We start from the raw sequence: 72089 nt of genomic DNA on the forward strand, positions 1-72089 counted from the left end.
CTCGAGTCCTGTGTCCAGTTCTGGGCCCCTCAGTTTAGGAAGGATGTTGACTTGCTGGAACGAGTCCAGAGAAGAGCAACAAAGTTGGTGAGGGGTTTGGAACATAAGCCCTACGAGGAGAGGCTGAGGGAGCTGGGGTTGCTTAGCCTGGAGAGGAGGAGACTCAGGGGTGACCTTATTACTCTCTACAACTACCTGAAGGGAGGTTGTAGCCAGACGGATGTTGGTCTCTTCTCCCAGGCAAGCAGTACCAGAACAAGAGGACACAGTCTCAGGCTGCGCCAGGGGAGGTTCAGGCTGGATGTTAGAAAAAAGTTCTATACAGAAAGAGTGATTGCACATTGGAATGGGCTGCCTGGGGAGGTGGTGGAGTCGCCATCACTGGAGGTTTTTAGGAGAAGACTTGACAGGGTGCTTGGTGCCGTGGGTTAGTTGCTTGGGAGGCGTTGGATTGGTTGATGGGTTGGACGCGATGATCTTGAAGGTCTCTTCCAACCTGGTTTATTCTATGTATGTATTCTGTGTATTCTAGAAGAGGTGCCTCTGTCTCACACTGTGTCAGGACAGGATCCCAGAGTGGGTGGCCTTCAGAATGATGTGCCACAAAAAATTAGATGGGAGCAGTCCCATATGCACTCAGTGAGGTTGCACATGCTCAGCTTGTCACTACCAAAGAGGGACAGGAATACAGAGGCAACCCAGCAAAAGCTCAAACAGGAGCAGTTAAAAAAATAAGTAAACCCCAGGTGCCTGGGCAGCACATTCCAATGGCTAACAACTCTCTGTGAAGAACTTCTTCCTAACATCCAGCCTGAACCTCCCCTGGCACAGCTTGAGACTGTGTACTCTTGTTCTGGTGCTGGGTGCCTGGGAGAAGAAACCAACCCCCACCTGGCTACAACCTCCCTTCAGGTAGCTGTAGAGAGCAAGAAGGTCTCCCCTGAGCCTCCTCTTCTCCAGGCTAAGCAACCCCAGCTCCCTCAGCCTCTCCTCACAGGGCTGTGCTCCAGACCCCTCCCCAGCTTTGTTGCCCCTCTCTGGACACGTTCAAGAGTCTCAGTTTTTCGTAAATTGAGACTCTTAAATTGTTCTCAATTGTTCTTAAACTGAGGAGCCCAGAACTGGACACAGGACTCAAGGTGTGGCCTCACCAGTGCTGAGCACAGGGGCACAATGACTTCCCTGATCCTGCTGTCCACACTATTCCTGTACAGACCAGGATGCCATTGGCCACCTGGGTATACTGCTGGCTCCTGTTCAGCCTCCTGTCAACCAATTTCCCCCAGTCAGAAAGCTCCAGGAAAGCCAAGATTTCTGAACTCCACTAATCCTACTCAGGGCACAGCACATTCTGAAACTCAGCCTTCTTCAAGGTGTCTCTAGCCGAGCACCTCATACCTGGAGCACCTGCAATAATTAATTGCCCTTCCAAAAACCTGGGCTAGGACCCAGATTCCAGTATTTGCTCAAAGTCAGGACAGCAGTGTCTGCTCCTTTAATGAGATTTCCTTCTCAGGCAGCACTCTTCAGAGCTGCAGGAAGGGGACGCAGCACACACTTCTCAGAGCGGCGCTGAAACTTCGGCTGAGTTGGGCGAGCTTCCAGCTGCGTTTTCGATGCTATCACAGGGCAAACAAGTCCACAAAACCTTGTTTGCTATTAGATGTATATCTTTTATTTATATATACATCTATATAATAAATGTGGAGGGAAAATTGCCAGCAAATTGGACCATCTGAGGCTTTTTTGCTTTCCTGATGATTTATGGCTATAACGCCCCTGCAAATTTTAAGCTAGCATCAAGCCCCTGAAGAATCTTTATCTGTCTTAAACCAAATAATTGCCTCCTGCAGTAATACCAATTTCCCCCTGCCTCTAGGCTTGCAGGCTTTGATAGGAAGTTCTTTTAGATGCTAATTTATTTGGTTCTATTACAGTGTGATAAATCTATTTGCAGCCAGTGTCTGGTCAGGCGAAGGAATGGAAAATGACCTCACCAGTGTGCGGTCCAGAAGCGTTATGAAAACTAGAAGCAGGAGGAGGAAATTATGGCACAATGGTCCTCCTGAATATATGGGATCCCCACCAGAAACAGGATTATCCCCTCTCCATGGCCATGCTGTGAGCTACAAAGGACAGTGAAGATTAATGGGGAAGCCAGGGAGGCTCAGGGGATCAGATTTATTCTTGAGCAGTTACAGCTCTCCCCAAATGGTGCCTTGCAATGTGGTTATCTGGACTTTCAATAGATGATGCAGAGAAATGAGCACCTCTGGAGGATTTGTTTTTCATCCTAAGGCAGAGGTCTGTGATGGGTAGATAATTCTCCTTCAGAAAAAAATAGATCCAGCTAACACCATTCTTCTCCTTTCTAGCCTGGTTTTAGTTCCACACAGTCAGAGAACCACAGAATGCACTGGGTTGGAAGGGGCCTCTTGAGGTCTTCTAGCCTGGAGAAGAGGAGGCTCAGGGGAGACCATATTGCTGTCTGCAACTACCTGAAGGGAGGTTGTAGCCAGGTGAGGGTTGTTCTCTTCTCCCAGGCAAGCAGCACCAGAACAAGCGGACACAGTCTCAAGCTGTGCCAGGGGAGGTTCAGGCTGGATGTTAGGAAGAAATTCTTCCCAGAAAGAGAGATTGGCCATTGGAATGTGCTGCCCAGGGACGTGGTGGAGTCACCATCACTGGAGGGGCTTAGGAGGAGACTTGATGAGGCATTTGGTGCCATGGTTTAGTTGAGTAGATGGTGTTGGGTGATAGCTTGGACTTGATGATCTCAAAGGTATTTTCCAACCTGGTTAATTCTATTCTATTCTATTCTATTCTATTCTGTTCTGTTCTGTTCTGTTCTGTTCTGTTCTGTTGTGTTCTGTTCTAGCCCAACTCCCCTGTAGTCACCAGGGGCATCCTCATCTAGATCAGGTTACTCAGAGTCCCATGAAGTCTGAGCTTGAATATCTGTAGGGGTGGGGACTCCACCACCTCCCTGGGCAATCTGCTTACACTAATTTAGATATTCTTGCCCATGAAGAAGCTAGCAGTGGGCCAAACCCCCACTTACATCTCGGCTATCACATCATCTGGGATGGAATCAGATGACCACCAGCCCTCAGATGCTTCCAGACTTTTCTCTTCCTCATGGCTCCTCAGGTATCTCTACAGCTTTCAAGGCTGAAATAGTAGCAACATCTTTCTCTTGCTTTTACAGCCTGTTGGAGAAACAGCTCAGCTGGGAGGGTTGTGAGTTTTCCAGCTTTAATTGGCTTCTTTCTTTTTATATGCATGGAGGTGAATTCATCTGCTCTTTGCATACGCAAAGACGGTCAGTGCAAACATGGGGAGTTAACCAGCATGTCTCTCAACTTTGTCATTTGCATGACTACCAAACTGCAGATTTCTATAGCCATCCTTACTCATCTTGATTAGCAAAATTGGATTTTAAGCTCAGCTATTAGCCCACAAATGTGGACAGGCTCCTACTTTTGCAAATCTCAGTCGAACTGAGTTCCACTGATACAGGGATTCAAACTCCAGATTCCCAAAGACTCGCCAGCAAAGGCTTATTAAACCCTTCAAGTTACCTCTATGAATTCAGATCAAGACAGTGACACTGACATTCCTGTTCCTGTCAGAATGGAGAAGAGATTTGTCTAACAACAACCAAACAAACAAATCAGTCCTCCTCGAGATACAGCTCACCTGCTGTAGGCAATGAAATATCCTGTGCTCAATGCTGGTGAGGTCACACCTTGAGCACTGTGTTCAGTTTTGGGGCCCTCACTACAGGAATGGCCTGGAAGAGGATGCCAAGGGGGGGCTGTGGAGTCTCCCTCTCTGGAGATATTCAAAACCTGCCTGGAAGTGTTCCTGTGTGATCTGCTCTAGGGAATCCTGCTCTGTTAAGGGGGATGGACTGGATGAGCTTTTGAGGTCCCTTCCAGCTCCTAACATTCTGTGATTTTGTGATTTAGAAATTGGACCTTTGTTCTCTTTGGAAAAGAATCAAAGAATCAATAAGGTTGGAAAAGACCTCAGAGATCATCAAGTCCAACCTGTCACCCGACTCCTCATGACAACTAAACCATGGCTCCAAGTGCCACGTCCAGTCCCTTTTTGAACACCCCCAGGGATGGTGACTCCCCCACCTCCCTGGGCAGCACATTCCAATGGCTAACAACTCTCTCTGTGTCACAGTATCACAGTATAACTAAGGTTGGAAGAGACCCCAAGTATCATCGAGTCCAACCTGTCTCCACAGACCTCATGACTAGACCATGGCACCAAGTGCCACATCCAATCCCCTCTTGAACACTTCCAGGGATGGGGACTCCACCACCTCCCTGGGCAGCACATTCCAATGACAAACGACTCGCTCAGTGAAGAACTTTCTCCTCACTTCGAGTCTAAACCTCCCCTGGCGCAGCTTGAGACTGTGTCCTCTTGTTCTGGTGCTGGTTGCCTGGGAGAAGAGACCAACCCCCACCTGGCTACAACCTCCCTTCAGGTGGTCGTAGAGGGCAATGAGGTCTCCCCTGAGCCTTCTCTTCTCCAGGCTAAACAACCCCAGCTCTCTCAGCCTCTCCTCACAGGGCTGTGCTCAAGAACTTTCTCCTCACCTCCAGCCTAAACTTCCCCTGGCACAGCTTGAGACTGTGTCCTCTTGTTCTGGTGCTGATTGCCTGGGAGAAGAGACCAACTCCCTCCTGGCTACAACCTCCCTTCAGGGAGTTGTAGAGAGCAAGAAGGTCTCCCCTGAACCTCCTCTTCTGCAGGCTAAGCAACCCCAGCTCCCTCAGCCTCTCCTCACAGGGCTGTGCTCCAGACCCCTCCCCAGCCTCGTTGCCCTTCTCTGGACACCTTCAAGTGTCTCAATGTCCTTCTTAAACTGAGGGGCTGCTTATGTTTAAAACATGTATATATATGTATATAAATATAAAAATCATGTGTGTGTATATATATATAGTTTAGTGTTTGGTGTTTTTTACTTCTTTTTCTTTTTCTTTGCTCATCTGGAATTCCTGCACCTTGTTCCTGGTAAACAAAGGAGGCCCAGGCTGTAAATCTTCAGGCTAGTGAGGTTTTTTTGCACCACACTTTTCCACGCCTTTGGACATAATTGCAGCAACTCCATTGTTCATCTGCAGACGTTTTGGAAGCAAGGCATCGTTCCTGGAACTCTGGGGGCTGTGGGAGATCATGTTTTTTGGAGCTGTATTGGTCTCAAGAAACCAGTATTTCACAATCTTTATTAACCATAGGTAGCTGCTGCCCCAGTAACCCTGCTGGGTCCTCCTCCTCTTTTGCTAAGCAACAAGGCAATTAGCTTGACCTATGGCTTCCTAAATTTAAGTTAGCTCTTCAGCAGTTAATTACAGCAAAATGATAGAAGCACTGCATTTAAGGGGGTGCAGTTTCCACTTCAGCAGGAGTGATAATGTTTTCTGGAACCCTGTATGGACTGAATTATGGCATTCATTTGAAAAGGTTATTGTAATCTCTGCAATGATTAAAGTTTCCAGGACAATTTCGAGGGAAAAGAGAAACTTCTTGTATGTTGAGGTCGAAAAATGTTTGAATGAGTTGTCTTGCAGAGTGTTAGGCAGAGAGAGTCTAGGCCATATTCTGTGCTGATTTGCTTCCCTCAAAGTCAGAGGAAATTCTCCCAGGGTAGCTCCAGTTAGGGCAACAAAGCTGATGCAGGGTCTGGAGAACAAGTGATATGAGGAGTGGTTGAAGGAACTGAGGAGTGGCTGAAGGAACAGGGATTCTTTAATCTGGAGAAGAGGAGGCTGAAAGGAGGTCTCATTGCTTTCTACAACTCCCTGAAAGGAGGTTGGAGTGAGAAGGGGGCTGGTCTCTTCTCCTTATCATCTGGTGGTAAGACAAGAGGAAATGGCCTGAAATTGTGCCAGGGAAGGTTTAGGTTGGAGATGAGGAAAAATTGCTTTCCTGCAAGAGTGGTCAGGGATTGGAACAGGCTGCCCAGGGAGGTGGTGTTCAAGAAACCTGTGGACATGGCACTTCAGGATATGGTTTAATGGCCATGTAGTTGTGTGAGGTTTGCCCTTTTTGTAGGCTTTGGTGTACCAGCAAATCTTCGCCTCTAGCTGATTGCTTTCTGGCTGTGATTTCTTTGCTAAACACAGTCGTGAGGTCTTTTCTCCATACTGAGAGAGTTGTTAGCCACTGGAATGTGCTGCCCAGGGAGGTGGTGGAGTCCCCATCCCTGGAGGTGTTCAAGAGGGGATTGGATGTGGCACTTGGTGCCATGGTTTAGCCATGAGGTCTGTGGTGACAGGTTGGACTTGATGATCTTTGAGGTCTCTTCCAACCTTGGTGATTCTCTGATTAGCACTTCTGACAATGCCACTGCAGGGCTGGTGAAACCAGGATGTTGGGAGGAAAGCTGCTGATTGACAGGAGAGGGCACAAGAGGAAAGAATTCCCAGCAAATGCTGAGCTGATAAAGGAGAGCTCATAAGAAGCACTGGAGCTTTGGAGTGGTTGGTGCACCCAGTGTAGAGAAAGAAAACCAATCACCTATTTAAGGGGCTCTTATCTCTTTTGAGTACAGGTTAGGTGTTGACCTGCTGGAAAGCAGCTCTGCAGAGAAAGAGGGGAGTGATGGTGGACAGTAAGTTCACCATGAGCCAGCACTGTACCCTGGTGGACTGGAAGGCAAACGGTCTCCTGGGCTGCATGAAGAGGAGTGTGGCCGGCAGGTCTGGGGAGAATATCCTTCCCCTCTACTCTGCTAGGCTAGAGTGAGGCCACATCTGGAGTAATGGGTCTGGTTTCTAGCTCCCCAGCCCAGAAGAGACAGGGCACTACTGGAGAGAGTCCAGTGGAGGCCACGAAGATGCTGAGGGAACTGGAACATCTCTGTGAGGAGAAAAGTTTGAGAGACCTGCAGCTGTATAGAGCAGGCTGAGAGGGGATCTTCTCAATGATCAGCAAAGACAATGGGGCCAGACTCTTCTCAGTGGTGTCCAGTGGTAGGACAAAAGGCAATGGTCACAAATGTGAACCCAGGAGGTTGCACCTAACCATGAGGAAAAACTTCTTTGCTGTGCAGGTGCTGGAGCCCTGGAGCAGGCTGCCCAGAGAAGCTGTGGTGCTGCTTTCTCTGCAGCGATTCTGAACCTGCCTGGACACGTTCCTGGGCAACCAGATCTAGGTGACCTTACTTTTGCAGGGGGGTTGGACTCAATGATCTACAGAGGTCACTTTCCAACCTCCACTGATCTGTGATTCTGTGATGCTGTTAAGCAATGATTCCCTGAGCAATGATTGCCTGGTGAAGAGGAGGCTCAAAGAAGACCTTATTGCTGTCTACAACTGGCTGCAGGGAGGTTGTAGCCAGGTGGGGGTTGGTCTCTTCTCCCAGGCAAGCAGCACCAGAACAAGAGGACACAGTCTCAAGCTGTGCCAGGGGAGGTTTAGGATGGGTGTGAGGAAGAAGTTCTTCATAGAAAGAGAGATTGGCCATTGGAATGTGCTGCCCAGGGAGGTGGTAGAGTCACCATCACTGGAGTGTTTAGGAAGAGACTGGATGGGGTGCTTGGTGCCATGGTTTAGTTGATGAGGTGGTGTTGGGTGATAGGTTGGACTCGATCTCAAAGGTCTCTTCCATCCTGGTTTATTCTATTCTATTCTATTCTATTCTATTCTATTCTATTCTATTCTATTCTATTCTATTCTATTCTATTCTATTCTATTCTATTCTATTCTATTCCCTCTTCCTTTTATTGTACTGATACATATAAAAACCTGGTGTGGGCAGCTTCAGCTACTGACCCTGATTGAGGCTCAGTGCCAAAGCCCTACTGCTTGAGAATACAAGCTGATGTTACAGAGATGGACTTCCTTCCTTTCTACATTTTTTTCCCCCAGAGCTTGAAGAATAAAGATAATCATTCTTCCATTAACTTAATTCATTCCTTCCTTAGGCATGTTTGCATTCATTTTTAACTTCCTTAGAAGAGAGATCTATGTGATCATACGTCTACAAAACCCAGCTCTCCTCCTGCTCCTCTCGCCATCCCTTCATGACTTCTGAAACATCTTAGTCAATCTCAATCAGGTTTCAAGGGGAAGAGGTAGGGTATTCAGAGAGAATTCAATATCCACAAGGGTAGTGAAATCTGTTGTTGAGAAGAGAAAGGAAGAATTAGCCCCCTCTCAACCGCAAAGACAGGAAGGACTCAGCATTAGTCAATTTATTTGGCGGCAGCTGGCCAGCTTCGTGGGCACTGGCCCACCAGCTGGCACGCAGAGGTCTGAAACAGGCATAACACAAACTGTTTCTCACCCAGCAAGACACTGAGTGTCTCAGCAGGAGAGCCAGAGCTAGTGCTGTGAAGGCACAAACCTGAAATGAGGCTGGGTTTGTTAGTTCCTCTGCTCAACAGAATGAATTCTTTCATCCTCTCTTTTTCACCACATCCATTTTCATCAAAGAGAAGTTACTGATCTCACACAGGAGAAACAGGGTGAAACTTGGGAAACTTAAATTAGATGACCCCAGAAAAAAGCCCTCTGGGCTTGAAATCCTGTGAGGTTATGAAAAAATATACAGATCAAAAGGGATGTATAAAAGTGAACTTCAAAGTGGATGATAGAGACTGGCTGGCTGGTCGTGGTCATCCAGGTAGTGCATCAAGGCTGTGCAACTGCCCCAACTGTCATACATACACCACAGGGAGGAGATTTTAAGATCTGTGGTAGCTGTGAAGTACAGCAAATTCAGTCAGGGATCATGAAATCATTTGCTTAGCTCTGGTGATTTACCTTCCCTTGATGCATGGGAGTGACCACAATGGGATTTGGAATACAGCTGATGGAGCTGTTACAAAAGCAAGTAAGACGTGGCACTAGTGCACACTTGTGCAGCTAGTGGAGCTGTTACAACAGGGAGCACCTGGGAGAAGCAAGTAAGACGTGGCACTAGTGCACACTTGTGCAGCTAGTGGAGCTGTTACAACAGGGAGCACCTGGGAGAAGCAAGTAAGACATGGCTCTAGTGCACACTTGTGCAGCTAGTGGAGCTGTTACAACGGGGAGCACCTGGGAGAAGCAAGTAAGACATGGCTCTAGTGCACACTTGTGCAGCTAATGGAGCTGTTACAACAGGGAGCACCTGAGAGAAGCAAGTAAGACGTGGCACTAGTGCACACTTGTGCAGCTAATGGAGCTGTTACAACAGGAGCACCTGGAAGAAGCAAGTAAGACGTGGCACTAGTGCACACTTGTGCAGCTAATGGAACTGTTACAGCAGGGAGCACCTGGGAGAAGCAAGTAAGACATGGTAGCTAGTGCACACTTGTGCAGCTAATGGAACTGTTACAACAGGAGCACCTGGGAGAAGCAAGTAAGACGTGGCACTAGTGCACACTTGTGCAGCTAATGGAACTGTTACAACAGGGAGCACCTGGGAGAAGCAAGTAAGACATGGCTCTAGTGCACACTTGTGCAGCTAATGGAGCTGTTACAACAGGAAGCACCTGGGAGAAACAAGTAAGACATGGCTCTAGTGCACACTTGTGCAGCTAATGGAGCTGTTACAACAGGAGCACCTGGGAGAAGCAAGTAAGACATGGCTCTAGTGTACACTTGTGCAGCTAATGGAACTGTTACAGCAGGGAGCACCTGGGAGAAGCAAGTAAGACATGGTAGCTAGTGCACACTTGTGCTTTAGCTTTTCTCCTCTAGGGACTTGATTTCCCATCTCTTTTAGGACATGACAGGTAAGAGAAGAGAGAAGAATAAGGCCAAAAGTGGAAGCTGCTGTTAGTTGTAATGATATTCATCCCTTGAGTAACATTTACTCAATGCCATCACTTGCAGCCAAAGATCAGTCCCACTGGATCCTCTGAGCCTGATGCCCCTGTGTTTCCCCAGCAAAGACTGTCTCTGGTCTGAGAGAGGAGAATCAGGCTCTGTACACAGTCCCTTGTGAGATACCAACAGGGGACAGAGCATGTCAGAGAGGATTGTGTCTGGCACAGCTCTTTTGAAGAGCTGTTTGCTTCCCTGAGAAGTGGGAAGCTTGCCTAATCCATAATGACCCAAATCGTTCTGCAATACGTTTTATAAAGTGACTTTGGCCATGCAGTTTTTCACTGACAAAATCCCTTGGTTTTCTAGGGGTGTAGAGCAAGATTAGTGCATAAAAGACCATCTGTCCCCTTGCTGCTAACAGACTCTCTTCATCTCCAAGGAGCAGGTTGCAGTCTGGAGGCAGGGAGAGGATAAGTTTGTTATCTTAGTGAAGCACTAAGCTTCAACAAGCATTTCCTTCTCCTGAGGCTTCTGTCCTGGGATCATCACTTGGTCATTCACCTGTATGTGAGCTCCTGGAGCCCCCTCCCACCTGAGAAGCACAGCCTGATATACCAAATATTGATGGTTTGGCTTCAGGACTGGGTACCATAGAATTACAGAATGGGTTCAGTTTGAAAAGACTTCGAAGGTCATCGAGTCATTCTGTCAACCTACCACCACCATGGCCATGTTCCCATCCTTCCACCCTATAGATATGCTTACACTTGTGTCAAGACAGTACAAATAGATTTGGTAGCCTTTAGCACTGACAACAGATAGGTAGAGGAAGCACAATCCACCATTGTGGGTTACTCTGTCCTTAGAATCATAGAATCAATAAGGCTGGAAGAGACCTCAAAGATCATCAAGTCCAACCTGTCACCCAACACCTCATGACTACTAAACCACAGCACCAAGTGCCTCATCCAGTCTCTTCCTAAACACCACCAGGGATGGTGACTCCACCACCTCCCTAGGCAGCACATTCCAATGGCCAATTCCTCTTTCTGGGAAGAACTTTCTCCTCACCTGCAGACTAAACTTCCCCTGGCACAGCTTGAGACTGTGTCCTCTTGTTGGGGTGCTAGTTGCCTGGGAGAAGAGACCAACCCCCACCTGGCTACAACCTCCCTTCAGGGAGTTGTAGACAGCAAGAAGGTCTCCCCTGAGCCTCCCCTTCTCCAAGTTAAACAACCCCAGGACAGGGGTTTATGGACAGGGAAAAGAGCAAGTTGCCTAGAAATCATGCAGGGAGAGGAGAAGGCCAGAAACTGAGTCTTATTTTCATGCACTAAAAATGATCCCCAGAAATAAGCAATTGAATGTGGCTGATAGGATACAGAGAGCACAATCCCAATGATACACATATGCAATTCTGTAGCTCTTCTCAGCATCTAGATAAGCCTATCTGGTAGTAGCAGCAGCTGATCCAGTGACATGTGCAAAGCTCAAATCCACCAAATATGAGATTATACTTTACATTTCCCTGAGGATAGCATAGCAATATTTTTCCCCCCAGCTATTAAGTATGAACTGGATATCACACTGGCACACTGCATGTCTGCTGTGTCAGGGAGTGAGAGACTCTGGTTGTGATGAGACACCCAGAAAGAAGATTAGAGTGTAGAAGGGTTCTGCAGAGGGACCTTGACAGGCTGGACAGATGGGCAGAGTCCAACATGATGGCATTCAACAAGACCAAGTGCTGGGTGCTGCACTTTGGCCACAATAACCCCATGCAGTGCTACAGGCTGGGGTCAGAGAGACTGGAGGGCGTCCAGGCAGAAAGGGACCTGGGGGTTCTGGTAGACAGCAGCTGTCACTGTCCCTGGAGGTGTTCAAAAATGGACTGGATGCGGCACTTGGAGCCATGGTTTAGTTAGTCCTGAGGTGTTGGGTGATAGGTTGGACTTGATCTCTGAGGCCTTTTACAACCTTATTGATTCTGTGATTCTATGAATGTATGGTTAATAAAACAGGACTGTGTTTAGGGTGAAACTGAAATTCCTAACTTAATAATGGCATTCAAACACAAACCAGTGTAGCACTGACATTCCTGGTGGGGTCAGTCAAGGCAAGAGAGGGCTTGTATCACTTCCTTCTTGATCCATGTGTTTTAAGAATATTGATGGCTTCAGTTGTACAATTGTTTAATAAAAAACAAAGGGGAATTTTTTAACTAGCAAAAGGAAGGCAAGTGCAGGAGGGCAGTGGGAAGCCAGAAGAAATGTGAAGCTCCTTTCCAGGTGGAGAAGGGAAAGAGGCTCCAGTGCTGAGTTTTTCACCTGAGGGTTCTCAGAGCTCACCCAGCTCATGAGAAAATACATCCCACAGGGTAAATCCTCTTTCCCAGGAGAAGATAGTTCTGATTTTCAGCAGACAGACCTTCCAGACTCTCCAAGAGAGAAGTTTAATGGTGCTTTTGTTTCCACCATTCATGCAACATTATGCTGTGTCAGAGCTGACTTCACACCAGCTGCCATAGCTCAGGGCCATGCTGTGTCTCTGACTACCTTGGGAAAGCAGAGGAGTCACAAGGCTGTGGTCTTGATGCCCCACTGCTTTTTTCCTACAGCTGGTGAAGCTCAGACTTAACACAGTGTCTGTGTAGCTCTCTGGGTGGCTATTTCCGCACAGTTTGCCATTAATAGGACACTGTGAGAATGACCACGCTGGGTTAGATGAAAAGTCCTCCTTGTTTCAGATGGTAATCAGCTCTGGATGCCCAGGAAAAGCATAGGAGCAGGCACCCATGCCATCCCACTTCCCCAGAGGACTTGCTCAACCTCCATCAGCTTGTGGCTCAGAGCTGTGCTAAAGGAGAGGTGGTGTTTCCATATTTAGCTGACCTCAACATAAGACTTCTATCCTGTGAATCTCTTCAGTTTCTTCATGCACTGATGTAAACAAGGGCTGGCTCATTAAGTCCTCTGCTAACTCAGGCTGAGCACTTCACAACTCCTCTTTAAGTGGCTGGGCAAACACGTGGGAGAGGCTTTCTGCTGTGCAGAGGAGATGAATAAAGGAAAAAGCTCTGGTTTGTGCTGAGAAACCCACATTTGCTTACAGAGAATATAATCCAGGGTCTTACAGCCAGGAAGGAGGAGATGCTGAGCTGTAAATGCCTGCTGACAAGGGTGTGAAGCGAACACATTTGATTTATAATACTTGAATCATTTGTCTGCTTCATATCTTATTGGGTAGAGAGGATTCCAGTCCATTTCAGACACTTTGCTGCCCATTGTGCACCTACAAGTTTCTTGCACTGTCACAGGCTCCCCCTCCCCCTGGGCTACGCTTCCAGCACTCATTTTAAATGCTAGGATTTATTATTGTGGTGGAGTTGGCAGACACAGAGGAACGTATGTGCAAACTTGTGTCTCTGCATACATCCAAGACAGGCAGCTGTAGCCCTGATATGGTCTTTCTTTCCTTGCCAGCAGATTAGAAAAGGATTATGGAAAAGAAGGATACCAAGGGGAGGCATCATTTCATGTCTGCACTGAGGCAATGCTCCAGCTGGCATCAGGCACTGTTTACTCTGTGTTTTACGTGTGGGATCAACAAGGGAGATGCAAAAAGAGAGACCAGGAAAGCCTGGAAGTAGAAAGCATATTGTCTGGCTGTTTTTAATTCCTTTATATTTAGTGTAGTACCAGCCTGCAAGACAACTGCACTATACACAGGAAGCATGGATTGAGGATTTGGATGCTAGCCAGCAATTTTGGGTATGCTCCTCCACAGACTCTCCAAGTAGCCTTGGGCAAACTGTTTAGGGCTAGACCTGGAGCAGTAAGATTTGACCACACCAAGCACAGAAGCACTGTGAGAGGGACCATCAGGTGAGCTCCACAGAAATGTAGAGCCATGTGGAGACACAGCTTGGGACTGGCTGGAGTGAAAGCTGGTGTAGACTTGTCAAAGTGGGCTTCTCCTACTTAGCATGGCAGAAATATGGATATTCCCACATCAGTCTCCATTGCAAGGCACAAGAAACAGCAAACAGGTTGACAACAGGTTCCTAAATCATAAGATATGATCAGGAAAATCTCTGTTCTTCAGATTCTGACATTCTAAAGCTTTTTAACTTTCAAATACCTCAGGCATTCAGAAGTTCCAGTTTTGCATTTCCCCCCAGGTAGATCTGTCCTGGCTAGGCTGAGAGGCAGGACACTCACTTTGTGTCCAAGCCTGGCTGATGCAGAAGGCATCTCTAAGTCTCATGTGGAGAATCTCTCCCTTAGGTCTTCTCAGACTGTACCTAGCACAGATCAGTGGGGTTGAGTTGCCCACCAAGTGCAGCCCTCACAGCTGTTTGTTTGCAGGTGTGATTTTCAAATAACAAGCAGGATGCAGGATGATGGAGCAGGATGATGGAGCAGGATGGAGCACTCACATGGGCTCCATCCCATGCCCCAGCTCTGATGCCACCCAGTCTCCATGTGTCCCACATATGCAGCTTGTGTCCTCACCACTATGCTGCTCTATCCCACCTGTGGAAACTGTGTCAGCATCTGGGAATCAATTAAAGGTCAACCAATTAAAGGCTGGAGACAAAACACACTGCAAAGTATGAAATCATAGAAGCATAAAATGGATCGAGTTGGAAGGAACCTTAAAGCTCTTCTAGTTCCAGCCACCCTGAAGTCTATGGAATCAGGGAGGTACAGGTTGCTCTCTACAGCTACTTGACGGGAGATTGTAGCCAGGTGGGGGTTGGTCTCTTCTACCAGGCAACCAGCACCAGAACAAGAGGACACAGTGTCAAGCTGTGCCAGGAGAAGTTTAGGCTGGAGGTGAGGAGAAAGTTCTTCCCAGAAAGAGGAATTGGCCATTGGAATGTGCTGCCCAGGGAGGTGGTGGAGTCCCCATCCCTGGAGGTGTTCACGAGGGGATTGGATGTGGCACTTGAAGCCATGGTTTAGTAGTCATGAGGTGTTGGGTGACAGGTTGGACTTGATGATCTCTGAGGTCTTTTCCAACCTGGCTGATTCTATGATTCTATCTTTTCCAACCCAAGCCATTCTACGAGGGTTAGATTGAAAGACTCATTGCTGTGGATATGTTCTTAATGGGCAAAAACCTTCCAGATATAAGAGAGTGAGTCAGCTCCGAGGGCAGAGGAGGAGTGCAAAGCACTGCAACTCCTAAAGCTTGCTGGAGAGCAGAGCACCTGCACTAGGGAAGGCATTACACACAGGGACATGAGATGAGGTAATAGGTCTTGTCTTTTTTTTCTGTCCTCCATCAGAAAGATATGATCCAGCAGGCATCAGGACCACCTCCTACTACCCAATTACTCAGAAAGGAGTCCAGACTCTGCCACGCAGAAGCACTTAGACTTCTCTCATCAGGATGTGACTCTGGCAAAGTGAACACTCGGGGAGGTCAAACGCATTACCACTCCGTGCAGTATCACTTCCAACAGCCTGAGTGAAGGATTAACGAAGATGACTTGACATTTACCTAGATTCGTGTGCAGCTAATAGGGTTGATAAAAGTGCTCCATGAATAATTTATATTGGGTAATTCACAGATGGAAAGATTCATCTTCTTCCCATACGCAGAAGGGAAGGGGGAGGGCGGAACATTGGACGGAGAAGATTGATGTCTAGCTCCAGAATACCCTTTACCAGTGGAAAGAGAGGTCAAGACTTCATGGTTTAGTATCATGGTAACTTCCATTAAGGAAGGAATTTTAATGACACAGAAGGTTACAACCCCTCCTCTTGTTTTGGGGGACAGAGGGGGAGTGTTGGAAGTAATGATCAAACTGTGCTGCTGCTGCTGAGGTCCTTGTTGCTGGTACATAGAGTGGCTGAGAGTCACAGAATAGATGAGGTCAGAAGGAACCTCTGCTCCAGCCTCTGTGGTCAGAGAAACACCAGCTACATAAAGTTGTCCAGATAAGTGCCCAGTTGGGTTTCAAAACCTCTAAGGATGGAGACTCCACAACCTCTCTGAGCAACTTGCTCCACTTCAGTTGCCCTCAAAGTTGTTTGTTTGTTGTTTGCTTTTTTGGTTGTTTTGTTTTGCTTTGATTTGTTTGTTTGGGGGGGGTGTTGATGGTTTGTTGATTTGATTTGGATATATATATACATATATATATAAATTGATTATATATAAATTATATATATAAATTGATTTCTTGTATTTCATAGAATCATAGAATCAATAAGGTTGGAAAACACCTCAGAGATCATCAAGTCCAACCTATTGCCCAACACCTCCTGACAACTAAACCATGGCTTCAAGTGCCACATCCAATCCTTTTTTGAACACCTCCAGGGACAATGACTCCGTTGTTCTGCTACTGGGCACCACTGAGAAGAGTCTGGCTCCATTGTCTTTGCTCCCTCATCAGGCATTCATACACATTGAGAAGATCTCTCAAATTAAAGCAGTCCCAGGTTCTGTCAGCCTTAGTTATCTTTGTGGTCATTTACTGGGCACACTTAGACATATGGCCAAGTCTGGTTTGTACTGGGGAGCCCAAAAGTGAATCCATGTGTTTCTCCAGTTAGTAGAAGAGAAATATCACTTCCCTCAACTTGCTATCAGGAATAGAATAGAATAGAATAGAATAGAATAGAATAGAATAGAATAGAATAGAATAGAATAGAATAGAATGGAATGGAATGGAATGGAATAGAATTAACCAGGTTGGAAAAGACCTCAGAAATCATAGTGTCCAACCTGTCACCCAACACCATCTAATCAAATAAACCATGGCACCAAGTGCCTCATCCAGGTCCTTCTTAAACACCTCCAGTGATGGTGACTCCACCACCTCCCTGGGCAGCACATTCCAATGGCCAATCTCTCTGGGAAGAATTTCTTTCTAAGACTCAGCCTAAACCTCCCTTGGTGCAGCTTGAGACTGTGTCCTCTTGTTCTGGTGCTGGTTGCCTGGGAGAAGAGACCAACCCCCACCTGGCTACAACCTCCCTTCAGGTACTTGTGGAGAGCAATAAGGTCTGCCCTGAGCCTCCTCTTCTCCAGGCTAAGCAACCCCAGCTCCCCCAGCCTCTCCTCACAGGGCTGTGCTCCCCAGACCTCTCCCCAGCCTCGTTGCCCTTCTCTGGACATGTTCCAGCAAGTCAATGTCCTTCTTAAACTGAGGAGCGCAGAACTGGACACAGGACTCAAGGTGTGGCCTAACCAGTGCTGAGTACAGGGCACAATGACTTCCCTGCTCCTGCTGGCCACACTCTTCTTGATGCAGGCCAGGATGCCATTGGCCTTCTTGGCCACCTGGGCATATAATTGGAGCAATCATGCTCCATTATAGTTAACAGGAGCAGCCATCCACGCTCTCCTGCATTTCATGGGATGGGCAACAACTACCTATCACTGTGCTTCTGGTGTTCTTCAAAATTCTTCTTAAACCTAACAGCTACTTGTAAGAGAGGCTCAGGGACCAAATGGCTTGCCTGGAGTCAGCATTAAAGAGGCTGATTCCTGCTTGTGGCCATAGCACTCAGCTTCAGTTTGGAAAGCACTGCTGTGGGGTTTTGTTCATTACTGTGGTGGGACCACAAATCAAATGTAGCTTTCAGAAGCATGTTTCTAGATAACTTAGTAATATCCCCATGAAGACCACAGTGCCCTTCACACTCAGAAAGATAGCCTGTACACAAACTTGAAGAATTACCTTTTTAATTAGGGCAACCGAAAGCAATTAGGTAAAACAGAGCAAGAATGAGGATTTTTTTGGAACAAGACATTGTGTCCTTGCTTCTCCTTTTGACTGCAGTCAGCTCAGTGGTTTTCTGGGTTTGAACAAATTCTGCACAATTTCTTTCTTTCTTGTAGAGTTAGATGATGGTTGGACTCGATGCACTTCTGTACCCAGTGTGCCCAGGTGGTCAAGAAGGCCAATGGCCTCCTGGCCTGCATCAGGAATAGTGTGGCCAGCAGGAGCAGGGAAGTCATTGTGCCTTGTGCTCAGCACTGGTTAGGCCACACCTTGAGTCCTGTGTCCAGTTCTGGGCTCCTCAATTTAAGAAGGACATTGACTTGCTGGAAGGTCTCCAGAGAAGGGCAACGAAGTTGGTGAGGGGCTTGGAACACAGCCCTGTGAGGAGAGACTGAGGGAGCTGGGGTTGCTTAGCCTGCAGAAGAGGAGGCTCAGGGGAGACCTTCTTACTCTCTCCAACTACCTGAAGGGAGGCTGTAACCGAGTGGGGGTTGGTCTCTTCTCCCAGGCAAGCAGCACCAGAACAAGAGGACACAGACTCAAGCTGTGTCAGGGGAAGTTCAGGCTTGAGGTGAGGAGAAAGTTCTTCACAGAGAGAGTAATTTGCCATTGGAATGTGCTGCCCAGGGAGGTGGTGGAGTCACCATCCCTGGAGGTGTTCAAGAGGGGACTGGATGTGGCACTTGGTGCTATGGTTTAGTAGTCAGGAGGTGTTGGGTGACAGGTTGGACTTGATGATCTCTGAGGTATTTTCCAATCTTATTGATTCTATGATTCACTTAAAAGTCTTTTCCAGCTGAAACTATTCTATGATTCTGTTGTTTGTTCTCTTCAGTCTGGTCTTAGAACCTTCCAGGTCCCTGCTAAGCTCTCAGTGTCTGTGTCTTCCTGCACCTGCCACATCCCTCCGTCTTGAAGCCTTCTTGAGAAAGTCAGTTTAGTCCTAAAGGAATAACTCTCTCTCCCTCTGCAGATCTCCATCTGACCCACTCACTTTTTATAGACATGCAGCATATGTTACTTAATGAAGCAGATATCCTTTGCCATAACTGATCAGCTGACAAGGCACTGTCCTATTAATGTGATATGTCAGCAAGTTGAGTTTCAGTAGCCACCAAAGTTCTCCTTTCCCCTTACCTGGCTTGATCTGTACTCCAAAGCAGTGTGGGTACTCCAGTGCAGTGTCCTTGAAGCCACTGTCTCCACACCTCCATTAATGTCTGCATTAGAGCTGAGTTCCAGTCTGAAGGTTCACTTAAATGAATAGAACAATTCTTTCTGCTTTCAACAGAAGCAAGATTTATTTGCTTGAGTTTTACTCAGTCAGGAGTTCACACTTGGCTTGGTAAATAGGAAAAGACATCACCAGGCTGGTGTGAGGGATTCTGATCAAACTCCCTGAGGCTGCACAGATGGGTCAAGTCTTCAGGGACAAGAAGTCAGGACAGCTGCCTTCAAGATTAGAGTGTGCTTCTACGCCAGTGGTAGGGCTTGGACATGCCTTGACTTTAGAAGCACTAAGTGCACACAGATCTCATCAACCTGAGTGATTCTGGCCCTCCTATGCTGCCACCACGGGATCTCAAAGATCAGTGATACCACTGCTAAGAGTGAAGCTGTTATTGCTCCATAAAAGGGATCAGCACAGCTTAGGTTGTGCCCACAGACCGGTGGTGAGCAGATAACTCCATGCTGCTGTGAGAGGAAGCCCCACAGCCCAGCAAACCCAGTGAAACCACGTTCTGCACAAAGAGCTCTGAACTGCATGGCTTCCAGAGTATGGTATTTAGTTAGGGGATGGGCTCCTTCTCTAGACCAAGCAGTTGGAGGTACAGAGCCCTTTGTGTAGTGCTCTGTACTGTTTCAATCAACTCCCTGTATGTTCAGAAACTATGTGAGACTGTGGCTGCCTGCATGCATGACAGTCACTGGCAGCTGCTCCTCTCTTTCTAATATCTAGTCTAAACCTACTCTCCTTAAGTCCATTTCCTCTCATGCTATCACTACAAGCCTTTGTAAAAAGTCCCTCCCCAGCTTTCTTGTAGCCCCCTTCAGGTACTGGAAGGCTGCTTTAAGTTCTCCCTGGAGACTTCTGTTCTGCAGGCTGAAAAGCCCCAACTCTCTCAGCCTCTCTCCCTCTCCCCATGCTCCAGTCCTCTATCATTTTGTGGCCCTCCTCTGGACTTGTTCCAGCAGTTCCATGTCTTTCCTGGAGCCTTTTTCCTTGGGGGGAAAAAAAAATGCCACCACAATATCCACTTGTGGCATCTGCAACAAGCAGCACGGAGGTGTAAAACTAAGCGCCAGCTTCCAGTGAACAGCAAGGTGCCCCATGGAGGTAGAGCCAATCCTGAGCTGGAGCTCACTGAATTGCTGGTTTCTTTTCACTAAGGCAGGGAAGAATGAGCTGAGCAGTCAGGACAATTAATAATCAACCCTTATGTCAGGTGGAAGTTTAATCAGCAACGCCAGATGGAAAGGCATCGACAGGAGGCGGTGGCTGCTCCCTCTCCCTCGCAGGGACACGCCGCATTGCAGCCCCACGGGCTCCTCCTCTGGGACAAGGCAGGGGCTGAAACCTCTTCAAGCAGAAGGTGGAATTAGATTTAGGTTTTCAGTTGTGGGCTGATGCCATGAGCCCTGGGCTATTGGTTAATATCTCCTGCTGTGACTATTTTGCAACTGCAATGCTCCTCTCTCCCTCTTTAATTTTCCATTTATGCTGCAGCTGCTTAGAGAGAAATCCTGAAGAGTTTTTGGAGGGGGAAGCCTGTATGAAGCCTGTTGGTAAATTAACTTCTTACCCTTTCAGCTGAGGTATTGTAGAAGTAAATTTTTCTTGTTTATTTATTTTTTTTTCCTTAAGGCAACTCTTTAGTAAATAAACTGCACAGCTACAGACTGCTCACTCCCATATTGAGGAGGTGGAACTCATAATCATTACAGTACAATGAAGCACTCCCAGGAGTGCTTCTCTTTGTCTGGGAAAAGGTAATGGAATGTTCACACCTAATCACCATGCCACAGAGATACACTTCTTGCAACGGGCAAAATCAATTGCCCCTCAATATTTAAACCACTAACAATGCACATTGCTGGAGCTAAGCAGCTAGATAAGATTAGCCATTCGCTGCTGACCACCAAGAGGACAGTGTCTGAAAGAGGCAGGCAACAGCAGGCTTACTGTGGGGTTCAGTAGCAAGGTCCTACACCTGGGTTGGGGGCAATACCGAGTGGAAATAAAGCCTGAGTGGGGAGTGGGATTGAGAACAGCCCTGCAGAGAAGGACCTGGGGGTGCTGGTAGATGAAAAACTCAGCATGAACCAGGAATGGTTGCTGGCAGCCCAGCAGGCAGCTGTGTGCTGAGCTGCATCCAAAGAAGTGTGATCAGCAAGATAGGGAAGGGGATTCTGCCCCTCTGCTCTGCTTTCCTGAGACCTCCCTTGCAGCACTGCCTCCAGCTCTGATTCCCTCAGCACAAGAAGGATGTGGAACCGCTGGAGCAGGTCCAAAGGAGGCCACAAAGATGATCAGAAGGCTGAAGCACTTCTGGTATGGGGATAGCCTGCAAGAGTTGGGACTTCCAGTGCCTGGAGGGGGGATACAGGGGAGCTGGGGAGGGACTTTTGACAAGGGCTTGTAGTGATAGGACAAGGGGCAATGGCTTTGAGCTGGAAGAGGGGAGATTGAGATTGGAAATTAAGAAGAAATTCATTGCAGTGAGGGTGGGGAGACCCTGCAACAGGTTGCCCAGGGAGGTTGTGGATGCCTCCTCCCTAGAGGTGTTTAAAGCCAGGTTGGACAGGGCCCTGAACAGCCTGGTCTAGTGGAAAGTGTCCCTGCGCACGCCCAGGGGATGGAACTAGATGATCTTTAAGGCCCCTCCTAACCAAAGCAATTCTATGATTCCATGAATTGTTTGCAATGAAAAAGCAATGTACTGGTGCAGAAATTGTTAAAAAAGAGAAAGAAAAGGAAGAAAAAGAAAAAGAAAAAAGGAAGAAAAAGAAAAAGAAAATAGGAAGAAAAAGGAAAAGAAAAAGGAAAGGTAAAAGAAAAAGGAAAAAGGAAAAGAAAAAGAAAAAAGGAAGAAAAAGGAAAAGAAAAAGGAAAAGGAAAAGGCAAAGAAAAAGGAAAAGAAAGAGGAAAAGAAAAAGAAAAAAGAGAAAAAAGAAAAAAGGAAGAAAAAGGAAAAGAAAAAGGAAAAGAAAAATGAAAATATAAAGGAAAATAAAAAAGAAAAAGAAAAAAGAAAAAGAAAAAGAAAAAAGAAAAAAAAAAAAAGAGAAAAAGAAAAAGGAAAAAAGTTTTAGAGATTGTCTCTGCAGCTCAGCTCCACACACAGCTAGTGTAAGATTTATTCCTACCATGCCAATGCAGAACCCTGAGTGTTGATCCCTCAGGTTAAAGGCCCTGTTTGCCTTTCTGATGTTAAAAAGGCTTTTTGTGTCTGCTGGGCTCTGTGGCACAAAGACAACCCCCCAGTGCTCGCCTGGGCCTCTGGCTGTGTTCCCTTCCTCACACCTCCACCGTCACTTTGTTCTGTGAGGCACAGCAGTGGCAACAATTGAGCCCCTTGAGAGCACATTAGGGACAGCCAGAGAGATTCATCTGATACAAAACTGGATCACCAGTGGAGCATTCTGGTTTTAATGGCAAGTATTTCCTTTCTGTGGGGAATTCAGGGTCTGGTTGGAAAAAAAAGGAAGGGAAGGGAAGGGAAGGGAAGGGAAGGGAAGGGAAGGGAAGGGAAGGGAAGGGAAGGGAAGGGAAGGGAAGGGAAGGGAAGGGAAGGGAAGGGAAGGGAAGGGAAGGGAAGGGAAGGGAAGGGAAGGGAAGGGAAGGGAAGGGAAGGGAAGGGAAGGGAAGGGAAGGGAAGGGAAGGGAAGGGAAGGGAAGGGAAGGGAAGGGAAGGGAAGGGAAGGGAAGGGAAGGGAAGGGAAGGGAAGGGAAGGGAAGGGAAGGGAAGGGAGGAGGGGAGAGGAGAGGTTCAGAGAGGAGAGGTTCAGAGAGGAGAGGTTCAGAGAGGAGAGGAGAGGAGAGAAAAAGAGAAAACCTAAAGAACTTTCCCTCTCAAATCTTTCATTTTGTTCTGTGAGAAAATCTATAGGAGTGATTGTGCTTGTTTGCTTGTGTGTTTGTTTGTTTAATAAAAAATCCATTATCCCTCACAGGGAGATTATATAGAGGGGATGGCTGAACAAATTCAGCCTATTTCTTCTGTGTAATATCCTTGTCTCCTGAGAATTTCAGTTATGGGCCATTTTTTTCCTGCAATCAGCCCACAGTGCTTCCTTTCTTCTTTCTTTCCTTCTGCTTCTTTTTCTTCCTTCCTCTCATCCTCCCCCTACCTTTCCAAGGTTGGCCTAAAGCATCCAGCCCTGGGAAAACATGGAAAAAAATTAGCAAAACAGAAATGAGAATAAATCCTCAATGTTAGTGATGTTGTGAATGCACAGAGGTAATAAATATGATTTATTGGATGTGTCTGGGGTCCAGTTCATAGTATCATAGAATGGTTTGCACTGGAAGGAGCCTTTAAAAATCATCAGACAGCCAGCAGGGACATCTGCTACTAGAGCAGATTGCTTAGAGCCCCAAACAACCTGACCTGGGATGGTTCCAGGGATGAGGCATCTACCACCTCTCTGGGCAACCTGGGACAGTGTCTCATCACCCTCAGTGGAAACAAATTCTTATTTACATCCAGTGTAAATCTCCATCTCCTTCTTTTAGTTTCAAACCATCACCCCTTGTCCTGTCACAACAAGCCCTGCTAAGAAGCCTGTCCTCACCTTTCACAATGTCCCCTTTAAACACTGAAAGCCCACCAGAAGGTCTCACTGCAGCCTTCTCATCTCCAGGCTGGAGGTGAGGAGAAAGTTCTTCCCAGAAAGAGGAAATGGCCATTGGAATGTGCTGCCCCGGGAGGTGGTGGAGTCACTGGAGTTGTTCAGGAAAGGCTTGGAAGTGGCACTTGGAGCCATGGTTTAGTAGTCATGAGGTGTTGGGTGACAGGTTGGACTTGATGATCTCTGAGGTCTTTTCCAACCTTATTGATTCTATGACTCTGTGATTCTGTGACTGTGATTCTGTGACTCTATGATTCTGTAATTCTGTGATTCTGTGATTCTATGACTCTATGATTCTATGACTCTGTGACTCTATGATTCTATGACTCTGTGACTCTGTGACTATGATTCTGTGATTCTATGACTCTATGATTCTATGACTCTGTGACTCTGTGACTCTATGATTCTATGACTCTATGATTCTATGACTCTGTGACTCTGTGACTCTATGATTCTGTGATTCTATGACTCTATGATTCTATGACTCTGTGACTCTATGATTCTATGACTCTATGATTCTATGACTCTGTGACTCTGTGACTCTATGATTCTGTGATTCTATGACTCTATGATTCTATGACTCTGTGACTCTGTGACTATGATTCTATGATTCTATGACTCTGTGACTCTGTGACTATGATTCTATGACTCTGTGATTCTTTGATTCTGTGACTCTATGACTCTATGATTCTGTCATTCTGTGACGATTCTGTGATTCTATGACTCTATGATTCTGTGATTCTATGATTCAAACCCCAACTCTCCCAGCCTGGCCTCGCAGCAGAAGGCTTCCAGCCCTCCCAGCAATGTTATGGCCTCCTCTGATCCCGTTCCAACACGTCCATGTCCTTCTTGTTCTGAGGCCCCCAGAGCTGCACCCAGCACTGTGTCCATTAGGAAAAAGCCATGAGGTGTAACATGGCTGATTAAAACGCTCTCACACTATGCCAAAAAGAGTGACCCCATGCAATACTCAATCAGAGCAATATCTGGAGAGGGTCTGTCAGAAGGCTGTCCCAGCCTAGCAGTTAATGGCAGAAAACAATTATTCACAGATTGTTAGCTTTGCTTTTTACCCACAATGAGGACAGTTCGTTTTGCCTGTGTTTACAAGCTTCAATCACTCCCTTAAAACAGCCCAACCTTCCCAGGGCACATGGATTGCAAAGGCATTATTTTAATGGGCTTGTAGCTAATTAAAACGTGTGACATTCAGAATGTGCCTGGAACAGGGCATTAAAAAAGTGATTACAGAACAATACATCACATCACAGACAAGTGGCTCAATGTGAGCTTGTGCTGGCAAATATTATGTAAGAAACTCAAGCCTGCCTCTTGCACACAGCTGGGACCCTGCATGTTCCAACCTTGAGTCCTGTGTCCAGTTCTGGACTCCTCAATTTAAGAAGGACATTGAGACACTTGAAGGGCAATGAGGCTGGGGAGGGGTCTGGAGCACAGCTGAGTGAGCTGGGGTTGCTTAGCCTGGAGAAGAGGAGGCTCAGGGGAGACCTTCTTGCTCTCTCCAACTCCCTGAAGGGAGGTTGTAGCCAGGTGGGGGTTGGTCTCTTCTCCCAGGCAACCAGCACCAGAACAAGAGGACACAGTCTCAAACTGTGCCAGGGGAGGTTTAGGCTGGAGGTGAGGAGGAAGTTCTTCCCAGAAAGAGAGATTGGCCATTGGAATGTGCTGCCCAGGGAGGTGGTGGAGTCACCATCACTGGAAGTGTTTAAGAAGAGCCTGGATGAGGCACTTGGTGCCATGGTTTAGTTGATTAGATGGTGTTGGGTGATAGGTTGGACTTGATGATCTCTGAGGTCTTTTCCAACCTGGTTAATTCTACTACCTGAACTAGCCACGAGTGGTGGATGTGTTCTTGGGACACTCAAGTGTCAAGATCTGGGTTGCAATCCCTGTAAAGTTCTGCTCCTGAGGCCATCACAGAATCACAGAATCAACCAAGGTTGGAAGAGACCTCCAAGATCATCAAGTCTAACAGATCACCCAACCCTAACCAATCAACTAGACCATGGCATTAAGTGCCTCATCCAGTCCTCCAGGGATGCCCAGCACCTCCACATCTCTCTTGTACTGAGGTGCACAAAACTGGATACAATACTCCAGGAGTGGCTTCACCAGAGCTGAGAACCAGGGGAGAATCCCCTCCCTGCTCCTGCTGGACACAGCATTTCTAATCCCAGCCAGGATGCCATTGGCTTTCTTGGCCACTTGGGCACACTGCTGGCTCCTATTCAGTTGATTGTCCATTAGAACCCCCAGGTCCCTTTCTGCCAGACAGCTTTCCAGCCATATTTCCCCAAGCCTATAACATTGCATCAGTTAGTCCAAACTTTCATGGTAAGAATATAGTTAAAATGAGATGGACCTGCACTCTCTAAAGCCTGGCCTTGGAACTGTCTAATGTTGGGAGTGTGGATCATAGAATCAGAATTGTTAGGGTTGGAAGGGACCTCAAGGATCATCTAGTTCCAACATCCCTGCCATGGGCAGGGACACCTCACACTAGATCACATTGCCTAGAGCCACGTCCAGCCTGACTTTCAAAACCTCCAGGCATGAGGCTTCCACCACCAACCTGGGCAACCTGTGTCAGTCTCTCACCACCCTCATGGGGAAGAACTTCTTCCTAACATCCATTCTGAATCTACCCATTTCTAGTTTTGCTCCATTTCCCCCAGGCCTATCACTCCCAGACACCCTAAAAAGTCCCTCCCCAGCTTTCTTGTAGCCCCCTTCAGATTCAGGTTGGACTTGATGATCCTTGGGGTCTCTTCCAACCTTAGTTATACTGTGATACTGGAAGGCCACAATAAGGTCTCCTCAGAGCTTTCTCTTCTCCAGGCTGAACAGCCCCAACTCCTTCAGTCTGTCCTCATAAGATAGGAGCTCCAGCCCTCTGCTCATCCTTGTGGCCCTTCTCTGGACACCTTCCAGCACACTGAGATCCTTCCTGTACTACTGGCTCCAGAACTGGACACTACTCCAGGTGTGGTCTCAGCAGAGTGGTGCAGAGGGGAAGAATAACCTCCCTCAACCTGCTGGCTGTGCTTCTCTTGATGCAGTCCAGGATCTGGTTGGCTCTCTGGGCTGGCTCATGTTGAGGTTCTCCTCCACCAGCACCCCCAAGTCCTTTTCTTCAGGGCTGCTCTCAAGCCAGTCCCTGCCCAGCCTATATCAGTGCCTGGAATTGCCCTGACCCAGCTGCAGGACCTTGCACTTGGCCTTGCTGAACCTCATGAGGTTGTCATGGGCCCAGCTCTCCAGTCTGTTGAGGTCCCTCTGGATGGCTTCCCTTCCCTCCAGCGTGTCAGCTGCACCACACAGCTTGATGTTGTCAGCAAACTGAGGTCTCCAAAAAGATGATGAAGGGAAATACCTTTCTGTCTGCTAACCTTCTCCTCTCCTGCTTTTCAAGCTATTCTTATTTAGTGCAGATAATTGATCCTTTTTCTTCCCCAGCTATGCATACTGGCTCACACTACCATCAAGATTACAGGGGGTTTGGTGCTTCCATTGGAAATCTGGTGTGAATTGACCCCAGCTTCATAACTTAGCAGTCAAGATGGACTCCATGCTGGACTCAGCTATTCATTACATTAAAAGGAAAATCCAGGCTGTGTTTTTGACTCCTTCTCAAGGAAAGCCATGCAAGAAAAGGCTGCAAAGGGAATAAATGAAGGAAACAAAATGTACCAGCACTGTGAGATTTATTGCTTTGGTTAGAAGGTCTTTGGCTTATGTAAATTCCAATGAAATTTTCCAGACCATTAATCCACAACATAGACTCTGGTCCTCTTTGTGCTTAATTAAAGAATGGATGGATTGATACAAGAAAGATGAGCTTTTCAGAAGCACTCGATGCTGGCTGAACTCTGCTTTGGTTGAAGCTGGTGGTGAAACTCCCCCAGAATCCCTTCAGAACAGAGCAGAGCCTTGGCTGAGCATTGCTGAACATCCTGCCCAAATGAAGTGTGGCAAAGAGTCATTTCCCAAGCACTGCAAGGTGTTTTGCTGCTTTAGTTGATTAGGTGGTGTTGGATGATAGGTTGGACACGATGATCTCAAAGGTCTCTTCCAACTTGGTTTATTCCCTTCCCTTCCCTTCCCTTCCCTTCCCTTCCCTTCCCTTCCCTTCCCTTCCCTTCCCTTCCCTTCCCTTCCCTTCCCTTCCCTTCCCTTCCCTTCCCTTCCCTTCCCTTCCCTTCCCTTCCCTTCCCTTCCCTTCCCTTCCCTTCCCTTCCCTTCCCTTCCCTTCCCTTCCCTTCCCAGTGCTGAGCACAGGGCACAATGACTTCCCTGCTCCTTCTGGCCACACTGTTCCTGATGCAGGCCAGGATGCCCTTGGCCTTCTTGGCCACCTGGGCACACTGCTGGCTCATGTTCAGCTGCTGTCAACAAGCACCCCCAGGTCCCTTTCTGCCTGGTTGCTCTCCAGTCACTCTGACCCTCCAGCCATTTCCTAACCCAGCTCAGAGTGCTGTTTTCCAAGCCAGGGGCTGACAGCTTAGCCAGGAGTTTGTTGTGGGGGACAGTGTCAAAGACCTTGCTGAAGCCCAGGCAGGCCACATCCACAGCCTGCCCCACATCCACCAGGCAGTCACCTGATCATAGAAGGAGCTCAGGTTGGAGAGGCAGGACCTGCCCTTCCTGAATCCATGCTGGCTGGGCCTGATCCCTTGGCCATCCTTCAGGTGTGCAGTGATTGCCCCCAAGATGATCTGCTCCATCATTTTCCCTGTCTGTTATGGTTGGGTTCAGGAGTTCAGACTGGGTAGGGGGAAAAGGTATTAGAAGTGTACATAAAGAAACTGGGAGACACAGCAAGTGGTGGTGTTTGGAAGCTGAAATGAAACAAGTAAATGCTGCAAGGACAGATTGAGAAACTTTTAATGGATTTATTACTTAAAACTGACACAAGCTTCTAAGGGCAGTAATAGCTTCCTCACCTCTGTCCTCCTGAAATCCAAAGAGAAAACCAGAAACTGTGGATGAACTGAGCGTGACAAATGTGGGCTGGTGTGGAGCTGGGAGGAAAGAGCTACACTGCAGAGTTAGAGGAGATGGTACAACCATGATCATAAAAGTGCATTGTCCAGATCTGAGCTAGACCAGAACTAATTTTTGCTCAGGGATTTGACTTCTCAGCTCAGTCTCTGATCAGTCAGGTAGAATAGAATAGAATAGAATAGAATAGAATAGAATAGAATAGAATAGAATAGAATAGAATAGAATAGAATGGAAGAGAATAGAATTAACCAGGTTGGAAGAGACCTTTGAGATCATCAAGTCCAACCTATCACCCAACACCATCTAATCAACTAAACCATGGCACCAAGTGCCTCATCCAGGCTCTTGTTAAACACCTCCAGGGATGGTGACTCCACCACCTCCCTGGGCAGCACATCCCAATGGCCAATCTCTCTTTCTATGTAGAACTTCTTCCTAACATCCAGGCTAAACCTCCCCTGGCACAGCTTGAGACTGTGTCCTCTTGTTCTGATGCTGGTTGCCTGGGAGAAGAGCCCAACACCCACCTGGCTACAACCTCCCTTCAGGTAGCTGTAGCTGCAGCTCAGGGCAGCTTTGCATAGCCAGGGGCTGCTTTTAGCAGTGAGAAGCTGATGGAGAGAATTCCTGCCAAGGGCTGAGCTGTAGAAAGGATCTGCCTGAGACTTGCTCCTGGGCACACCAAGAGCATTGCTCTTGGCCAAAGTGCAGCACCTGGCACTTGGATTTGTTAAATGTCATCCTGTTGGACTCTTCCCATCTGTCCAGCCTGTCAAGGTGCCTCTGCAGAGCCCTGCTACCCTCTAACAGATCAACTCCTGCCCCCAGCTTGCTGTCATCTGCAAATTTACTGATGACTGACTCCATCCCCTCCTCCAGATCATCAGTAAAGATATTGAACAGGCTGGGGCCCAGCACTGATCCCTGGGGGGACACCACTGGTGCCTGTCTGCCAGCTGGATGTGGCACCATTCACCACCACTCCCTGGGCTCAGCCTCCAGCTAGTTCCTAACCCAGCTCAGAGTGCTGCTGTCCAAGCCAGGGGCTGACATCTTGGCCAGGAGTTTGCTGCCCTTCTAAATCACCAAAAGAAAAAAAAAAAAAGGAAAAAAAGAGCAAATTCAGTTAGTGTTGCAATGCAGAAGCCCTTAGCTGCTTCTTTGCTTGGCTATTTCTAATGTCAGGGCCAGCTTTGGCTTAATCTTGTGGGTGTAGTTCAATATATTTCTGACCCAACCAGGTAGAACGGAAGCCTTGGTTATATTTCCAAGCTCTCAAGGGGGTTAAGACAATCCCACAGCCTTTGCTGGAAGCAGTTTTCAACAGCAGCCTGGTAAATAATCTCAGGGAAAGTGTAATTGTCCACAAGAAAACACCAGCTGTGGAGCTGAAGGAAAAAAAAAAGAAAAAGAGTAAAATAGAATGAAGCACAACAAAGCTGAAAGAAAATTGGAGAAGGGACATTCTGACTTCCTTTTTTTCCAGCAGATGTCTTTGCTGAAGTCCCTCCCTTCCCTGTCTCCCTTTCTGTCATGTTCATTGTCACAACTATCCCCTGTAGTTCCTTGGTTGGAGAACTGTAACAGTTAGCCCATGGCTTTTCCACCAGCTGTCTTGGCATAGATGAGGCAACGTGGTTTGGCCTGGGAACACCTGCAAAGCCGGCACACGGTGGATGCTTGGATGCTAAAGCAAACAGCTGTTGCATTTCAAGCTGATTCTCCTGGGGAAAAGATAGGAGAAGAGAGATGGAAAAATGTCTACATGCCCAGATGCTGTAATTTCTTGCTTTTCCAGGTTTATTCTGTGCATTCCCGTCCAGTATGCTTCAGTAGGCTGAACATGAGCCAGCAATGTGCCCAGGTGGCCAAGAAGGCCAATGGCATCCTGGCCTGCATCAGGAATAGTGTGGCCAGCAGGAGCAGGGAAGTCATTGTGCCCTGTGCTCAGCACTGCTCAGGCCACACCTTGAGTACTGTGTCCAGTTCTGGGCCCTTCAGTTTAGGAAAGATGTTGAGATGCTGGAAGGTGTCCAGAGAAGGGCAACAAAGCTGGGGAGGGGTCTGGAGCACAGCCCTGTGAGGAGAGGCTGAGTGAGCTGGGGTTGCTTAGCCTGGAGAAGAGGAGGCTCAGGGGAGACCTTCTTGCTCTCTCCAACTCCCTGAAGGGAGGTTGTAGCCAGGTGGGGATTGGTCTCTTCTGCCAGGCAACCAGCACCAGAACAAGAGGACACAGTCTCAAGCTGCACCAGGGGAGGTTTAGGCTCGATGCTAGGAAGTTCTTCCCAGAGAGTCGTTAGCCATTGGAATGGGCTGCCCAGAGAGGTGGTGGAGTCGCCATCATTGGAGGTGTTTAGGAGGAGACTTGATGGGGTGCTTGGTGCCATGGTTTAGTTGGTTAGATGGTGTTGGGTGATAGGTTGGACTTGATGATCTCAAAAGTCTCTTCCAACCTGGTCTATTCTATTCTATTCTATTCTATTCTATTCTATTCTATTCTATTCTATTCTATTCTATTCTATTCTATTCTATTCTGTTCTATTCTATTCTATTCTAGGCTAGGCTAGGCTAGGCTAGGCTAGGCTATCTCAGCTGGTTAAGGGCTGGTCCTAGCAGTTAGCTGGAGATTACACACCCTGTAGGGTTCCACACTTTGCCAGGCTTTGGGAGGAGCTCTGGGTGGTGAAATTATAGTGAGGCGCGGGGGAAGAGAAACAACCCTGCATTTATTTTGATTTCTTTCCAATTGCTCCCTTTTCTCCTGAGCTGTTAAAGGACAGTTCAGTGTGGTTTGTAGACTTCTTGATTAGTGTAATCTGGAAGCTAGCAGTTAGCACTTTGGCAGTTTTACCCCAGCGAGTTTAACAAGCGAGTGAGAACTGCTGAGGACAGGGCTCTGGAATCCACAGAGAGAGCCATGAGAACCTTTCTTCTCCCTGGTAGCTGTTCAGTGGGATTATTGCAGAGACTGAAATGTGGGTGGCATCAGTTTGAAATGCAGATGGTGTATCTTATTAAACACCATTTTAGCTATTTGTAGTGCTCAGAACAGTATTTGCCCCGAGTTTCAATGATGATGTACAGTATTTGTTCAAAAACATGCCTGGCCGTGTTGTGTTTAATTAGCAGCTTGAAAGTTGTCAGCATATGGCTTGTCATTTTGGGGAAGAAAGAGCTGCAATTAGGAACTTCCTTGAAGTTTCACTCTTTAAATGCAAAATTAACTTCCTGTGCTCAGCAGTTAATGGCAGATCATTAAATGTAGTATTTACTAAACAAAAAGGCAGATAGGGGCAGCTCAGCTCACCAGTGCCCTCCGTACCCACAACTCTGTCCATCCTTTGGGTGAGGGGAGGTGGACTGGACCCAGCCTGCTCCCACAGTTCATTCCCAGAGTATTCTGCATGTTGGTGTGAATGGCATCGTGTCTGTTTGCTCTCTTTAAAGGGCTGGGTGCCTCTTTGGAAACATCAGCTACATTGTAGTTCTCCAGGAAAGCAAAGAGGCCATCTGCTCACAGATGCAGCTCTGGCTCAAGTGCTGAGGACTTTTGTTTCCCTGGCAGATTTTGGATGGCCTTTCAAAGTTTCTGGAACTTTGAGTTTCTCACCTGTTCATTTTTCATTGGGGAATGGAAATGAGAGTCTGGAGCCAGACTGAAGGATGATGCATGAGTTTTTCCCATGACTTACCTGCTTAGTTCCTGCTCCTCGTCGTGACAGATGACTAATTCAGCACCTGACTCCCTTCTACCAGCTGGGGTTGCTTAGCCTGGAGAAGAGGAGGCTCAGGGGAGAGCTTCTGGCTGTCTACAGCTCCCTGAAGGGAGGTTGTAGCCAGGTGGGGGTTGGTCTCTTCTCCCAGGCAACCAGCACCAGAATAAGAGGACACAGTCTCAAGCTGTGCCAGGGGAGGTTTAGGCTGGAGGTGAGGAAGAAGTTCTTCCCAGAAAGAGAGATTGGCCATTGGAATGTGCTGCCCAGGGCGGTGGTGGAGTCACCATCACTGGAAGTGTTTAACAGGAGACTGGATGGGGCACTTGGTGCCATGGTTTAGTTGATTAGATGGTGTTGGGTGACAGGTTGGACTTGATGATCTCTGAGGTCTTTTCCAACCTGGTTAATTCTATTCTATTCTATTCTATTCTATTCTATTCTATTCTATTCTATTCTATTCTATTCCATTCCATTCCATTCCATTCCATTCCATTCCATTCCATTCCATTCTAAACTCCCTGGAGAGCCTGTTCCAGTGCTCTGTGACCCTCACAGTAAAGAAGTTCCCCCTTGGGTTGAGGTGGAACCTCCTGTGCTGCAGCTTACATCCATTGCTGCTTGTCCTATCCCAGGGAGCAGGTGAGCAGAGCCTGTCCCCTCCCTCCTGACCCCCAGCTCTCAGGTATTTATAAACATTGATTAAACCCCCTCTAAATCTTCTCTTTTCCAGACTAAAAAGCCCCAGATCCCTCAGCCTCTCCTCACCAGGCAGTGCTCCAGTCCCCTGATCATCCTGCTAGCCCTCCCCTGGACCCTCTCCAGCAGATCTCTATCGCTCTTGAACTGAGGAGCCCCAAACTGAATGCAGTACTCATTCACCACCTTCCTCATTCCCTGATCCCAGCAGAGCTGATGAAAAAAATTGCCTCAGGCCTCTCAACCAACCTTCACTGCAAGCAATGTTACACACTCAAATGCCTCACAAATTGAGGAATTCTCATTTTGACTCTTGAGAACAACTTATCTCAGAGTGCAAAGAGCAAAGCAGTGAAGCCTGATGAGGAAGTGTGAAAGGAATGACCCTCAGACTGACACATTAGTTTCCCTCACAACTCTTATTTTGTGGGGTTTTCAAACACTGAGGCTCTTAAGACACAAACAGCAGGATTCAGCTCAGTGAATTACAGACATCTGCATGAGACAGGTCCTCTTACTGTTTATCAGGAGACAAATAGGTTCTTACAGGGTTTCATAGAACCACAGACTGATAGCTGTTGCAAGAGATGTCTGGAGATCATCAGATGCTGAATTAGAGACTGGATGGGGTGCTTGTTGCCATGGTTTAGTTGATTAGATGGTGCTGGGTGATAGGTTGGACACGATCTCAGAGGTCTTTTCCAACCTGGTTAATTCTATTCTATTCTATTCTATTCTATTCTATTCTATTCTATTCTATTCTATTCTATTCTATTCTATTCTATTCTATTCTATTCTATTCTATTCCTGCCCACCCCCACTGCTAAAGCAGGTTGGCCAAGGTCACAGTGTCCAGGTGGGTTTGGAATCTCTCCAGAGAAGGAGACTCTGCAGTCTCATTGGGCAGCTTGCTCCAGAGCTCCAACACCCTCACAGGAAGGAATTTTTTCCTTATGTTTAGGTGGAACTTCCCATACCCTAGTTTGTGTTTGTTGCTCCTTGCCCTGGCACCACTGAAAAGAATCTCTCCCCATCCTCTTATTCCCTGCCCTTCAGCTCTTGCTGAGCACTGAGATGATTCCCTCTCAGGCTGCTCTTGCCCAGGTTAACCAGCCTCAGATCTCTCAGCCTTTCCTCCTCACAGAGATGCTTCAGACCCCTCATTATCTTTTTGTCCCTCCGTTGGACTCTCTCCAATGGTTCCCTGTCTCTCTTATCTCCACATTTCCCCCTGGAAGTGGTGCATGACAACCCTGAAATGTCTGTGTCTCCTAATTAGCTATGAAGGGAGTGCAGGTTCCATGACCCCCATCTAAATTTGGAAATAGAGACTCCAGGTATAATGTTCCTAAAGCAGCATGGCTGCTGGCCTCAGTGCAAACTTCCTGTGGATTGCAGGAAAGTCAGGTTTGCACTCCGTTTCCTTTCTCATTACTGCTGCATCCTGGCTCAGTAAAAGCAGGATGCTCAGCACCTGCATTAGAGGGATAACCAAAGCCCTGATGCATCCCAGGATGAGCTGCAAGCAGATGAAGGGAGCGACACAACAGACAAGAAGGGCAAACAGTGGGAGATCACAAGCATTAACTCTCACCTCTCTTTCCTTGTGGATGCTGTTGAACCTTCTCACTTTACCCATGGCTGCCAACACATTTGCTTATACATGTTTCCTCTTTCCTCCCTGACCATGGCATTCCACCACTGCACTGACCTTCTTCACTCCCTCTTGCTGTGACTTTTTGTCACGTTTCTCTTTGTGATTTCCACAGGCATGACCCCTGCTTTACCACTGTGCTTCCTTCTGCTCGCTCTCAGCCTGTCTGCTCCGCTCCCGTTTCTGATCACTTTGTTTAGTTGGTTAGATGGTGTTTTTCACCTCCAGCTCTGTGCCTCTGTTATTTTTTACATAACTGGCTGGATGTCTCTGTCTAATGAGCAACTTTCCTGTCTCCCAGCTCTCTCCTTATGAAGATGGAGAGAGCTTTATCTCTTCAGCCATAGAACCCTGGGCCATCACGTATAACAAAATGAATTAATGATACAAAAATAGGCCCACGATACGCCCATAAAAGCTTCTTCTGCAATACAGAAAGTGATTACCTCAAGGGGAATGCTTCTTTGATTATTTAGGTTCAGCTCTTTCTTTTTCCCTGCCCAGTAATCAATTGGTGTTTTGTGATTATGGAGCCAAAGGGTATGGAGATCAAGGGCGAGGTGGTCAGAGCTCTGCAGGCACGTACAGCACAGGCAACAATTGTACCTGCCAGGCAGTGATGATTCCTAAAGCTCACCTTGACATAAATAGAGAAGTGAAGGGTTTGTTCACATCACAGAGCATACTGTGAACTCTGATCCAAACTGACATCAAGGCTGGTCAAAAAGTAAGGGCTTTGGACTTTGGAGCAGTGTGGGCACACCTGATGAAAGGGGGGTTGAAGCAGAGGAAAGTCTGGAGCTGATGTTGACTTTGACACTGCTTGGGAGACTCATACAATCATTTCAGTTGGAAAAGACCTTTAAGATTACAGAGTCCAACCATTCTCTAACTCCACAAAGTCTGATGCTAAAGCATGTCCCTCAGCACCATGCCTCTGCTGCTTTGAAACACCTCCAAGAATGGGGATTCAGCCACTACTTAAAAGAGCCTTTTCAGGCTTTGAGAATCCTTTCAGTCAAGAGGTTTCTTCTAATGTCCAACCTAAACCTCCCCTGGCACAATTTCAGGCCACTTCCTCTCCTTCTGTTGCTTGTTCCTTGGGAGAAGAGACTAAACCCTACCTGACTCCAGCCTCCTCTCACAGAGTTGTAGAGACTGAGAAGGTCTAACTCTAAGCCTCCTTTGCTACAAGCTGAACACCCCCAGTTCTCTCAGCTGCTCCTCACCAGCCCTGCTCTCCAGATCCTTCACCAGCTTCCTTACCCTCCTCTGGGCCTGCTGCAGCACCTCAGTGTCCTTCCTGGAGTGAGGACCCGAAAGCAGAACCCAGTACTCAAGGTGTGACCTCAAGGTAAGGTGAGGCAAAAGAGGAGAATAGAGAATAACAATGAAAATGAAAATGAAAAATGAAAGGGAAGGGAAGAAGGGAAGGGAAGGGTTGGGAAGGTTTGGGAAGGGAAGATATCGGAAGGGAAGGTTAGGTTTGGGAAGGTGAGGTTTGGGGAATGAAGGTTAGGTTTGGGAAGGGAAGGTTAGGTTTGGGGAGGTTTGGGAAGGGAAGGTTAGGTTAGGGGAGGAAAGGTTAGGTTTGGGAAGGGAAGGTTAGGTTTGGGAAGGTTAGGTTAGGTTAGGTTAGGTTAGGTTAGGTTAGGTTAGGTTAGGTTAGGTTAGGTTAGGTTAGGTTAGGTTAGGTTAGGTTAGAGAAGAGAAGAGAAGAGAAGAGAAGAGAAGAGAAGAGAAGAGAAGAGAAGAGAAGAGAAGAGAAGAGAAGAGAAGAGAAGAGAAGAGAAGAGAAGAGAAGAGAAGAGAAGAGAAGAGAAGAGAAGAGAAGAGAAGAGAAGAGAAGAGAAGAGAAGAGAAGAGGCAAGGCCAACCCATCCACAGCAGAAGAATCCACTGAGGCTTTACCACAAACCACTAGAGGAATAATTTCTAAACCAACATACACACATTCTGAAAAAAAAAACCACAAAAAGCCCCAAACCCTTTGCACCCCTACCTCCCCACATCCAAATACAATGTGTTGTGGTGCATTTGTGACCTGCTCAGGTGCCCCAAGCTCTGGGCAGTGTTTGTGCCACCCAGCCGGAGGCAACTCCAAAACCACGACCGCTGTTAAAAACAGAACCGGTGCCAATGCTGCACCGTGGGGAGCTCTTTCCTCTGGGTGGCTGTGAACCCGTTCCTGAGTGGGAAGCTGAGGTCACCATGCTCCTGGCTGTCATTTCTTAAAAAGGAGACAAAAGAGACACCTTGGCAAGCTGTCATTAAAGATTTCCTGGCAGGATCTGTACGTGCAGGGCTGCCTACTCTGTGGCCCCGGCGAGAAAAAAGCTCGCATTCGGATGATTGCATTTTGCCTACTTACACTCAGCCTGCATTTGCAATTCCATATGTCATCCTTCTTGTCTTCTCATCTTCAACTGCTGTACAGTGCTGCTGTGCATTATTAAACAGTTGCCACATCTCACCCCAGTGGATCTTGCATTTAAATGACGGATTTACAAAGCCTCTGCTGCTTTGTTAGGTTTGCCTGTGCAGCTGGCTGAGTTCTTCCCAGGGAAAGAAGAAGAAGAAGGGGGGGAAAAAAAAGAAAGGCTTCCTTCAGAAACTGCCTTGAAAAATTACTGAGTTTCATAGAATCATAGAACCAATGAGGTTGGAAAAGACCTCAAAGATCATCGAGTCCAACCTGGCACCCAGCACCTCATGACAAGAGGACACAGTCTCAAGCTGCACCAGGGGAAGTTTAGGCTGGAGGTGAGGAGAAAGTTCTGCCCAGAGAGAGTTGTTAGCCATTGGAATGTGCTGCCCAGGGAGGTGGTGGAGTCACCATCCTTGGAGGTGTTCCAAAAAGGGATTGGATGTGGCACTTGGTGCCATGGTTTAGATGTGAGGTGTTGGGTAACAGGTTGGACTTGATCTTTGAGGTCTCTTCCAATCTTGGTGATTCTGTGAGTCTGTAACTAACTAAACCATGGCACCAAGTGACACATCCAATTCCCTCTTGAACACCTCCAGGGACAGGGATCCCACCACCTCCCTGGGCAGCACATTCCAGTGGCTAACAACTCTCTCTGGGAAGAATTTTCTCCTCACCTTAAGTCTAAACTTCCCCCTGGTACAGCTTGAGACTGTGTCTTCTTGTTCTGGTGCTGGTTGCCTGGGACAAGAGACCAACCCCCAGCTGGCTACAACCTCCCTTCAGGTAGTTGTAGACAGCAACTCAACTCCTTCAGCTTGTCCTCACAGGGCTGTGCTCGAGGCCTCTCCCCAGCCTCCTTGCCCTTCTCTGGACACCTTCAAGAGTCTCAATGTCCTTCTTAAACTGAGGAGCCCAGAACTGGACACAGGACTCAAGGTGTGGCCTAAGCAGTGCTGAGTACAGGGCACAATGACTTCCCTGCTCCTGCTGGCCACACTATTTCACTCAGAGTTGTTGAAATTTCCACACCCCCCGCCCCTTATTTTTTTTTGTGTTCAAGAGTTTCTGTCTTCCTGAATTGAAAATAGAATAAACCAGGTTGGAAGAGACCTTCAAGATCATCGCATCCAACCTATCAACCAATCCAACCCACCTAAACAACTAACCCATGGCACCAAACACCCTATCACCAAACACCCTATCAAGTCTCCTCCTAAACACCTCCAATGATGGTGACTCCACCACCTCCCCAGGCAGCCCATTCCAATGGCCAATCACTCTCTCTGTATAGAACTTCCTCCTAACCTCCAGCCTAAACCTCCCCTGGTGCAGCCTGAGACTGTGTCCTCTTGTTCTGGTGCTGGTTGCCTGGGAGAGGAGACCAGCCTCCGCCTGTCTACAACCTCCCTTCAGGTAGTTGTAGAGAGCAAGAAGGTCACCCCTGAGTCTCCTTCTCTCCAGGCTAAGCAACCCCAGCTCCCTCAGCCTCTCCTCACAAGGCTGTGTTCCAAACCCCTCACCAACTTTGTTTCCCTTCTCTGGACACCTTCCAGCAAGTCAACCTCCTTCCTAAACTGAGGGGCCCAGAACTGGACACATGACTCAAGTTGTGGCCTAACCAGTGCAGTGTACAGGGGCAGAATGACCTCCCTGCTCCTGCTGGCCACACTGTTCCTGATGCAGGCCAGGATGCCATTGGCCCTCTTGGCTGCCTTGGCACACTGCAGGCTCATGTTCAGCCTACCATCGACCAATAACCCCAGGTCCCTTTCTGCCTGGCTGCTCTCAGCCACTCTGACCCCAGCCTGTAGCACTGCATGGGGTTGCTGTGGCCAATGTGCAGAACCTGGCACTTGGATGTGTTCAATCTCCTGCTGCTGGATTCTGCCCATCCAGTGGCAAAATGGTGCTCAGTAGATGCATGTAAAAGAAACAGTGGTTCAAAGCTAGGTTATTATTAACAAGAAAGGAAACGGTTTTCCAATTAAATAGTGGATTGTTATTCCAACACCATTTTAGGCATCTGGGGGCTGGATTTTGCTGTGAACTGCACAAAAACAATAAAATAAAATAAAGAAAAAAAAAACAACCCAAACCCTCCATTCCTAACAATTGAGAAGGAAAACAATGCCAGAACTGTGAATATCACAGCATCAAACTCTTTCAATTGTTTCCAGCAAGTTCTTCTTTGTGTGTGTGTGTGTGTGTGTGTGTGTGTGTGCATCATCTTCTGGAACTTGCAAAGTATTGTAGCATTCAGAAAGAAAAACTGCCTTTAATTCTGTTTCTCAGTAGCTGCATACATAAAATGAAGCCCAAGTGCAATTTGTTTTTTAGATTAGAAACTCAATGAGACAGGGATCACTGCTCCATGAAATTAAGCACGTTGTGTAGAGGCTAGAGAAACCTTCCTGAAAAAAAAAAAGACCAAGCATTAGAATCTGTCCCAAGGAGAACACAGTGGCTGCCTAGGGAGGGAGGTGGAAGAAATGGAGAACTTAGTTTTGGGGCAATGAAATAAGAAATGATGTAAGTTAGGGAGGTGTTGGAATGTGATAGTGATAAGAGCAGGTGGTATCTGTTGTCACATAAACCCACAGAAACATCAGGGTTGGAAGGGCCCTTGAGGATCATTCAGTTCCAACCCTCCTGCCATGGGGGGACACTTTCCACGAGAGCAGGTTCCCCAGAGCTACATCCAGCTTGGCCTTAAAATCCTCCAGGGATGAGGCTTCCACCACCTCCCTGGGCAACCTGTTCCAGTGCCTCACCACCCTCATGGGCAAGAATTTCTTTCAAATGCCCAATCTAAATCTACCATCTTCTAGCTTGGATCCATTCCCTGAAGTCCTATCACTACCTGACACCTGAAAAAGTCCCTCACCAGCTTTCTTGTAGGCCCCCTTCAGGTATTGGAAGGCTACCTGCTACTGGCAGATGAAGACTTTAGATCAATTGGCCAAGCCAGGGAAACTGTCACGGTGTGCATGTGATGTGTTGTCTCAGGAATAGAATAGAATAGAATAGAATAGAATAGAATAGAATAGAATAGAATAGAATAGAAGCGAAGCTCTGGAGCAAGCTGCCCAATGAGACTTCAGAGTCTCCTTCTCTGGAGAGATTCCAAACCCACCTGGACACTGTGACCTTGGACAACCTGCTTTAGCAGTGGAGGTGGGCAGGAATAGAATAGAATAGAATAGAATAGAATAGAATAGAATAGAATAGAATAGAATAGAACAGAATAGGACCAGACCAGACTAGGTTGGAAGAGACCTTCAATATCATCGTGTCCAACCTATCATCCACCACCACCTAATCAACTAAACCATGCAACCAAGCACCCTATCAAGTCTCCTCCTGAACACCTCCAGTGATGGCAACCCAACACCCAGTGCAAAATTAGAGCTATCAATAACCTCACAGGACAATTTAGAATATTTTAGGACACAGAATCATAGAATCACAGAATCACCAAAGTTGAAAGAGACCTCAAAGATCATCAAGTCCAACCTGTCACCACAGACCTCATGACTAAACTATGGCACCAAGTGTCACATCCAATCCCCTCTTGAACACCTCCAGGGATGGGGACTCCACCACCTTCCTGTGCAACACTTTCCAATGGCTAAGATGGAAAGATCCCTAAGGACATATACCAGAGAAGAGCAGATTTAGATTGGATGTTAGGAACAAGTTCCTTACTCTGAGGGTGGTGCCACACTGGACCAGGTTGCCCAGGAAGGTGGTTGTGGCCCCATCCCTGGAGATATACAAAATGAGGCTTGACAGGGCTCTGGGCAACCTGATCTAGTTGAGGATGTCCCTGCTGACTGCAGAGGAGGTTGGACTAGATGGCCTTTGGGGGTCCCTTGCAACCCAGACCATTCTGTGATTCCATGATTCTTTGATCCATTCCTTAAAAGACTTGAAAACACTTTAAAGCTTCTCTTTTTATCTGTAGACAGCTTCATGAAGTCAACTGATAAAATGGTCTAACATAATCTGTGTTGTACAGTGCTTTTAGGAACATAGTTATCTTGATCAGACATCTAACCAGGGCTGAACAGCTCACCTAAAGGTCATTATCTTCTATAGCTCAAGGTATTGACTTCAGGGGAAGCAGACATTACAGTAGAAACAGTGCTGGAGACCAAGAGGAAAGCCAATATTCACTGTTCATTTAAAAGGTGCTGCTGTGTCCTACTTTAAAAACATTCCCTTTGTTTTTGCCAAGACAAGAGGCTCCTTGGCTGACCATAAATTATTTCCTTCAGCTCTGTGATCAGACAAGCTTATGCCTTTTGGATTTCATGGAGATGTGTTCTGGCTATTCGTAAGACATTGAGGTGCTGGAGTGTGTCCAGAGAAGGAGAGTCATGAGGGTCTAGAGCACAAGTCTTGTGAGGAGCAGCTGAGGGAACTGGGGTTGTTTAGCCTGGAGGAAAGGAGTTTGAGAGATCTTCTGACACTCTGCAACTCCCTGAAAGGAGGTTGCAATGTGGTGGGTCTTGATCTCTTCTCCCAGGTAACAAGCAGTAGGACAAGAGGAAATGGCATTACATTGTGCCAGGGGAGGCTTAGGTTGGCTATTAGGAGAACAAATATTCCTGCAAGAGTGGTCAAGCATTGGAAGAGGCTGCTCAGGCAGGTGGTGGAATCTCCTACTCTAGAGACTTTCAAAACCTGCCTGGACATTGTGACCCTGGGCAACCTGCTCAGGCTTGGACTGGATGATTTCCCTTCCAACCTCTGCCATTCTGTGAAAGGATATTTATGCAGACATGCCAGTAAATGTTTGAGTTCTTCTTTGTTTTCATAGTATCATAGAATCAATAAGGTTGGAAGAGACCTCAAAGATCATCAAGTCCAACCTGCCACCCAACACCTTGTGACTACCAGACCATGGCACCAAGTGCCAGATCCAATCCCCCCTTGAACACCTCCAGGGATGGTGACTCCACCACCTCCCTGGGCAGCACATTCCAATGGCTAACAACTCCCTCTGAGAAGAACTTTCCCCTCACCTCCAGCCTTTCCCCCTGTCTCTCTTTTTTTTCCCTTATGGACTGTTTTCAGCAGGTAACAAGAGGTAATGGGCACAAACTGGAACATAGGAAGTTTCATCTAAACAGGAGGAGAATCTTCCATACTGTGAGGGAGGTAGAGCACTGGAACAGGCTGCTCAGAGAAGTGAAGTCTTGATCTCTGAAGTCATTCAAAACCAACCTGGACACCATTCCTGTGCAACCTGCTCTGGGTGAGCCTGTTCTGGCAGGGGCTAGGGGGGTTGGACTAGATGATCTCCAGAGGTCCCTTCCAACCCCCACTATCCTGTGATTCTGTGATGGACTCATAGATTCTTGGAGCTGTTTAGTCTGGAGAAGGGAAGACTGAGAGATCTGATCAATGTATAACAATATCTGAGAGGTGGGTGTTAAGTGAAGAGGGGCAAGCTCTTTTTGGTGGAGCACACTAATAAGACAAGGAGTAACAGGTCCAAGCTTGAACAGAGAAGATTTCACCTCAACATGAGGAGAAACTTCTTTACAGTGAGGCTGATGGAGCCCTGGAGCAGGCTGCCCAGAGAGGTTGTGGAGTCTCCTTCTCTGGAGACTTTCCAACCCCACCTGGATGCATTCCTGTGCAGACTACCTTGGGTGATCCTGCTCCGGCAGGGGGAGTTGGACAGGATGATCTCTTGAGGTCCCTTCCAACCTCTAATGTACTGTGATATCAGTCCATTAAGAGAGGGAACAAGTGTGACAGGATAAGTAAATCACACTCTCAAAACCTAATCCTAAAGATGATGCCATGGTGCAAGCTGAAGTCATTCCAGTGGGACTCTGCAGAGAGCAAATGGCACAGTAAAACATGCAGTGACACAGATGCTCAGGAGACTTGCTTCTGAGGCTGCCATTCTATCTTTAACTACAAGGCAAGATGTCCCTTCTGTTCAGTGAAGATGTGCCAGAGGAAGGTTGCCATGGCAGGGGATAACCACGTGAAGACCCAGCCCCCAGCATGTCTGCTCCCATTTTCAGCCACTCACCCATGTGGCCAGGGTGCAGCAGAGGAGCAGGGCCCAGCATGCAGAGCCTTGTCTGGGCAGTCTGTGGTGGGATTGCAGCATTCCTCCTCACCACCTGGGTGAAGGGGTCCAGATACACTCTGTGAACCTGGCTTGAGAGATTTTCCACTCTGAATTATGCCCTGGCCATCTTCCAGTTACACCATTTGGGAGTATGATTTTGTCAAATCAAATTCCCCTTGCGGGATTGATTCACACAGGACTTCTCCTGGCAGCACAAAGGAAAGTGCTCTGTGGCCAAATCCTGCATCCCCATAGAAGAGGAGAGTAAAACTCAGTTCAGAGAGGTTTGCTGTTAAAATTTCCCTCAATTCATGGCATGAGAAAAGGTGATGAGCATCCTCAGGCACATAGAAAAGAGAGAGTTAACTTAGCAGCCTTCAGGAGCAGTGCATCAGGGGTATTTGATTCCCCCTGGGTCAGGATTGAATCCATACTCTGGTTTCATGCTAGGAATCATGCTTATTTCTGGTGGCTTTGCTTCAGGAGAAATATAAAACCAGGCTGCTGGCTAAATTTCAGTTTGGATAATTGCATTTTGCTCACATAAGTTACTTTAATAGTTTCAAAGAGGGGAAATTACTCTCTGCTTACTCTTCCAAAGCTATTTGGTAATGTGAGTAGGAGAGATGAAATGGGCCAGCCCACCAGAGAGGTGGCTGCATTTTAACAGGGGAGTGAAATTCCCCCTGTAGAGTGCATATTTTGTGCAGGGAACTTCAGTCCACCTCCAGTCCATGTGAAAGATGGAGAGCTATTACCATCGTTGTGAAGCCTCACAGCTCTCAGCCTGTGATGTATCTCCCTCAGCTTCACTCTCATGTGTCAGATTGTCTCTTTGACAGCTCTTCTGGGATGGCTTAATAAAGTTCATCCTTAACTCCTCCTTTTCCTGTTGCAAGCTTGCTGGTTTCTTCCTACCATTTCTCAACCAGCAGCCTTCTCTCCTCAAAATCCACTCTGTCACCTGGGCAGTTGTCTCCTGTTGCCATCCACTGACATCCAGTGCAGCACCATCCATCCTTGCTTGTGCTCCTGACAAACTGCAGCTCTCAGAGGATTACCTTCATCTTTAACTGATCATTCTGGAGGCTGGCTATGGAAATAATGCTTTTAGCTCTCTTCATCCTTTCATCTTTCAGATGCAAGCTGATTTCCCCCCTCTGTAGCCACTCCAGTATTCCTATATCTCAGGCATCAAATCCACCACGAGTTTCATCCTTCTCATTGTTTCTTGCCCTTCCTACATTTCTACAGTGATCCCATCTATCACATCCCTCACTCCAGCCTTGCTCTTTCCATTGCCATCCCTTTGGGTGTCACTGTCACGCCGGGAGTGTCCTCATTTTTCACATGCTTTGAGTCTGTGACCCAAAACGATGTCCCTAAAACGGCACTCTCCCCACATGGGGGAATCAGCTGTATTATCTCTCTGATTATTCATGAAACAGAGCTTTTAGAACAGCTGATGCATATGCAGCAACCTATTGTTCACAAGGCCTGATTGCTCCAACATTCAGGCTCCGAATTCCTTACTGCATGATGAAATTTGCCCAGTGTGGGAGGAACATACCAAAAGACAGACCTGGAGATGTTCGGAAGTGCTGAGTGTGAGAGTTCACAGAATTCACCAGGTTGGAAAAGACCTTCGAGATCATCAAGTCCAACCTATCACCCAACACCATCTAATCAACTAAACCATGGCACCCAGTGCCTCATCCAGTCTCCTTTAAACACCTCCAGTGATGGTGACTCCACCACCTCCCTGGGCAGCACATTCCAATGGCCAATCTCTCTTTCTGGGAAGAACTTCTTCCTAACATCCAGCCTAAACCTCCCCTGGCACAGCTTGAGACTGTGTCCTCTTGTTCTGGTGCTGGTTGCCTGGGAGAAGAGACCAAACCCCACCTGGCTACAACCTCCCTTCAGATAGTTATAGATGCCAATGAGGTCTTCCTGGGCTTCCTCTTTTCCAGGCTAAGCAACCCCAGCTCCCTCAGCCTCTCCTCACAGGGCTGTGCTCCAGACCCCTCCCCAGCCTCATTGCCCTTCTCTGGATACATTCCAGCATCTCAACATCTTTCTTGAACTGAGGGCCCTAGAAGTGGACACAGGAGTCAAGGTTTGGCCTAACCAGTGCTGAGTACAGGGCACAATGACTTCCCTGCTCCTGCTGGCCACATTGTTCCTGATGCAGGCCAGGATGCCATTGGCCTTCTTGGCCATCTGGGCACACTGCTGCCTCATGTTAAGCTGCTGTCAACCAATACCCCCAGTCTGCCTGACTGTTTTTTTCCCAGCAAAACACATGATTTTGGGATTGTGCTGTTAAATGGTAATGCAGGACTCTCTTTCCCAGCTGCTCCTTGCAGGGAAGCACTACAGGCACTGGTATGGTGAACTCCACGGATTATCCCATCTGCTCAAACCCAGAAATCCTGACATCCTTTCTTTCTCCCTTCCATAACCTCCCTCCTGCAGCTTGTTGTCCTTATGCACTTGGTCACATCTGTCATTCTGCAAAGCTTTGTGGACACCTCACCTGAATATTGCCAGCAGTCCTGCTGGTGATGACTGATGCTTGCAGGAGTAGCACTGGTCTAAATCATTGCATGGGTTGGACTTTCTGTTGCCAAAGATTGCAGGCAGCTCTACCAAGCAGCTGTGAACTGATCTCATCTTAGCTGCTGAAAAAAACTGATGTTCCTTTCTTTGTTTTTTTAATGGATGTCAGGACTCTGACTTTCCACTGTCATTCATGCAGAGGAGAACAGCCCAGTGCTGGAAAAAACCCCATGACTATATTCCTTGCATATCCATATAAAGGAAAGTTCAGCCTAGAGAAGAGGAGGCAAAGGGGAGACCTCATCACTCGCTACAACTACCTGAGGGGAAGCTGGAGTGAGTAGGGGGCAGCCTCTTAACCTTGGAGTCAGTGGCAGGATCAGAGGAAATGCTTTCAAGCTGCACCAGGGGAGGTTCAGGATGGATATTAGGAAATATTTCTTCACTGAAAGGGTTCTCAAACATTGGAATGGTCTGCCCAGGGTAATGGTGGAGTCACTGTCCCTGGGGGTGTGCAAGCAGCCTGTGGACCTGGTGCTTAGGGACATGGCTTAGTGTTGACCCTTCAGCACTGGACCAAAGTTTGGGCTGGATGATCTTTGAGGTCTCCTCCAACCAGCTCTATTCTCTGTGAAGAAATCAGTGAGACACTGCACAAAAACTTCCCAGGAAAGTGTGTTTTGCTGTGTCATGAAGCTAATGCCAAGAGCTGTGAGTAGGGAATATTTCGGGCAGTTGAAGATCTCTTTCTGGTTTTTATTAGCAGCACAGAACTTCTTATTTCACAGTGTTTTCACTTTTTAATATCCTCACATCATTACTATTTCTTTCACTAAATATTTAAGTATATTTTGTTTTTCTGCCTCACTTTCTGCACCTTTCCTCCCTCAGTCCTCCCAGGGGTTTAAATGTTACATTTGCATATTTCTGTAATGTTTTGATCTGAAGAAACACCAGGAAGCAAGATGAACCACAGATGCTGGACAGCCTGTGAGCACGAATTCAAGACATCTGCCATAAAGTTTAGCAATGCTTGGGACTCCTGTACTCTGAGAGAGCTTTGCTAAGGTCATCTATGCATCATGCCATGGGCAAGAGCTACCTGAAAGAGGAAAACGAAAATTTGTGTTCCAGAGATGGTGGCATTCAACAAGTCCAAGTGCTGGGTGCTGCACTTTGGCCACAACAACCCCATGCAGTGCTACAGGCTGGGGTCAGAGTGGCTGAGAGCAGCCAGGCAGAAAGGGACCTGGGGATATTGGTTGACAGCTGCCTAAACATGAGCCAGCAGTGTGCCCAGGTGGCCAAGAAGGCCAATGGCATCCTGCCTTGCATCAGGAACAGTGTGGCCAGCAGGAGCAGGGAAGTAATTCTGCCCTGTGCTCGGCACTGGTTAGGCCACACCTTGACCCTGTGTCCAGTTCTGGGCCCATCAATTCAGGAAGAACATTGAGAGACTTGAACGTGTGTCCAGAGAAGGCCAACAAGGCTGGGAAGGGGTCTAGAGCACAGCCCTGTGAGGAGAGGCTGAGGGAGCTGGGGTTGCTTAGCCAGGAGAAGAGGAAGCTCAGGGGAGACCTTCTTGCTCTCTCCAACTACCTGAAGGGAGGTTGTAGCCAGGTGGGGCTTGGTCTCTTCTGCCAGGCAACCAGCACCAGAACAAGAGGACACAGTCTCAAGCTGTGCCAGGGGAGGTTTAGGGTTGAAGTAAGGAGAAAGTTCTTCCCAGAGAGAGTTGTTAGCCATTGGGATGTGCTGCCCAGGGAGGTGGTGGAGTCCCCATCCCTGGAGATGTTCAAGAGGGGCTTGGATGTGGCACTTGGTGCCATGGTTTAGTCGTCATGAGGTGTTGAGTGACAGGTTGGACTTGATGATCTTTGAGGTCCTTTCCAACCTTTTTGATTCTATGATTCTATGTTTCTGAAGCTTTAACTTAGAACAACAGTAAAATAATAATAATAAAAACACTTTTAAGAACAGGAATAATGCATTGCTTTATCTTTTCCTTTCTGAATTATTCTTCTAAGGGTCTGAAATATTCCAACATTTCCTTCCAAGTCCACCAATGTGGTCTGGCCACAAGAAGACTGGTTCTTGTTTCTCTGAAGTCAAAATGTGCTTCCCACTGCTCCTGCCTTGTCCTTGGGATGAGATGGAGACAGGAATCTGTAAGCTGTCCTCTGTGGAAGTTGGTTAGACAGACTGCCAGGAAACTGGGAGCTTGGAAAGTGGCCAGGTTTGCTGCCAAATGCCTGGTGGGCTGGCAAATTTGATTTTCACTCTGAGGACTGGAAGTTCTTGGTGTACCTCCCCTGTGAAAAGAGGCCAGATGAGACCTCGTGGCCCTAGAAAGCTTGGAAACATCTGCTTCCAAACCATCCATGCTAAGGAAATCTACCAGGCAAAGAGCCCAAATTCACTATTCTTTGAAGGCACAATTTCCACTGAAAATAGCTTCTCCAACTGAACTTTCAACTCTGCAGTTTCTAGTGCAGAAGCATTTGCTCTGAGAACTCCTAAGGGTAGTCACACAGGCTGTCTCCAGAGCTTCAGGAGCGCATCCCAGGTCACAGCCATTACATTAGGCTTACAAAGGAGAAAAGCAAATGTTTAGGAGATGGTATCCTGGGGTACATTGAGACAATTGTGGCCAGCAGGGCAAGGGAGGTTCTCCTCCCCACTCTACTTTGCTCTGGTGAGGCCACATCTGGAGTATTGTGTCTGCTTCTGGGCTCCCCAGTTAAAGAGGGGCAGGGAACTACTGGAGAGAGTCCAATGGAGAGTATGAGGGTGATGAATGGGCTAGAAGATCTGTCTGATGAGGAAAGGCTGAGAGATCTGGGGCTGGTCAGTCTGGAGAAAAGAAGACTGAGAGATCTTACTGGTGTTTACAAACACCTGAAGGGTAAATGTCATGAAAAAGGGGCCAGACTCCTTTCAGTGGTGGTGTGTGACAGCATGAGAGGCTATGGATACAAACAGGATGTTCCACCTAAACTTGAGGAGAAATTTCTTCACTGTGAGGGTGCTGGAGCCCTGGAGCATGCTGCCTGGAGAGGTTTTTGGTTCTCCTTCTCTAAAGACTTTGAAGACCCATACGGATGAGTCCCTGTGTGACATGCCCTAGGTGATCCTCCTTTGGCAGGGGGGTTGGACTCTGGAGGTGCCTTCCACCCTGAACCATGCTATGATTCTATGACTTCTTCAGCTGCATTCATTTGCACTGAGAAATTTCCCCTTTACTGGTCACTGGCATACACTTGCAGAGCTGAAGAGAAATGCTTCCATCCCCTTCAAATTCCATTAAAGTCCCACAACATCTTCCTGGAGGAAATGCCTATTTTATTATCATCTTTGTATCATTGGGATGAATATCTTAAGACATCTTACTTGGCCATCTGAGGAAATGCCAAAAGAAGGTTGGAAGGAATGCAGTGAAAAGGAGGGTGCCAAAGCCCACCTGGAGGCTGATGAGGTGACAAATGCTCAGGTGGACACTGAGGATGGTAGCAGGTTTCACATGGGCTGAAGGCCAAGGACATTGACAGGCTGGGGAGCTGGGCCCATGACAGCCTCATGATGTTCAACAATACCAAATGCAAGGTCCTGCAGCTGAGAGCACACCAGAAGAAGAGGACTTGGGGGTGCTGGTGGAGGAGAAGCTCAACAGGAGCCAGCAGTGAGCACTTGCAGCCCAGAAAGCCAACCAGAGCCTGGGCTGCAGCAAGAGAAGCAGAGCCAGCAGGGTGAGGGAGGTGATTCTCCCCCTTTGCTCCCTATTGGTGAGACCCTACCTGGAGTACTGTGTCCAGTTCTGGAGCCTCTGTTCCAGGAAGGATCTGGAGATGCTGGAATGTGTCCAGAGAAGGGCCATGAGGATGAGCTGAGGGCTGGAGCTGCTCCTATGAAGGCAGACTGAGGGAGCTGGGGCTGTTCAGTCTGAAGAAGAGAAGCCTCCAAGGAGACCTAACTGTGGCCTTCCAATAGCTGAAGAGGGCTACAAGAAAGCTGGAGAGGAACTTTAGAGGGTGTCAGGGAATGATAGGACTGGGGGGAATGGAAAAAAAATAGAAATGAGTAGATTCAGATTGGATGCTAGGAAGAAGTTGTTCCCCATGAAGGTGGTGAGAGACTGGCACAGGTTGCCCAGGGAGGTGGTGGAAGCCTCATCCCTGGAGTGTTTGCAGCCAGGCTGGATGTGGCTGTGAGCAACCTGCTGTAGTGTGAGGTGTCCCTGCCCTTTGGCAGGGGTGTTGGAGCTGGCTGATCCTTGAGGTCCCTTCCAACCCTGACAATTCTATGAATCTGTGACATGAGCTCAGGTGAGATGTTAGAAAAAGGGATGGGAGTTGATGACAGTGCCATGGAGACTGTCAAGGCTACATATCTGAGAAAATGCAGCCAGCCACTGTGCCAGCAATGATTGGACTTCAGATGACTTTCAGTGTTGTCCTTGAGCTAGAAGTCCATAAATACCTGCATTGCATAGCAGCACTGTCAGTTATTAAGCATGCCTTGTAATTGGTTAGAAAGTCATTAATAACAACTTGCTTTCAAACCAACCAGCTTGTTCTTTGACCTTGATGATCTCTGAGGTCTCTTCCAACCTTATTCTAAGATTCTAAGATGCCCCTCTAGCTAACAAAAAATCCAGGAATTGGAGGAATAGTAATCAATACTAATCAATGAAATGGTGTTACGAGCAGGAGCAGGGAAGTCATTCTGCCCTGTACTCAGCACTGGTTAGGCCACACCTTGAGTCCTGTGTCCAGTTCTGGGCCCCTCAGTTTAGGAAAGATGTTGAGTTGCTGAAAGGTGTCCAGAGAAGGGCAACAAAGCTGGGGAGGGGTCTGGAGCACAGCCCTGTGAGGAGAGGCTGAGGGAGCTGGGGTTGCTTAGCCTGGAGAAGAGGAGGCTCAGGGAGACCTCATTGCTGTCTACAACTACCTGAAGGGAGGTTGTAGCCAGGTGGGGATTTGGTCTCTTCTCCCAGACAAGCAGCACCAGAACAAGAGGACACAGTCTTAAGCTGCAGCAGGGGAGGTTTAGGCTGGAGGTGAGAAGAAAGTTCTTCCCAGAAAGAGTAATTGGCCATTGGGATGTGCTGCCCAGGGAGGTGGTGGAGTCACCATCCCTGGAGGTGTTCAAGAGGGGACTGGACGTGGCACTTGGTGCCATGGTCTAGTCGCCATGAGGTGTTGGGTGACAGCTTGGACTTGATGATCTTTGAGGTCTTTTCCAACCTTATTGATGCTATGATTCATACAAATCCACAACACACCCAGTTGCTGTTCCACTTCCTAAGGCATTAATATTTTCTATACACTACAATGATCAACCAAGCCCCGCCAATGTCTGCTTAAATATGCAGCGCTGGAGTCTTGAAGAGGATTTATTTCCTTGGCTTTTTGGTTTATGAATGCAAAGCTGCTTTCATGTGCTGTAAATAGTTCTCATTTGTGTCTTTAAAAAGGAAAAAAATAAACCTCAAGAAAGCTTTGTTTCTGAAAGAGCTTCACAGCTGTAAATCAGTAGAGCTGCTCTGACCTTAGAAATGCTGCCTTGATTTATATCACTCGTGGATCCCATTCCTTATACAACCGTGCTGGGTGCCAACAGCATCCTGGACTGGATCAGGGATGGTGTGGCCAACAGGACCAGGGAAGGGCTTGATGCCCTGTACTCAGCACTGGGGAGGCAACACCTCGAATACTGGGTTCAGTTTTGGCCTCTCACTGCAAGAAGGACACTGAGATGTTGGAGTGGATCCAAAGAAGGGCAACGAAGCTGATAAAAGGTCTGGAGAACAGGGCCAGAGCGAATCAGCTGAGGGAGCTGGGGATGTTTAGTCTGGAGAAAAAGAGGCTGAGGGATCTCTTCTGCCTAGTATGAGGTGATAGAATGAGAGGAAATGGCCTGAAATTATGCCAGGGGAGGTGTAGGTTGGGGATCACAAAAAATGTCTTTGCTGCAAGTGTGGTCAGGGATTGGAACAGGCTGCCCAGGGAAGTGGTGGAGTCACCCTGCCTGGAGGTGTTCAAGAAACCTGTGGACATGGATGGCACTTTGGGACAAGGTGGCCATGGTGATTGTTAGGTTGAAGGTTGGACTCAATGATCTTAGAGGTCTTTTCCAACCAAAACAGTTTGGTGATTCTATGATTCAACACTTCCCTGAAGTTTACTGGCGTGTTTCTGATCAGTAGGACAAACCTCTGACATCATTTTAAATGCATAACAAGCATTTCCACTTCTTCTTTTAATGTTCTGATCCTGCATGAAAACAGATTCCCTGTTATTTGCAAGGGCCTCTCATCGAGTTCAGTGGGAAACTGGGGGTCTTGACCCTCTGCAGGACAGGACCCTAAGAGCTGGAAGGAAATTGCTTTGCATTTGGTACAACCTGCTAATGTGCTTGTGCATTCATGCACAGCAATTGATCTTACAAGCTTCTGAGTGTTCACTGGACTTGCCATTATACCATGAATATTTTATAGCTGTACCTCTGTAATAACAGTAATTATGTTTGCCCTTTTACAGAACCTTTTATCTAAGGATATCAAGGTGCTTTATGGATGTTAATTAAGCCCCATGGTCTTCTTGTGGAGGAAGAATTATTGTTACTATTGTGCACGTGGGGAAGCTGAGGTACAGGAAAATCTGAACTTGACCTTGCCTAAGGTCATATTGCAGATCTGTGCCAGGATGAGGAGATGAATTTGAATCCTTGCTCCAGAATGACTCTAGTTATTTATAATCATAGAATCACAGAATGCATCAGGTTGGAAGGGACCCTTGAGGGTCATCTGGTCCAGTCCCCCCTGCAGTGAGCAAAGACATCTTTAACTAGATCAGGTTGCTCAGGGCCCATCAAGTTTGACCTTGAATGTCTTCAGGAATGGGACCTCCAATACATCCCTGGGCTACCTGTTCCAGTGATTGAACACCCTCATTGTGCAGAACTTCTTCCTCATGTCCAACCTAAATCTCCCCTGCTCCATTTTTAAACCATTGCCCTTTGTTCAGTCACCACAGGCACTTCTAAACAGTCCTTCCCAAGCCACCCTGTAAGTCTCCTTCAGACACTGGAATGTTGCTACAAGGTCTCCCTGGAGCCTTGTCTTCGCAATAACCCCAACTCTCCCAGCCTGCCTTCAGAGGAAAAGTGCTCCAGCCCTCTGCTCATCTTTGTGGCTCTATAAGTAATGCATTTGCAACAACAACAATAGAGTCATAGAATCAACCAGGTTGGAAAAGCCCTCAGAGATCAAGTCCAACCTAATACCTAACACCTCCTGACAACTCAACCATGGCTTCAAGTGCCACATCCAATCCTTTTATGAACACCTCCAGGGATGGTGACTCCACGACCTCCCTGGGCAGCACATTCCAATGGCCAATTACTCTTTCTGGGAAGAACTTTCTCCTCACCTCCAGCCTAAACTTCCCCTGGTGCAGCTTGAGACTGTGTCCTCTTGTTCTGGTGCTGCTTGCCTGGGAGAAGAGACCACCCTCCACCTGGCTACAGCCTCCCTTCAGGTAGTTTTAGAGAGCAAGAAGGTCTCCCCTGAGCCTCCTCTTCTCCAGGCTAAGCAACCCCAGCTCCCTCAGCCTCTCCTCACAGGGCTGTGCTCCAGACCCCTCCCCAGCCTTGTTGCCCTTCTCTGGACACCTTCAAGTGTCTCAATGTCCTTCTTAAACTGAGGGGTCCAGAACTGGACACAGGACTCAAGGTGTGGCCTAACCAGTGCTGAATACAGGGCAGAATGACTTCCCTGCTCCTGCTGGCCACACTATGTCTGATGCAGGCCAGAAGGATGCCATTGGCCTTCTTGGCCACTTGGGCACACTGATGACGATGATAATAATAATGATAATGATAATAATCATCATCATCATCAACCCACTTTATCCAGATGCTGCCACCAGCTGAAGAAAAAAATTTGAAGTTAAAAATGTGAACATTTTCCTATAGTTTGGAACATAGCAGTTTTTTACCAGTCTAAGGAGTCACTGTGCCACTCAACACACCCCCACAAAACAATCCACACGTCAGGTGAAACTCACTGAAGAGAACCTGCTCTGACAGGAGGGTTGGACTAGATGATCCCCACCATTCTGTGATCCTGTGAAAAACTATGTGAGGTTTTCCTGCAGCTGGGGAACAGATGTGTGCCATGTTATGCAATGTAGGAAGTAGGAACAGTGGTCCCATGCCCTAATCTGCTGCTCCCCATGGCACCCAGCCATGGGTTTTGAATAGGACAACCCATTATAATATGTATGTTAAGATAAAATGCTCTAACATGGACAAAGTCCTGGCTTCACAAAGGCAGCTGGGAAGCTACCACTCACTTCTACCCATCCAGGATGTCCTTCAGGAGTTCAGAGATACCTTTATGAGTTAGGAAGACACTGTAATTACACTAAATGATGTAAAATCCTTTAAGCCAGAAGAGATTTGACCGGGCTAATCAATATCTTGTAATAAGGTTTAACCTGGAAAGAGCTATTGTGCAGTAATAGCATTGTTTATGATTTATTCTGCTTAACATCCTACTTTTCAGTCCAGACAACCTGTGTCCTTCAGCAAACCAGCATCACAGAGCAGGGCTAATGGGCAGGGTCGTGTGGATAAAAAAGGAATGTGCTCCTGACCTGGGTGGTGATGAATGGGGACGACTTGAGGTGCCAGCACATCCAAGGTGAGCAGGAATGAAGCAAGACCACCCTTATACAAATTGAGTGGCCCAGAACTGAACATGGTACTGTGTGATGCCAGCAGCAGCTCTCTGAACTGCACACAGTGAACAGAACTGGATTTTAGGGTTTAAGATTAGCAAACACCTCAGTGGAGCCTGACAACATCACTGTTACCTTTTCCTCACTCATTCCAGCTCTCCTGCTTTGCAACCTCTCAGCTTTGATGCACTGAGAATCATCAGCACATAGAATAGTGTGGTATAGAATAGTATAGAATAGAATAGAATGGAATGGAATGGAATGGAATGGAATGGAATAGAATAGAATAGAACAGAATAGAATGGAATGGAATGGAATAGAATAGAATAGAATAGAATAGAATAGAATAGAATAGAATAGAATAGAATAGAATGGAATGGAATGGAATGGAATGGAATGGAATGGAATGGAATGGAATGGAATGGAATGGAATAGACCAGAGCAGGTTGGAAAAGGCCTTTGAGATCATCAAGTCCAACCTATCACCCAACACCATCTAATCAACTAAACCATGGCACCAAGCACCCCATCCAGTCTCTTCCTAAACACCTCCAGGGATGGTGACTCCACCGCCTCCCTGGGCAGCACATTCCAATGTAATCTGTGCTGCTGTGTTTATACTTCTGAACAAAAGCAAAAGCTCACCTCAATTAACCAGGTACCAAGCTGGAGCCTTCTAAAAGTGGCCCTCAAGGAAGTTCATAGATTTATTAATTTCAGTCCATCTTGTTGGGAGCTTGGGTGATGGGATTTTAAACAGGTGAAGAGCTGTTTCGTTCTTCCATGCATCATGCTCAGTTTCAATGCCATTGCATTAAAAGCTGTTTGTGATCAAAACACTTGGAAGCAAATGTGAATTGCCCAAAGCATTTCCCCACACCCCACCCCCATTGCCTGTGCTTAGACCCTTCCCTGTAATCAATGGCTTTATGGATTTGGGGGCTTTTGGTTTGGGGGTTTTGGGGTGGGGGTTTTTTTGCACTACAGGTTTTCACTCCATTCATATAACAGGTGAAAACCACGAACTGGAATGGGCATTGGACTTTGAGAACCACAAAGCATTTGATTTATTCAAATGATGTTTGCACAGGAGTTATTTCACCCATCAGTGAAATGCAGCTGCCTCTGGCTTGGAAGATGCCAGGCCTGAAAAAGAAACATTGCTAAGTGAAAAGAACTTTATCTAATGTAAAAACTTGAAGAGGAATGTAGGGCTTGCAGAACGTAATTACTCATTTGGATCTTAGCCCAGACACCAAAGCCATCATTCCCTCTTTAGCAAAAGTAACTTGGAATCTTAAGTGGTTGCAGGTAGTGAAAGCTTTGATTCTTCAACCCTCCTGGACAATAAAAATGGTTTTAGTAGTATGAGGCTCCCCACATATTTCAATGCAATTGCATTTAACCTTTAAACAGCACTTTAATCAAGAGACCTCCAAGCACTCTGTGAAATGAAGGTGTGTTTGATGCTCAGAGCAGCCCTAGACACTACTTTTGGTTCTCCACGTTCCAAAGCCTGAAGTATGGAGCTGATGGGCAAATAATTGACTCCACTCTGGCCTCTGGATCCATGCAGAACTTCTGAGTTCCTGTCAGGGACTTTTTCTGCATGGATCAATGGCAGCTGTAGCTACAAGGATGTGGTCACACAGTAGTGACTATGACAGCCAGGGTTGCTTTGAAGGATTGGTTCTCCTTCCAGCCTATTGATTTCATGTTTTGGAGAGGCATATTTAGCACTGGTGTCAAAGGCTTGGACGGGTTTGTGGTAAAACTGACATGGTGTTTTAAAAGCAGTCAGAGTGAGATTCCAGAGTGGCCACATCCATTTTCTGCATGATGTGCAACATCTAGGCAATCATTTGTACCTGCAGCAAAATTAACCTCAGATGGTGAGTGTGTTGCAGCAATGGAGATGTTATCTGTTTCCTTCTGTATCCTTGACATTTCCATCAGCTTCCCCAAAGGATTCTCTGTCTTCCCTTCCCAGATTTTGAGCTATTGCCAGGCTGCCATCTGAAGATCTTTGTTATGTTGCATTGTCTTGGGAAAATATCTGTCCCAGAACTGGAGGAGAAGGGAAATACTATCCAGATGATGCTGAAATCCACACCTTTTGTACTACAGCATTTCATAGAATCCATTGGGATGGCTGAGGAGGGTACATAAGAAGGAGACTTGATGGGGTGCTTGGTGCCATGGTTTAGTTGATTAGATGGTGTTGGATGATGGGTTGGACTCGATGATCTTGAAGGTCTCTTCCAACCTGTTCTATTCTATTCTATTCTATTCTATTCTATTCTATTCTATTCTATTCTATTCTATTCTATTCTATTCTCGTTGCCCTTCTCTGGACACGTTCAATAGTCTCAATGTCCTTCTTAAATTGAGGGCCCCAGAACTGGACACAGGACTCAAGGTGTGGCCTTACCAGTGCTGAGTACAGGGGCAGAATGACCTCCCTGCTCCTGCTGGCCACACTATTCTTGATGCAGGCCAGGATGCCATTGGCCTTCTTAGCCACCTGGGCACACTGCTGGCTCATGTTCAGCTGGCTGTCAATCAACACCCCCAGGTCCCTTTCTGTTTGGCAGCTCTCCAGCCACTCTGACCCCAGACAGGAGGGTCCCTCTGAACATAAGGAAATGCTTTGTGGCTGTGATTATGTCACAGGTTGCCCAGGGAAGTTTTGGGCTCACCATCCTCAACAATGGTTGAAGTATAGTCCTGGGCAGCTGACTCCAGTGATCCTGCTTGAGCACAGGACTTGGATGATATGACATTCAGAGGTCATTTCCAACTGCATTCTGTGATTCTGAGTCCAAATAACTTTGAGCTTTATTATATCCAAGACCTTCAAAATAAGCTCAGAGATGTAAAACCATCTGGCTTTGCAGATGCCCCCTTGGCTGTTAAAAGAACATGTCCTAAGTCTGCCAGGTGCTCAAAAAAAATCCCTTTTAAATGTTTCAAGTGCTCACCTAAACCAAAAAGCTTCTAATGACACACTGCCCCAGGGAAGGAAAATGACAAGTTTCCTGGCTCCTACTGCTGGATTTCACCCTGCTCATCAGATTGGGATGGCATTTAATAAGTCCAAGTCTTGGGTGCTGCACTTTGGCCACGGCAACCCCAGGCAGAGCTACAGGCTGGGGTCAGAGTGGCTGAGAGCTGCCAAACAGAGAGGGACCTGGGGGTGCTGATTGACACCCGCCTAAACATGAGCCAGCAGTGTGCCCAGGTGGCCAAGAGGGCCAATGGCATCCTGGCCTGTATTAGGAATAGTGTGACCAGCAGGAGTAGGGAAGTCATTGTGCCCCTGTACACTGCATTGGTTAGGCCACACCTTGAGTCCTGTGTCCAGTTCTGGGCCCCTCAGTTTAGGAAGCACATTGAGACACTTGAAGGTGTCCAGAGAAGGGCAACAAGACTGGGGAGAGGCCTTGAGCACAGCCCTATGAGGAGAGGCTGAGGGAGCTGGGGTTGCTTAGCCTGGAGAAGAGGAGGCTCAGGGGTGACCTCATTGCCTTCTACAACTACCTGAGGGGTGGTTGTAGCCATGTGGGGGTTGGTCTCTTCTCCCAGGCAACCAGCACCAGAACAAGGGGACACAGTCTCAAGCTGTGCCAGGGAAGGTTTAGACTCGAGGTGAAGAGAAAGTTCTTCACTGAGCGAGTCGTTCGCCATTGGAATGTGCTGCCCAGGGAGGTGGTGGAGTCCCCATCCCTGGAGGTGTTCAAGAGGGGATTGGATGTGGCACTTGGTGGCATGGTCTAGTCATGAGGTCTCTGGAGACAGGTTGGATCTGATCATCCTCGAGGTCTCTTCCACCCTTAGTGATACTGTGATACTGTGATTTGGGGGTAAGAGAGAGAAACAGGCCAGCGTGTGGTAGAGCAGAGAGCAGCAGGCAGGAAAGGATGACAGAGGAGTCTGAGAAACTGCTGGTAATTGTGGTCCAACCCTTGAAAAATGTCTGCTAGGAGGCAGCACCAGACACATGCTGCTTTTCTGTCGTCTGTGGGCTTCCCATGGTAATAAGAAAAGTCTGCCTGCTTTTCCCCCTTCCCCCCCCTCCTCTCTATGCATGTGTTTGGGGCCATGCTTCAAGGGTAGGAAGGCACTATTTATTTCCTTCCCAAATGATATCTGAAATCCTCTTTGCCTTTTAACAAACTCATCCATCTTCACAGCACTTTTTTTTTGGGCACCAGGCAATCCCTACAAATCATGCTGAGCCTTCGATCTGTGTTGTTTTTAATGATCCTTCTTGCCAATATTTATAGTGTGCCTGGAAAGCTGAGGTGGCCCCTAGGTTAGGTAGTTAGTATTAATTAATGTGTCACTCCCTAGCACAGGCACATGCTGAGGAAACTTGTAGCCATGCTTAATTCTGCCAGAGAGGTTGGAGGCACTTGTAAACTGCTGATGTATTTAGTAGGTGTCCCTTCCTCCCTTCCTTTGGAGACTCAGCTCATTTCATCATGCTCTCCTCTCCCTGTTAATTGCTGCAATCTCCCTTCTCCAACACAAAATTCTCCTCCCTTGTGTCCAGACTGGCTCTAGCTGTCATAGAATCATAGAACTGTAGGGGTTGGAAGAGACCTGCAGACATCATAGACTCCAACCTCCCTGCCACAGCAGGATCACCTAGGGCAGGTCACACAGGAATGCATCCAGATGGGTCTTGGAAGTCTCCTGGGGAGAAGACTCCACATTCTCTTTGGAGAGCCTTCTCCATGCCTCCAGGACCCTCACATTAAAGAAGTTTTTCTTCATGTTGGGATGCTCCAGTTTGTGTCCATTGTCTCTCATCCTGTCACAGGGCACCACTGAAAATAGACTGGCCCCTTTCTCTTTACACTTCCAAGAAGGGAGCACCCACAACCTCCCTGAGCAACCTGTTCCAGTGTCTCACCACCCTCACTGTAAAGACTTTCTTCCTAAGATCCAATCTAAATCTCCCTTCTTCCAGCCCAAAGCCACTATCCCTTGTCCTACTGAAAGGCCACCAGAAGGTCTCCCTGGACTCTTTTCTTCTCCAGGCTCAACAACCCCAACTCTCAGCCTGGCCTCACAGCAGAGAGCTTCCAGCCCTCCAAGCGCTGCTGTGGCTTCATCTGACCCTGCTCCAAGAGGTCCCTGTCTGTGCTGTGCTGAGCACTCCAGAGCTGCTCCCAGCACTACAGGTGGGTTCTCAGCAGAGCACAGCAGAGGGGCAGAATCTGCTCCCTCCACCTGCTGCTAACAATAATATGTTTTCAATATCTACACAACTCTGCCCTAGAAGTTGCTTCAGATGGGCACAAACCAATGGGTTTAAAGAGACATCAAGCAATCTCAGGCAACCAAACCAGATTTCCCAGAGGGATGCATTTCCTGAGCTCACTCTTGACTCACCTGCAGTGCACTGGGGCTATGCCAGCAGATTGCTTTGCAAAATTTCTGCCTGTCTTTATTACATGCTATAAAGTATTTTATGGGGCCAAATACAGATATATCCTTGTCTTAGAGAGCTTCTAAATTACAGCTTAATTAAATCTCTGTGGGACACCAAGGGAAGACAAGGGCAGAAGATGAAAAGCAGGAGGCAATAGTCTTGCGCAGTGGATTCCCATTGCTGTAAGCAGAATCAATCATACCAGGGAACATATTAGATTCATAGAATCACTTTGGTTGAAGAGACCTTTAAGACCCTCAAGTCCAACCATTATCTATGCCCCTCAGGAAGATATCTTCTATGATTCTGTAAATGCAGCTAGTAAATACTAGAATTAGAATCATAGACTCATAGAATCAATAAGGTCGGAAAAGACCTCAGAGATCATCGAGTCCAACCTGTCACCCAACACCTCATGACTAAACCATGGCTTCAAGTGCCACATCCAATCCCCTCTTGAACACCTCCAGGGATGGGGACTCCACCTCCTACCTGGGCAGCACGTTCCAATGGCCAACAACTCTTTCTGTGAAGAGAGAATTTGTGATAGAAAGAACCACTTCTGTTAGAGGACACAGTCTCAAGCTGTGCCAGGGGAGGTTTAGGCTGGATGTTAGGAAGAAGTTCTTCATAGAAAGAGAGATTGGCCATTGGAATGTGCTGCCCAGGGAGGTGGTGGAGCCACCATCACTGGAGGTGTTTAGGAAGAGCCTGGATGAGGCACTTGGTGCCATGGTTTAGTTGATTAAATGGTGTTGGGTGATAGGTTGGACTTGATGATCTCTGAGGTCTTTTCCAACCTGGTTAATTCTATTTTATTGAGTTCTATTGGTGTCCTAGTTTAGAGCAGGACAGATTGCTCTGTCGTTCCAAAAGGAGCAAAAGAATAAGGCTCACAAGGATGGATTGGATAGCAATGGAGAGTTCAAATGGCAAAGCAATTCATATACTGCAAAAACTACAAAGCATAGTGGTGAGCATAGCAAAGAATATAAAGTTCAAACAAATCCCCAGTCTAATCTTGACACACAAGTTCCTTTACACCAGACCAAAACCCCAACACTCCCTTTCTCCCTACCTTGGGTTCACTGGAAAAGCCCCAGGGCTTGCTCTTCCCGCACCACATTGCTAGGCTGGTTTCAGGCTGGCCAGGTCTGAACTGCCCACACACACTTTTTACCCTGGCATTAGGACTAAAGAGACCAAGATTGTGAAGGGAAAATGTCACTCAGGTCCTCCCCCATTGTTACCAGATAAGAGAACACCTCTCACCCATAGGAGCAGAGAGGGAAGAAAGAGAGAGACAGTAACTTTCCATCCAGATTTATAAAGGTGCAAGGTTTATGGGTAGAAATCCACTGTTGCCTGTGTCCATCCACTGAGATGGACACTCTAAACACTGGAGGTCTCAACTCTGTGGCTTCTTTTTTGGAGGCACCCAGCCCAAGTGGCCACAATGGCCTGAAACTGTGCCAGGGAAGAGTCAGGTTGGAGATTAGTTGGTGACAGGCTGGGCTTCATGATCTTTGAGGTCTTTTCCAACCTTCTTGATTCTATGAGTCTATTCTATGATTAGTAAACATTTCTTTCCTGAAGGAGTGGTCAGGCATGGGAACAGGTTGCCCAGGGAGGTGATGGAGTCACCATCCATGGAGGTGTTCAAGAAATGTACGCACATGGCACTCTGGGACATGGTTTCATGGTCATGCTGGTGTTGACTTTAAGGTTGGAGTCAGAATAGAATAGAATAGAATAGAATAGGACCAGGTTGGAAGAGACCTTCAAATCATCAAATCCAACCTATCAACCAATCCAACCCATCTAATCAACTAACCCATGGCACCAAGCACCCCATCAAGTCTCCTCCTGAAAACCTCCAATGATGCTGACTCCACCACCTCCTCAGGCAGCCCATTCCAATGGGCAATCACTCTCTCTGTATAGAATTTCTTCCTAACATCCAGCCTAAACTTCTCCTGGTGCAGCCTGAGACTGTGTCCTCTTGTTCTGGTACTGGTTGCCTGGGAGAAGAGACCAACCTCTGCCTGTCTACAACCTCCCTTCAGGTAGTTGTAGTGAGTAGTAAGGTCACCCCTGAGTCTCCTCTTCTCCAGGCTAAGCAACCCCAGCTCCCTCAGCCTCTCCTCACAGGGCTGTGCTCCAAACCCCTCACCAACTTTGTTTCCCTTCTCTGGACACGTTCCAGCAAGTCAACCTCCTTCCTAAACTGAGGGGCCCAGAACTGGACACAGGACTCAAGATGTGGCCTAACCAGTGCAGTGTACAGGGGGAGAATGACCTCCTTGCTCCTGCTGGCCACACTGTTCCTGATGCAGACCAGGATGCCATTGGCCCTCTCTTCCAACCAAAACAATTCTTTGATCTTCCTAGTATGAACCCTTAGGGACACGAAGCAGCACAGTTGTTTTGGGAGATTATAGCATACAAGGTCATCCTGAGCAGCATAATGTGCTGGTTTAATTCCCTGCCTCCTAATAACAGCTGTAATTTTGTTAGCCAAACTAAGTGATGTAGTAAAACTACCACAAAAGTGGTTCAAGCCAGTATGTTTTCTTTTGCAGCTGAGAGGGACTAGAGAGCCCAACTGGTGGTTGTCAGGGATCTGCCAGTAAGCAGTAACTCAGTGCTTGCAGTCATGTGTTCACAGACACATTACTTGGAAACTAACAGAGGGTAAAAACAATGCAGGCAAAGCCAGAGGGGGTTTTGCTGGATTGTATTGAACTAAAAATGGAAGCATGAAACAAAACTGGGCAGGCAACCCAGCAGATGTATACGCAGGAAGGGTTTGGCTTCACTATAAGGAGAAGGGCAAACAGCTGAAGTTTGACATCAGCCTGTTAGTACTGCTTGTACTTGGGTGTCAGAGCTCTAGACTGGCAAAAAGCAAAGGCTTCCATCTGCCTTTACTGGAATAGGCTCTCCAGGGAGATGGTTGAATCGCCATCCCTGAAGACATTTGAAGCAGGCAAAGATGTGGTGCTGAGGGATGTGGCTTCACACAACTTGGTGGAGTTGTATAATGCTTGGACACAATGGTTTTGAAGGTCTTTTTGAACCAAAATGATTCTATGGTTCTGTGTTGTGCTGCAAGAGAGGAGAGAAAACACCTAGAGCAACACATAAGTCATTAATGGCAGATAATAGTGCTGCTCTGCTGAAATCATCAGCTTGTGTTGAGATCCATATGTGGCTGCCTCCTGGGCATTTCTCATTCAGCACTATTAATTGCAGCTGATGGTATTAATTGCTTTTGCATTTGGATGTCACATGTGGTAAGGGTTATATTGCAAATGTGATCTCCTCCTGATCTTCATTTTCAGAAATGAGATTGGGGAAGACTGAGGAGAAGAGGCTCAAGGACATGTCAGCTTTGTGTGATGAAAAGCCTCGAGCTCCCCTACAATGAGACTTGCAGCATTGGTGTGCAAACTTCGTAATGATAACAAGGTTTAGTTTAATATTCTATGGAGGGGTTTCTTTAGTTGAAGCAGAATTCTTCCTTAAGTCTTCATTAAAAGACATTCCCCTTCCCTAATTGTCTTCATGAAGCTGTAGATGCTGCTGATTTTGTCTTAGGGACAGTAAAGCTCAGTTGTGCTCATGCACAGCACTTATTTCATAGAATCATAGAATTGTTAGGGTTGGAAGGGACCTCAAGGGTCATCTGGTTCCAATACCCCTGCCATGGCCAGGGACCCCTCACTACAGCAGGTTGCTCACAGACACATCCAGCCTGGCCTTAAAAACCTCCAGGAATGAGGCTTCTACCACCTCCCAGGACAACCTGTGCCAGTGTCTCACCACCCATTTCTAGTGTTGCTCCATCCCCCCTAGTCCTATCACTCCCCAACATCCTAAAAAGTCCCTATTTCACATGTATCAAAAGAACAGATCATGCCCCTGTAGAGCTGTGGAGAGCAAGAAGGTCTCCCCTGAGCCTCCTCTTCTCCAGGCTAAGCAACCCCAGCTCCCTCAGCCTCTCCTCATAGGGCTTTTGCTCAAGGCCTCTCACCAGTCTTGTTGCCCTTCTCTGGACACCTTCAAGAGTCTCAATGTCCTTCTTAAACAGAGGGGCCCAGAACTGGACACAGGACTCAAGGTGTGGCCTAACCAGTGCTGAGCACAGGGCACAATGACTTTCCTGCTCCTGCTGGCCACACTATTCCTGATCCAGGCCAGGATGCCATTGGCCTTCTTGCCACCTGGGTACATTGCTGTCTCATGTTCAGCCAGATGTCAATCAGTATCCCATGGCAAGTGGTGAATGAATTCCTTTCTTTGTTGTGGAAGGTTGAGAGAGGGCTTAGCTCTCCCTCCTCCACAGAGTAAGAGACCACAGCTAACTCAGTCGAAGAGCAAAAGCTATATATTTACAAGCATATATGGAAAGCAGGTTATATATAACACAATATATACAGGTATTTACAATATATACACAGAAATACACAGCAAAGACAAATAACACAACAAAAATCCCTCCCTCAGGGAGGGATCCCCTCTTTGGAACCCCCTCTCTCCCCCCCTTACCTCCCTTTTTCCCCAAAAAGGGGTTAGAGAGAGAGAAAGGCAAGTTACTAAGGAAAAGAGTTGTTAGCAAGCTTCAAAAGCCCATGCAGGATTAGTGTTTGCTTATCTGAAGGCCAAGTCCAGCAGTTCGCAGAAGAAGCAGGCAGGGAGAACAGGCTGAAACACCAAACTCCCCCAACTCCCAAACCGAACTGAACTGAGGGAAAAAATTTTCCAACCGCTTCACAATCTAAAGCTGAATTTTTGTTTATCAACCAATGAAATTCGTTTAGAATATCAGAATGTTTTGGTTCTAGTACCAAAAACATTAGCCAGTGTGTTCCAGCAGTGTTTGTTCTTAAAGGCACAGCCTCAAACGACCACAGTCCACCCCTTTCTAAACAATTTCATTGGCTGTTCGTACTGTCCATCCAATCCAGAACAATATTTACAGTTCGTAAGTTAAGTTCATCGTCCATTCCGACTATACTCAGATGTAGATGATTCAGAAGTCCAAGAAAATCCAAAATCAAGAAAATGGAAAACAGTTTGTCTCTCCGCAGACGAAGCGAAGAAAAAGGGAAACAGGGACTCAGGGACTCTCAGTTGACTCAGGGCTCTCAGGGTTCTCAGGGTTCGTGCACCGTAGATTCCTCAGGGACTCTTTCCTTTGGACGCGCTGTAGCTGTACAACATTCTGAAATTAAACTCTCTCAGCTAAAGTTAAATCTCTTTGTGGAATACACCGAATTTCACCATTCTCTTGCATTACCCAATAAGTGTGACCCGGACCTTCTGCTGAAACCACCCCTCGGACAGGTTTAGCCTCTCCTGAGGGCGAAAATACCCAAACAGTTTTACCTAACAGATTCTTTTCCCTAACAACAGGAACTCTATCACCTTCTACTTTCTGTAGCAGATCAGAATGTGCAGGTCCAGCTCGGTTCACTGAACCTCTACTGTTCACCAGCCAGGTTGCTTGTGCTAAATGTTTCTCCCAGTTTTTCAAAGATCCACCTCCCATGGCTTTGAGAGTGGTCTTCAACAAACCGTTGTAGCATTCAATCTTCCCTGCAGCTGGTGCATAGTAAGGAATATGGAAAATCCACTCAATACCGTGCTCTTTTGCCCAGCTCTTTACAAGGTTGTTCTTGAAGTGAGTTCCGTTGTCTGACTCAATCCTCTCTGGAGTTCCGTATCTCCACAGGATCTGTCTCTCCAGACCGAGAATGGTGTTGCGTGCAGTTGCATGTGGGACTGCGTAAGTTTCCAGCCATCCAGTGTTTGCCTCTACCATAGTAAGCACGTACTGCTTACCAGAACGAGAACGTGGTAGAGTGATGTAGTCAATCTGCCAAGCTTCACCATACCTGTATTTGGACCATCTGTCACCATACCACAAGGGCTTAATTCTCTTTGCCTGCTTAATAGCAGCACAAATGTCACAGTCATGGATGACTTGTGTGATGGCATCCATGGAAATGTCTATGGATCTGTCACGAGCCCATTGGTATGTTGCATCTCTGCCTTGATGTCCTGACGAATCGTGAGCCCACCGAGCTAAGAATATCTCACCTCGGTGTTTCCAGTCGAGATCAAGTTCAGAGTCCTTGTCTACTTGAGAAACTCTTGCAGCTAGATCTGCCTGATGGTTGTGCTGCTGTTCCTCAGTAGCTTTGCTCTTGGGAATGTGAGCATCAGTGTGTCTCACTTTCACTGGAATTCTCTCGATTCGATCAGCAATGTCTTGCCACAGTTCAGCTGCCCAGATGGGTTTTCCTTTCCTCTGCCAGCCATTCTTTTTCCAGTTCTTTAGCCAACCCCATAGAGCATTGGCTACCATCCATGAGTCGGTGTAGAGATAAAGCTTTGGCCATCTCTCACGTTCAGCCACGTCGAGAGCTAGCTGGACAGCTTTTACCTCTGCAAACTGACTGGATTCTCCTTCTCCATCCTTCGCCTCTGCAACTCGGCGTGTTGGACTCCACACGGCAGACTTCCACCTTCGCTTGTTCCCGACGAGACAACAGGAACCGTCTGTGAACAAAGCATATTTCTTTTCATCATCAGAAAGGTCATTGTAAGGAGGAGCTTCCTCAGCACGATTTACTCTCTCCTCTGGAGGTTTAGCACAGTTGGTATCTTCAGGCCAACTTGAGATCACCTCCACCAGACCAGGTCTTTCAAGATTTCCCATTCGAGCTCTCTGTGTTATCAGGGCCATCCACTTAGACCAGGTGGAATCTGTGGCATGATGTGGTGTGGAACCTTTGCCTTTGAACATCCAATTCAAAACTGGCAATCTGGGAGCTAAGAGAAGTTGTGACTCAGTTCCAATTACTTCAGAAGCTGCTTTCACTCCTTCATAGGCAGCTAGAATCTCTTTCTCTGTTGGAGTGTAATCAGCCTCTGAACCTCTGTAACCTCGACTCCAGAAACCAAGAGGTCGTCCACGTGTCTCACCTGGAGCCTTTTGCCACAAGCACCAGGTTGGACCATTGTCACCTGCAGCCGTGTACAAAATGTTCTTAATGTCTGGACCATCTCGGACAGGTCCCAGACCCACTGCTTGGACTACTTCTTGCTTTATCTGGTCAAAGGCTGCTTGTTGTTCAGGTCCCCAGTGGAAACTGTTCCTCTTTCGAGTCACATCATACAGAGGTTTCACAATCTGACTGTATCCAGGAATGTGCAGTAGCTCAGTTGGCAGTGCTTTGAACTATGAGTGCTGAGGTCATGGGTTCGAATCCTGCAGTGTGCTAGATGTAACATTTCTGTACTTTTTAACATAAAAGAATTCCAGGCACTGATCATACAGAAGCCGAATCTTGTACTTAAACCACAAATATAATTTTTGCATTATATATTTACCTATCTTATCGATAATCATACCCAGGCAATACTTGTAGATCAATACACCAAAGACCGAGAAGAACAGACGCTCAAAAAGCCAAAACACCTTCATGTTTGCTCGTTCGACTTAAGCAAGCAATAAATCAAACTAATTTGTCAGCAAGCCCCACGTTGGGCGCCAATAAATGTGGTAGGTTGAGAGAGGGCTTAGCTCTCCCTCCTCCACAGAGTAAGAGACCACAGCTAACTCAGTCGAAGAGCAAAAGCTATATATTTACAAGCATATATGGAAAGCAGGTTATATATAACACAATATATACAGGTATTTACAATATATACACAGAAATACACAGCAAAGACAAATAACACAACAAAAATCCCTCCCTGAGGGAGGGATCCCCTCTTTGGAACCCCCCTCTCTCCCCCCCTTACCTCCCTTTTTCCCCAAAAAGGGGTTAGAGAGAGAGAAAGGCAAGTTACTAAGGAAAAGAGTTGTTAGCAAGCTTCAAAAGCCCATGCAGGATTAGTGTTTGCTTATCTGAAGGCCAAGTCCAGCAGTTCGCAGAAGAAGCAGGCAGGGAGAACAGGCTGAAACACCAAACTCCCCCAACTCCCAAACCGAACTGAACTGAGGGAAAAAATTTTCCAACCGCTTCACAATCTAAAGCTGAATTTTTGTTTATCAACCAATGAAATTCGTTTAGAATATCAGAATGTTTTGGTTCTAGTACCAAAAACATTAGCCAGTGTGTTCCAGCAGTGTTTGTTCTTAAAGGCACAGCCTCAAACGACCACATTTGTTGAGCCTTTGCTTTACTTATTGAACTGTTTTTATCTCAACCCACAAGGTTTCTCTCTTTTACTCTTCTGATTCTATCCCAAATCCTGCCGTGTGGGGAGTGACCACGAGGCTGTGTGGGGCTGAGTTGCCAGCTGGGGTAAAAGCACATCAGTGATTCTAAGTCTGTCTTATGCAGCAGTTAGGAGAGCAGCACAGCTTCCCATATTCAGCCCTAGATGTGTCTGCATTTGGTGACATATGCTCCAGCACTTGAAGCCTAGTGCTGCCACCCTGGCCCTTAGCATAAAGCCTGTTAAAGGGCTGTAATCTGTGTCTCCAAAATACCTGTTGTTATAGCTCAGGAGTCCATAAAAGAAAGTCAGAAAGCCAGAAAGTCCTAGAGCAGTCATTTTCTGTTATCTTTTTTACAACCTGGCAAGAAAAACCATCATGATTTATCATGGATGCTGTAAACACAGAGCCTGCCAAGAAGCTGCCTGAATCTAATTGCAGCCACTCTATCCTTGGCCTGCACAGGGCATGGGGGGGAGCCTTGCACAAACAAGTGAAGAAAATTGTATAGGCCATTACTCAAGTTCCTCACTGCCTGGCAACTTGTGCTGTCATTTATGGACACACAGATTAAGTCCCCAATGGGTTTCATATGGGACCAGAGAAGATAGCCTGTAAAAACCCTTGGTGCACACAACCATACAAGGGGCAGAGGCAGACCCTGCTCTTCTCACACATCTTGTAATTGCACTTGACAAAGTTTGTCCATGTAGAGAGACAGACAACAGAGGTGCTGGAGCATGCCCAAAGAAGAGCAACTAAGCTGGTGAAGGGTCTCAAACACAAGTCTTCTGAAGAATGGCTGAGGGAACTGGGATTGCTAGTCTTTAGAAGAGGAGCCTGAGGGGAGGCCTCATGGCCCTCTACAGCTCCCTGAAAGGAGGTTGGAGCCAGGTGAGGACTGGTGTCTTTTCATTTGTAACGGGTGGCTGGACGAGAAGAAGCAGCCTCAGATTGTGCCAGGGCAGGTTCAGAAGAAGGAAAGAAGGAAAGAAGGAAGGAAAGAAGGAAAGAAAGAAAGAAAGAGAAAGAAAGAAAGAAGGAAAGAAGGAAAGAAAGAAAGAAAGAAAGAAAGAAAGAGAAAGAGAAGAAAGAAAAGAGAAAGAAAGAGAAGAGAAAGAAAATAGAGGCAGATAGAAAGAAATACAGAAAGAAGTAAAGAAGGAAAGAATGAAGGAAAGAAAAAAGAGGCAGATAGGGAGAAATTCAGAAAGGAAAGGAAGGCATTTGGAAGGAAAGAAGGAATCCAGAAAGAAAGAAGGAATTCAGAAGGAAGGAATTTGGAAGGAATGAAGGAAAGGGAAAGGAAATGGGAAAGGAAAAGGGAGGGGGAGAGAGAGAGGGAGAGAGGGAGAGAGGGAGAGAGGGAGAGAGGGAGAGGGAGAGGGAGAGGGAGAGGGAGAGGGAGAGGGAGAGGGAGAGGGAGAGGGAGAGGGAGAGGGAGAGGGAGAGGGAGAGGGAGAGGGAGAGGGAGAGGGAGAGGGAGAGGGAGAGGGAGAGGGAGAGGGAGAGGGTAAAAAAGGAAAGGGAAAGGGACAGGGAAAGGGAAAGGGAAAGGGAAAGGGAAAGGGAAAGGGAAAGGGAAAGGGAAAGGGAAAGGGAAAGGGAAAGAAAATGAGCTAGAGCAAGTCAGCCCAAAACAATGTGAGCCTAAGATAAACTGAGAAGCAGACTGTTGGAGATCTTTGGTAGCCAAAGAATCCAAAGACAGCAGCTCTCTGTTCTCACTGTGAGTTGTGCTTCAGGCAGAGCTTCCTTGGCAAATTATTGACCTTTAAAATTACATCCTCCTCCCAAATATTGCTCCGTGCTGCTCGCTCCTGTTAGACTTGGCTTCCTTACAGCAATTGTTTATCAGTCTGCTCTTCTGTGTTTACCTTAAGCCTTTCAGAAGTAATTACATAGAGGATGGACATAGCCCAAAATAGCAGGTGTAGCACAAAGCTCAGGATGTAGAAAAGCAGTGGGGAAGGGACTGGAGCTGAAAGGAGGGGGAAAATGTCATAAATTATATGGAAGAATCCTTCCACTCCTGGTTTGCTTACAAGCAAGCTCGGATTTGACAGTACTGCTGCATGGAATGTAGGTACAGAAATGACCATCCTTGGTCAGATCAGATGTCCTGCAAGCAACCTGAGAGTGAAATAACACTGAGAGAAGCTGGTCCCAAAGATCCAGAAACGACCCTTGGATAGACTAAGACCCTAGAGTCAGCCTAAACCACAGCTGCACCAGGGGAAGCTGCCTAAACTCTATCTTATGACATGCAAAATGGATGGGTCTATAGATGGGTTGGACTAGATGACCTTTAGAGGTGGGAAGGGAAGGGAAGGGAAGGGAAGGGAAGGGAAGGGAAGGGAAGGGAAGGGAAGGGAAGGGAAGGGAAGGGAAGGGAAGGGAAGGGAAGGGAAGGGAAGGGAAGGGAAGGGAAGGGAAGGGAAGGGAAGGGAAGGGAAGGGAAGGGAAGGGAAGGGAAGGGAAGGGAAGGGAAGGGAAGGGAAGGGAAGGGAAGGGAAGGGAAGGGAAGGGAAGGGAAGGGAAGGGAAGGGAAGGGAAGGGAAGGGAAGGGAAGGGAAGGGACAAAATCATCCACACCAAAAGTCAGTTTCTCCATATGTTGTGGCCACAATGTCTTTAACTGCAAAACCAGTTTCCAGTCCCTGGGAGTTGGTTATACATTTGGTGGCCACTCTGCATTCAGCCCTACAGATGGCCAATAAAACAAGCAAAAAGTTGTACTGGTACCTGAAGGGCATCTAAATCCTTTCTATCTCCCACATACTTTCTGCTTTCTGTCATAGGAACTCATCACTTAGTGTGCTGGTGTTTCTCTCTCAAGTAAGGAAAAGCTAGACACAAGTTATCCAGAAGTTAGATGCTGCATGTCTGAAAGGTCTTTACAGAGTTATCCCTGGGTCTGTGGAGACCTATTTACATGACTTATCTTCTCCACCTGCAAAGCAGGAGGAAAGAGCCCATCACTGTCTCACCAGTGACATGCAGCTCAACACATCATAAGAATTACTAAGTGCTTGGAGACCAGGAAGGTCTAAGCATTATTAGCAGATCATGATGGAGGAGTTGTGCTGAGACCCCCAAGCTCATTTTCATGTAGACCTAAGAGTTATTTGTCAACAGCTAATGATTTTTTTCCTTCCCCTGCACAGACTAAATTTTAACTTGTGATGTAGAATTCATTTGCCAGCATATCACAGCCAGATTCATTCAACTCCTGGCTTACTCTTGGCCTGGGGATTCTGTTTTCCCAGTGCATGTGTCCAAACAGGGCAGATTCAGATGGCACCAATCATCAGATGTGTTGCATGCTCTAGGTTCAGGCTGGCAGACTTTGAGCTGTGATGTTTTCCCAGCCATGCTTCCATCTCATCATAGAATGGTAAGGGTTGGAAGGGACCCTAACCCAGTCCAACCTCCATGCCAAAGCAGGATCACCTAGGGCAGGTCACATCCAGATGGGTGTTCAAAGTCTCCAGCAAAGGAGACCCCATGACCTCTCTGGGCAGCCTGCTCCAGCGCTCCAGCACCCTCACAGCAAAGAAGGTTCTCCTCATGTTGAGGTGGAATTTCCTCTGTACCTGTTTGCATCCTCAGGCCCTTACCCTATCACAGGCTGGGCACCATTGAAAAGAGCCTGGCCCCTTCTTCTTGACACCCACCCTTCAGATATTTGTAAATGTTAGTAAGATCCCCTCTCACTCTTCTCCAGGCTAAAGAGCCTCAGGTCTCTCAGCCTTTCCTCTTAAGGCAGATATTCCAGTCTCTTCATCATTCCCATAGCCCTCCACTGAGCAATCTCCAGTATATCCCTTAGAATCACAGAATCAATATGGTTGGAAAAGACCTCAGAGATCATCAAGTCCAACACCTCCTGACAAATAAATCATGGCTTCAATCCAATCCCTTTTTGAATACCTCCAGTGATGGTGACTCCACCACCTCCCTGGGCAGCACATTCCAATGGTCAATATCTCTTTCTGGGAAGAACTTCTTCCTAACATCCAACCTAAACCTCCCCTGGCACAGCTTGAGACTGTGTCCTCTTGTTCTGGTGATGGTTGCCTGGGAGAAAAGATCAACCCCCTCCTGGCTACAACCTCCC

Source organism: Dryobates pubescens, chromosome 23 (assembly GCF_014839835.1).
Source record: "Dryobates pubescens isolate bDryPub1 chromosome 23, bDryPub1.pri, whole genome shotgun sequence".
Lineage (NCBI taxonomy): Eukaryota > Metazoa > Chordata > Aves > Piciformes > Picidae > Dryobates > Dryobates pubescens.